The 72,089-nt window shown below is 38.1% G+C and overlaps 1 long non-coding RNA gene across 2 annotated transcripts; it reads left to right on the top strand.

Annotated features, from left to right (window-relative positions):
• The first annotated feature begins 29,464 nt into the window (after positions 1–29,464).
• LOC110345481 (uncharacterized) lies at positions 29,465–43,987 on the top strand. Of its 2 annotated transcripts, XR_015442369.1 has the most exons (5): positions 29,465–29,652; positions 29,771–30,012; positions 40,251–40,378; positions 40,945–41,006; positions 43,505–43,987. It is a non-coding gene; the product is annotated as an uncharacterized LOC110345481 (long non-coding RNA). The 2 variants fall into 2 exon arrangements; XR_015442368.1 differs by having other exon boundaries at positions 29,771–40,378.
• The last annotated feature ends 28,102 nt before the right edge of the window (positions 43,988–72,089 follow it).

Here is a 72,089-nt window from a genome sequence, read left to right as displayed (position 1 = left end):
TAGTATGATGTTGGTTGTTGATTTTTCATAGATAGCCTTTATCAGGTTGAGATAAAGACCCTCTATTCCAATTTTCTGCAGGGTTTTATCATGAATGGGTGTTGAATTTTATCAAATGTTTTTTCTGCATCTATTGAGATGATCATATGTTTTTTGTCCTTGTCTACGCTAATATAGTGTATTACATTTATTGATTTAAGTATGTTGAACCATCCTTGCATCCCTGGGATAAATCCAACTTGGTCAGGGTATAGGATCTTTTTGATGACCCTCTGTATTTTGTTTGCCAGTATCTTATTGAGAATTTTTGCATCTATATTCATTAGGGAGATTGGCCTGTAGTTCTCTTTTTGGATTGTGTCTTTCCCTGCTTTTGGAATCAAAGTAACACTTGCTTCCCAGAATGAATTTCAAAGTATTTCTTCCCTTTCAATTTCATTGAAAAGTTTAAAGAGTAGTGGCAATAGTTCTTCTCTAAATGTCTTGTAGAATTCAGCAGTGAAGCCATCAGGACCTGGGCATTATTTTATTGGTAAATTTTTAATTAAATTTTCAATTTCACTGATTGTAACTGGAGTGTTTAGAATTTTTTATCTTCTTTGTTCAACTTTGGTAATTCATATATATCTAGAAATCTGTCCATTTCTTCTGTGTTTTCCATTTTATTAGAGTACAGCTTCTAGAAGTAGGTATTGATGATCCTCTGGATTTCTGGTGGATCTGTTGTGACTTCATCTTTTTCATTCTTAATTGCATGGATTTGAGCCTTTTCTTTCCTTTTGTTGATAAATTTGGCTAAGGGTTTATCAATTTTACTTATTCTTTCAAAAAACCATCTCTTTGATTCATTGACTTTTTTGTATTGTTCTCTTAGTCTCCATTGCATTTATTTTTGCTCTGATCTTTATAATTTTCTCCCTTGTAGGAGCTTTGGGTTTGCCTTGCTCTTCTTTTTCTAGGAGCTTAAGATTCAGCATTAGATTGTTTATTTGAGCTTGCTCTGTTTTCCTAATGTGAGCATTCACTGCTATAAATTTCCCTCGTAAGACTGCTTTCATTGTGTCCCGTAGATTCCTGTATGTTATACTGGCATTATCATTTAATTGCAAAAACTAATTTCTTCTTTAATTTTCTCTGTGACCCACTAGTTGTTCAGAAGGGTGTTATTCAATTTCCATGTGTCTGTAAAGTTCTTGCAGTTTCTTATGCTATTGATCTCCAGTTTATTTGCCCTATGGTCTGATAATATATAGGGGATAACTTCAATTCCTTTGCATTTACTTAAACATGTCCTGTGAACCAGTATGTGGTCTATTTTAGAGAATGACTCATGTGCAACTGATAAGAATGTACACTCTGATTTTGTGGTGTGGATCACTTTGTAGACATCTATTAAGTCCATTTGTTCAAAAGCTTGGTTCAGTTATAGTATTTCATTATTGAATTTTGTCTAGATGATCTATCTATTTGTGACAGCGGGGTATTGAGGACCCCACTACAATTGTATTAGTGTTTATTTGGTTTTTCATGTCCCTTAATATTTGTTTTGTATAGTTGGGGGCATTAGTATTTGGTGCATATATATTTATGATTGTCATCTCTTCCTCTTGGATTGTTCCCTTTACAAGGATGTAGTGACCTTCTTTTTCTCTCTTAATTAGTTTCGGTTTGAAATTTACTTTGTCTGTAAATAAGATAGCTACCCCTGCTTTTTTCTGGGTTCCTTTTGCATGGAGAACTGTTCTCCATCCTTTTACTTTCAGTCTATGAGTTTCTTTTTAAACCAAATGCACTTCTTGTATACAGCATATTGTTGGATTTTGCTTCTTAATCCATTCCACCAGTCTGTCTCTTTTGATTGGTGAGTTGAGGCCATTAATATTGATGGCTATAACTGATATGTATTGACTTATCATTTTCATGTTATTTTCCTGTTGTTGGCTCTTTTTTTGTTTTTTCTCCCTCTCCTTTTAATTTCTTGCCTTGCCTGATGGATTTGCTCTGTTGGGCCTCATGGAGTTGTGACCTTCATTGTCCTTTTCTAGGATATTTTTAGAATTGTTTGGAGTGCTGGTTTGGTATTCATGAAGTTTCTCAGGTGTTCTTTGTCATCAATTTTGAAAGATAGTTTTGCAGGATACAGCTGTCTAGGTTGGAGGTTGTTTTCTTTTAGGGCTTGAAATACCTCACCCCAGGCTCTCCTTGATTTGAGGATTTGTATTGAAAAATTTGCTATGATTTTGATGGGCTTTCCTTTGCAAATGATTTGTTTCTTTTCTCTAACAGCTTGTAGTATTTTGTTCTTCTGTTACATTTCTGGGATCTTGATTATTATAGGTCTAGGTGTAGAATTTTTTTGATCATGACCAGTTGGAGTCCTATATGCCTCATTTATCTGTATGTCAAATTCTCTTGCTCTGTTTGTGAAGTTTTCTGTCATTAATTCTGTAAACAGTTTTTTTATATCATTTGTACTTTCTCCTGCTTTTTCATGGACTCCTGTCAGTCTTATATTATTCCTCTTTGCATCATCTAGGAGCTGTTGGATTGACTTCTCATGGTCCCTTGCTAATTTTAAGAGATCTCTCTTTTTATGGTCACTGACCACCATCCTGTCTTCTATATCTGATATTCTGTCTTCAGATTGGCTCAGTCTGCTGTGTATACTTTCAATAGACTTTTTAATCTCCTGGATATCTGTTTGAATCTGTTTCATGGATTCCATTTCTTTCCTATGGTGGGCATTCAAGACTTTCATCATGGTCCTGAGCTCATCTATGTTTTTATCTGTTTCTGTTCTAGAGTCTCTAATCATGTCTTTCATTCTGCTCACCATCTCTGTAGTTATCTCAGAAATTATTTGTTTTAAATTTTTTCTAGAGCCTCATTCATCTGTTTTGTTACTTCCTGGATGTCCAGGTGGTTGATTATCAGGATTTTCCACCTCTTTTCCACCAGAGTTTGTCTTTGGTGAGCTGGAAGTCTGGGACTGTGCCTTACTTAAATGTTTTCTCATTTCTATTTTTGTTGTTGGTACTGTCGTCGGTTTAGTTCCTGGGTTGATACTTTGATATTGCTTATTGTAGGTATCTTTGTTGCTTGTATTTAGAACCCTTATGGAATGATTCCTTCTCAGAGGTGTCTTCCGGATATAGCTGGTCTTAAGGTTTTGAGTCTCTAATGACTCTGGGGCAATCTCACTTTCATTATACCAGAAGGATAACTGATTAGATCAATCACAACACCTTAGCCCAAGTGATATAATCAGCAATAACAATAGTATATAGTACAGCTGAGAAAAATGACAATTTGTGGTAGTTATTAATCTATCACCTTTAACCGTGTGAATTAAATCTAAATCAAGGACCAGCCCAAAATATGTTTATAGTGAATAAATTCTTCAATATAACAAGTTTACCCTTTGGAAAGGGGACTTAGAAGAAGTCGGGAGGGAGGGATATATAGGTAGAAGGATAGGGAAAGGTTAGAAGGGAGGCCAGAGGATACAGGAAAATCACACAAACTCTAGGGAACTGTTGAAGACGAGATAAAGACAGAATGAAAGAACAAAGACAAGAACAGAACAACCTAACAGCAACAGCGAAGTTAGAAACTGTATTCACTTTCCTTTGAAACTAATGACAATCCAGAGAAGGAAAAAGAGAGAAGAAAAGTAAAAGAAAGAAGAAATCCAAATTAGGGCAGGAACAGGAATAAAAAGGGGCATGAAGAACAATGTGGGAGAGCAAGAGAGTGAGAGAAAGAGAGAAAGAAAAGAAAAAAGAGAAAGAAGAAAAATTTTTTGAAAAGAATAGAAAAAAATAGCAACTACAAATTAAAAATTAAAAATAAGAGAAAAAATTAATTTCAAAAATAAAAAATAAAAATGAAGGGCCTCCTTTAGGGTGTATCTCTGCTGTCACAGATAATGTGGGCCACAGTGTGCAGATCTAAGTCAGTTAGTGTCAGCAAGCCAGCAGCAGACCCCTGAGATTCAGGCTGACTTCTGGCTGCAAAGCCCAAGTTGATTGAACTCCCTGACCTCCTGCATGCAGGATTGAATTCTGCAAGGTTCTACTGCAGGTTCCAGCTGCCCTTCCCCTGAAGATGGTCCAGGTTCTGACACGAGGTGGTGATCTCTCCAAATTACCAACTGCAGTGGTCTGGTGTGCCTTTATTGCAGAGATTTTCTTCACTTTTCCACTGGGCTTTAATTTTCATCAAGGAGCCTGAGAGAGACCCTCTTCCTGTTGATCACTTCTGCTCTATCTTCTGGAGCTCAGGACAATGGCCTTTATGACCCCTGTGCCTCTGGAGTGTGGATCTAGGTACAGACACAACCAGGAGGCCGGGGGGGCGGGGGGTAGGGGTGTGCTGCAGCCACCCGGGTGGCTCTGCTTCTCACCAGTGTGCCCCTGGCTGGGAGGTTTGCAAGGGGGTGGTGCAACATGGTCGGCTCCAGGTGGCTCTGCTCCTAACCAGACAGCCCCTGGCTGGAAGGCCCGGAAGGAGGTGGTATAGCACAGATGGCTCCAGGCAGCTCCCTCACGTTTCTTCCTTAATCTGAGTTAGCCAGAATGTTCAATTATCCATATCTCATATTCCAAGAAGCCAGGCTAACTAGTACTTGGTTGTACTATATAGTGAAAGTAACTGATCTAAGCACTAAAGCTCAGTTGGCTACATGATTTGAATTTTAATTTCATGGGGTTTCTGCCACAGTTAGCACCAGATGATGGATTTCCTTTGCAAGAAAACCCTGAACACCGCACACCTACTGTTTCTGAACAGGCTGGCACAGAGAGAGCCTTTGTGAGCTGTTAGTGGCAAAGCAGAGAGCAAAATTTTTGTCTCAATTTCTCCTTCCTTACTCTCAGTCTAAAAACTTGGGCCAAGGTTGACTCAAGCCAAGAAGCCATATTTAATAGTGAGCCTTCTCCTTAACTCTCCCTTCTTGCAACACCTCACCTCAATATGTGAATTGCCCTCTGTAGGAAAGCACTCTCTTTCCCAAAAAATGTGTTCTATATCTCTATTTTCTCATCTCTATCACCATTTTTTTCACATGGGGGGGGCATTTACATAGTGACAATTGCTAAATAAAATTAACTACCATTTACCAATGGATTAGTGAGTATTATCAGTGGAATAGATCATCTGTCCAAATTAATTAACACTGTCAACAAGACCCAATGAATACATCATTCCTTAATTTGTAAGAAATACTCTAACAAAAGGCATGTATTGCAAAAGTGGAGTCAAGCCACTGGGGACACACAACTTTCTTGGAATACCTCTAATATACCATATGGTAACTCCTTGCCCCATGGAGAGGTCACTGTATATGGATAGAGTACAAATGTTATGGTTTGGATCATAAATGTCCCCCAAAGGCCCATGTGCTAAAGGCTTGGCTGCCAACCTATAGGGACCTATTGGGAGGTGGTGGAACCTTTATCAGATGGTGCCTAGTGGAAGAAAGTGAGACAGATGAGGATGTGCCCTTGGAAGAGGTCCTTCCTTCCCTTTTTTTTCACTTCCTGCCCACCATTGACTCCTCTAAAATGCACTCCTAAAGTCACAAAACCAAATGACCATGGGCTGAACCTCTGAAACCATGAGCCAAAATAAGTATTTCCTCCTTTGAAGTTGTTTATCTCAGACATTTGCCGCAGCAATAGAAAGCTGATTAACACAACAAGGAACATACAAGAGAAAGAAAAAAGTTGTCCTGATAGGTTTGTAGTGTAGTTGAAGAGATAAATTCTATGAAAATTTTTTAAAAGCTTTAATAATAGTATAAATTAAGGCAACAATGCAAATGTATGATTTATAAGACCTTTCCCTCCTGGTTTCCACTATACTTCTAAAGATCTCATCTGCTACAGTCTTTGCCTGGAATTTTGATTAAGAAATAGCTGACTTGACCTGAACAGCAGAAGAAATGGCCTGTAAGAAAGCAGACACATCCCTTCCTTGTCTACTCCCTCACTGTTCCAGTCTCCAGAACTTGGGTCTTTTGAAGGATATTTGAAAGTGTATCAAGGTCTTCAAAGATTAGCTTTACTCTTCTCTACAGATCAGTGAATAGTGATTCTGCCACCAGCTTTCCAGATCTTCTTCACCTTGCTCTGAAAGGGCACATTGACATCCTGGAAAGAACCCTAGGCCCAGAGTCACAAGGCATTGGTTCAAGTTCCAGTTTTGATGCCAGGAGGAAATTGCTTAGCACTTTGAGTCTCAGTGAAATAAATGGGATTTATTTCAGAAAATACCAACTCAAAGCATATCTTGGAGAGCACTCAATACAGCAGTGCTCAATCAGAATCTTTAGTGTGAGCATTCATGGCAGGTATTCCTTGCTTTGGAATGTCTCTGAACACGATCAGACCCATTTGTTTACTCAGTTAATAACTATTTTATTGAGATTCTAATATGTATCAGATGCTTTAATCAATACTTGTGACAACCACTGAAGCTATGTACTACTCACTACTAGTTTATCTTTCCAAATTACATCATTTCTTGTGGGCTTTTTTTCCTTTTGGAAAATAGTTAAGGATGTGTGTCATATTTGCTTGCTTAAATTTTATCTGTTTGTAGCATTTTGGAATGAAGCCCAATCCTCCCTGGGCATCATTATGTATCAAAATTCCCACAGTGGGTGTTCTTTCGAGGCACTTAACTTAACACAGTCTCTACAAAATTCTCTCTTGGACTTGATAAAAGAGATTTAAAATATATCTGGACTTCATAAACTCTGGTTTTCAGGCTGTCAAGGAAGGCTGGGTTGGTAGAGATGAATCAAATTATTAAGAATGGAAGTTTCCAATAGTCAAAAGAGTGAGGTGGTAATAGCAGCACATAAAGATAATGAGTAAACACACACAGAGCACCCTCAGGACTTATTTGACACTTATTCTGCTATCCAAACATGCCCCTCTTCATTCTGCAGCCACTGAAAACCAAAAATATAACATGCAAATATCTAATCAGTAATCCCTGCCCAGTTTAGTCCCTTGTTATGACCAAATAAAGGCAGGCAAGTTTCTTTGAGGCTTAGAACAAAGAGTACCTTTCTAGCGGACAACTAATTATCCCGAGCAGTGTGACTTAATGTGAGTTTTATTGGATACCAGTGGGTAATAATAGCATATGAACATTTGAGGGGTCCCCTTGTGCTATTAATTTCATGGAAATCACATTTAATTATTTATTAAAATGGAAAGGCCATACCTTTTCATATCCCAAGGAAGCTACTTTACCCACCAGCATAAAACAGGATTTTATAAATACGTTTTTGGTTGAATTGTTGGAAAATCATTGGTTATCTAGTGATTAGTTCTTAGTGGCTTCTCTCTTCCCTGATTTACTTTAATATTAGAAGGAGATTGGATACTCAAAAAGAAAGATGGTTAAAATGTAAAAATAACATACTTTTCAATTCCTCTTTTTAAATATCCATCTTTTCCATATGATGATAAAGAGAAAAGAAATTAGACTGGTTGGAGGATACAGAGTTGAGGGGAACCCTGGTCAGCACAGGCACAGGCTGGGCTACCACTTTCTGTGACCTTATTCATATGCTCTGTGAAATTTATCTCTAAGACTGTATAGTGCACAACCTGTGTGCTGTTTACATAATGACCCTATCTATAGCACATCCACGTGGGAAAGGAAAGTGCTCCTACTCAGGGAAATACCTTATGCCCTGTGAGCTAGTTCAATCCTAAAGAGTCAAGGAAAAAAAGTGTATTTGCTGACTTTAATAATTACTCAAGAAGTGCCATAAATAGATAGAAGTATCTGAGAACTGTTAAAGATATGATTTTGTAATCACATGAGAGGAAAATCTTTCCATGTGCTTGATCTTCAGACAAACAAAGCCACTGCGGGAATGGCTAAGCAAACAGTGTTCCTGTCTTCACACCCACACACCTGGTGAAGCACATCAGCAAGCAAAGAAAATGTCCACCAAATTTCCATCGATGAAACATATTGGGGAGCAATTTTTCCCCTTTGGATGACTTTAAAACCATTAAACCACAGTGGTTTTCTTGTTTTGTTTTGTCTCAACCTTAAAAATGAAGTTGTTACCCTAAACACATGGCATTTAAGGACAAGGAAGTTGGAGGGTAGGACAAGGGGTTTCTAGCAGAACAGATGAAGGATACTCTTGAACCTAAATCAGGTGAGCAAGCTTTACTCATGTGTGAAGTTTCCTGATCCAAACACTCCAGAATGTCATAGAAAACCTGCTTTAGTGAGATGTTTGAGAGTATGTTAGAAGCAGGATCCTTGAAAAGCTGCAAGGAAAAGGACAGGACCATTTTGGAGCCAAGTAACCCTAATTTGGGGCTGGTACCTGAAGGCGTCACTCTCCCGCCTCCTTGGACCAGTCCTCTCCACGTGTCCAGCAATGTTGGGTTGTGGAACATATCTACAGTAACAACTTCCCTCTAGGCCACTCCTGGACTCATGACCCTAGAATTTCCAAAGCTAGCCTCTAGGGCCTGTGTGAGTCTTTACCCTCTCAAAGAAAGACGACATCATAGGCAGTGTGCACCCCAACCCTGGAGATGGTCACAGGCGGCCATTGGACTATGGGTGTGGTTAAAAGTAGATAAACAAGCTGGATGTCCACACACATTCTAGTGGGATTCTTCCAGTCACTAGTGGAGCCAAGGCAAGAAAAGAAAGGAAGGACATGGTTGTGGGATAGGAGAGCCTCTTATCCTAGACTCACAGATGTTAGGGATGGGCCTGAATTAGAATAAATCAAAGACCCAAATCAATTATTTAGTAATACCAAGAAACATTCAGCCGCAGTACTCATAGGAACCACTTAACTTATTATACAAATCAGCACAGTGCAGAGCGTAAAAGAGACCTTAACCACATGGACACCAGCTCAATAGGCAAGATCAAGTCTGCCCTGTATTTTAGGATATAAGGCCAACCCAGCCATACCAAACTGCAGACTGTCTTCCTTTAAAAGATCCCTCACTAATACTGAGCCCATAGCTCCATGAAGAATTGCTATCCATTGGCAGAAAGCACTTTTTTCCTCCATTGAGTTTTTCCCCCTCATTAGAGAGTGTTTATGCTTGGTGCACCCAAGAGGTAAATAAAGCCTTATTCTTGTCATGTACAGCAGGTTCTGGGCATGTAACAGAATGCATCATATGTAGTTCCAGCTTCTGTGGTTTTCTTCAAACCTTGTTAATCTATTAAATTTGTAGCTTGGCATCCTAAATAAAGGGCATGGAAAATGAGAAACCTAAGATACTAGAGAACCATCAGAAAATCCTGAAAACACACCAAAGAGGGTTGAATATGAGTGCAGGAGGTAGAAAATCAAAGTCAAATAGTAAACAGAACTCTAAAAGAAAACATTGCGGATGGCCTTTCCTAGAGCCAAGCAGTACTGGGCCCATAAATGTAGGATCTAGTCCAAACCCAGGCAGTGCTTTCCAGAACCTCCTGCCCTAGAGGAGGGAGTTTCTGAGAAGAACTAAAGCCACATCCTTGGCACCTGGTTAATGTGTCTTCCATCATGCTTCTTGGCAAATTTCAGTAACCTGATTTTATCTTACAATTTTTGCACAACACACTAGACACAGACATGTACACATACATGCTTTGTTCCTACGGTGCTTCCAGTCTGTCCCATTGTCCACCATTAGTTACACCAGCAGTTCTCAAATCTGCCCAAGCTAGAGAGCTTCCCTAGTATTTATATTCTCAAGCAGCATCCCACAGAGCTTGGATCAGGAAGTCTCACGTGAGGCTGGGACATATCTATCCTTAGTAAACAATCCAGATGACTCTGAAAGCAAAACATTCTAACCCTAGAGAAGTTTGACTAGAGCAACTCAGATCTGGGGGACTCTGTCTAACCAGGACAGTCATGTCCTCATACTTTGTTTTTCCCTGTAACTCCACTGGGGTCTTCTCAGAGCAATCTGAAGATGCACTGCCCAACACCATGGTGACAGGACACCAGGACAAACAATTCCAACATGTCCTGAAAGGTCATTCTCTTTCATGAGAAGGTATTTGAATTTTATTAAGAAATAAAAGTACATACATGCAACAAGTTTATAAAAATTTTACAATGATCTATTGGTTTTTACTGACAGCCTTTAGTTCCTAACCCAATGATAAATATATTCCTTTGCATGAAATTTTAACCCATTGGTCTCCTTTTTCTCTTCCTCCTCCTCCCCATCACACATGCACACACATATGCATGCATGCACACACAGGGGGTGCACACACTTTGATACGTGAGCATTTTGTTAAATTCAAGATTCTTAATGAATACAGGCACCACTACTCTAGAAGAATACGTTAATGTCACCAGGAAAACATGGAAGTTTTCTATCTATGAAAATGAGACAAATGTTTTCAAAGGGTAAGAAACACTGCTAGTTTCATCTTTGATTCATTCAGAATGCATATAGGAGGAAATTATAGTAATCACCTTGAATTTTACAAATAGTATAGGATAACAGAAATGTCTAAATTTATAAGTAATTGACATCGGATAATTAATGAAACAAGTAAAACCAGAGAAATGTGACTGGGTAGTAATCCCTCCATGTCAGTAGAGAATTCACTCATCACTCTGGATGTTCTCTCCACTGGCAAATCCACAGGTAAGTCTGCTGTTGACAGAGCAGGGGACATAAAAACAGCTCTACCCTCTGGCACAGCTCTAAGATTCAGTGATACCCAGCTTGGGGAGGCAACTGGTGGTATCCAGGAATGTAGGAATGTTCTCACAGATCTGAGGGACAGAGCTTCTGTAGGAAAGCCTTCTGATCTTGACAGTCTAAATTCTCAATCTTGTGTGATAATAGTTCCTCTTTGCTGAGGGAACATGATAGAAACTCATCATACTGACATGGCCTTGGATGTCTGTCATGCAGCTGTAAAAGCTGAAAATAAATAGACCAGACTCAAATGTGGGAAATGCACCCACGTACTTCCTGAACGCCTGCTAAGCTTAAAAACTATCTCCTCAATATGCTAGTTCTTAGCATACTGTCATTTTGTTAACTTAGGCTTCACTTCTCTTGCTTTATTGCTCTTTTCACTATGCTCTGGATACTTTTCTAAGGTAGTTTAAAGGTAAGTCTAAATGCTCACCTTCTACAATTGTAAGATATAATTAATTCCATTTATGTAGACATAAATATGTCTTGAAGTAGCTTGAAACAACATTTAAAAGGATGTGCATGATGACATTCACACTGGTCCATTTGAGATGGTTCAATACATTTTTTTCCTTTTACTTAATTCTTTTCTTACTAAGAATATTTATTACCTGTATGCTTTTCAAGTTTTGGAGGTGGGGCAATATTAAAATCATTTACCAATGGAAGCTATCAACAGATATCATAATTACTCTACTTACAAACTGTTATCAGCAAATCACAAACATTAAAATTTTATATCACTTCTTTTGCTATTGTACTACGCACTCATGTTACATGTTTCATGTTATATGCCACTGCAAAAATCCATCCACTAGGTTGAGGGGAAACATTTGCCTGCAACTATATTATAAAACATAGAAAGAAGATGAGCACAATTGATAGATTACTTCCTCTCTGGAAATAGTCACTAATCCACAAATCATCTGCTTGTTGTTTAAGGCCAACACCTTCATCGATAAAGTCAATAAGAATTTCTCCTATCAGTGAATTGAAAATGCATTCATTTAAAAATTTCTCAATGTCACAAATGGCATTTCAATTGTATAGGCCTTCCTGCTTCTCCATTGAATGGAGACTGGAGAATAAGAGCCAGATATCAAATATGTTCCCTAAAAGGATTTAAAATGGCCTTATCAATCTCCTTCTGACTTAAAGACCAGGTTTAAAAATACATGTCCGGCTGAACATTTTATACATGCTTCCTTTTAAATATGAATTTTCCTTTTGTTAATCACAAGAGAGAAATTTTGTATTTGAAGGTCTAAGTCAGAGGCACCTCAGTGAAACTGAAATTACCCAAGGCGTCTCCATCTCCCCATCAACATCACTTAGTGGTTTGCTTGATCATACTTTGGGGCCTAATATCACTTAGAATTGTCTCCTTTCCACAATCTGATAGTATGAAATCTGCTCTTTAATTACAACTTCAATCGTTCACATTTCTACTCTTTTCCAGCTGTGAAATTTTTTCTGCCCCTTCATTGTCATTTCCTACTGATTCTGCTCTATCTTTCCTTCTTCTCCTGGGATATGTATTCCCTCCCCCAGCCCACAAGAATAGGCCTCAGCCCGGGAAAATATGGGACATATCTTTTCAGTATCTATTTTACTCAATAATAAATAACTCAATACTGAATTTTAAATTAAAACAAATATAGATCCATAATGGAATTTTTAACATTTAAAATACAAGCTAGGCTTTAGAGTTCTCAGCCTTCTAGCAGGTTACTTTAGACTACCACCTCAAGCCTCAGAAATAAGCTTGTCTCCTTCTCTGTCACTACAGATATTTCACAGGAAAATTCTAGAGAACATTAACCTAGTTTAGTCATTCTCCTCTCACCTCACAACCTATAGGGAACCATTTCTAACAATTTTCTATGATGTCTGAAATTAATAGTACCCTTGACCTTCCTTTAATTGAACTGATACAATCAATTTTTTCCTCTATCAGTTCTGAGGTATCACTAGAGGAGGAAAAGTGGGGTTCAGACAGTCCTAAGAATGAGCCATCCATAGACCATCGCCCCGTCAGTGCCATTATACACCCTTTCTCTGGCCCTTTCAAATTCCCAAATACCGTATACTTCTAACTTTCTCAGAAAACAGCTTCATTATCCATTCTATAAAGATTAAAGAAGTTTCAAGTGAATCAAAAATTTCCTTCCAAGGAGTGAAGGGAAAAAAAAGGAAGGAAAGAGAAAGGAAAGAAAAGGGAAGAGAAGGAAGAAGGGAAGGAAAGAGAGAAGTGCCAGCAGGAAAAGGGAGGAAGGAGAACAGACGGTGAAATTTGAATAAAGTCTACAAATTAAGCAATGCTTATACAATATTATATTTCCTTATTTTAATACTCATATCAAAGTTACATAAAAGAAATGTCTTATTTTTTAGGAAATACACTCTAAAATATTTTAGGAAATGTAGGGGTAAAGAGGCACGATGTTTTCAACTTATTCTCAAAGGATTGAGAAAAAATACCTTTGATAATATCTGAGTGATAGAGAACAAAAGAATAACACACCTAAAAAGCTCTCTCTGCTGCCTCTGGTGCACACAGTCGCAGCCAGCACTGTCCTGCCACTCCACTCCCCCAGAGCCCCTCACCAAAGGCTCAAACACTCACCATGCTAACTCAGTAATGTTCACCACTCACTGGTATGCAAAGTGATCCATAAGATCTCCCCCTCCTTTTGCTTCCGATTTCATGGTCCTTCTCTCATGACATGCACTGTACCCCTCCCCACGATTCACTTTGCCATGCCCCAACTTCACCCAGCCCCTCAACATCTTGCTTTCCCATCTTTGAAGAGGTTGCTTCTGTTACTAGAACCTCCTTGCTTCTTAAACATACACACAGAATTCTCATCTTTCCCTCAAGGCCTCATTTGAATTCTATTTCTCTCTAATTGCTTCCCAGAAGCACCCAGTTCTACCTTGTCAAAAATAAGTGTCAGTCTATTTGGGTCACTGCCTCACTCCATCTGAGCTATAACAAAATATCATTTATTAGCAACAGAAGCTTATTGTTCACAGTTTTGGGAGCTGGGAATCCAACATTAAGGCACCAGCAGTTTCAGTGTCTGGAGAGGTCTCTTACTTATACATGATGGCTTCCATGTGTCTCCACATGGTGAAAGGGCAAGAGGGGCTAACATGCTCCATCAAGCCTATTTTATTTTATTTTATTTTATTTTATTTTATTTTTGGTTTTTTGAGACAAGGTCTCACTATGTAATTCAGCCTGGCCTTGAACTGTCAGTGATCCTCCTGCCTCAGCCTCCTGAGTGCTTGGATTACAGGTGTATGTCCCCACACCCAGCCTCAGGCCTCTTTTAAAAGGGCACTAATCCCTTTAATGAGGGTAGAGAACTTGTGATTTAATCACCTCCCAAAGGCTCCATCCTAACACCACCACATTGGGAATTAAATTTCAGATATGAATTTGGGGTTTAAGGGCACAAATACACAGATTTGTACTAGAAATTTCATTCTAATACAGATTAGGAGCTTGCAGAGGTTTGGTAGTAACATAGATTTTTTCATCCTTATACCCTTACTGCCCCTTATATAATTTTGCAGAAGTTATGTTCTTCATAATTCAAATACTCTGTGTTGCCAGGGCTGATTAGGGGTTTGAGACAGGAAATACAAGGAGACAAGGAAAAGGCAGCAGCTCCAACCATCAACAATTAATATCTGAAGTTATTTAGATACACTTCTTGCTTTCCACACCTCACACCCCTGCAAGGAAAAGCAGAGGAGTAACATCTCCCTGGGATCTCTGACCCTAAAATACCCTTCCTTTAGGAAACTCCTGCCCCTTTCCAGAAGCCCGTTCTATTGTTCTGCCTGCCTATCTCTGTCTATCTGTCTTACCCTGCCTGCCTCACATCTCCTAGCATGCTCTGCCCACAGGGCCAGATTGTGTGAGGCTTCCTCCATTGCATGTGAGCGTGCCGGAGCTTCACCCAGACATCTAATGGCTTTTCCTCAATGGCTTTGCTTTCAATACTGTGCCTTAATTTGGAGGGGTAGGGCTGCTGTGCTACTTACTGAACTCAGAGCCTAGCATACTAGACAAGCACTCTACCAATGAACTATACCACCAGCCTCCGACTTTTTTAAGGAATAGAAATTTAAGCCTTTCAAAAAAAAGCTTACCTAAAGTCTTTTTTAACTTCTTTGAAAATTCTAGATAGAAAACAAAACCTGGGTGCTCAGGAGGAATGGAAATACAATTCCATTTGCTTTCATGTCTTCTTTCCCCTAAAGCCACTCTACCTGAGCCTTTCATTTCTTTCCCTCCAGTGAATGTGATTTGTCCTTAGTGTTCTCTTCCTTATATTAATTGAGAGTAAGTCTCAAAGGAGGTTAAGTCATTTGCCTACGGTTATGTGGCCTATAGTGGCTCTAAGTTTGGCAGCAAGTTCATTTGTTACACAACTGAAGTAAGATTTGGTAGTTGCATGTGCAGCCAGAAGAGAGGCTAAGATCCTTAAGAGAGAAGGCAGAGAAGAATATGAGGCCAAGGTCCAGACACTGGGAAAACTTGCATTTAGGAGGCACAAGAAATCATTCAATGGGCCCTAACTCTGATTTTTCCATTAAAATTCCAGGGGGTTACTTCCTAAAATTCATTCCTCTAAGGAAAATGAAAATTTACCACTCTCAAGTAAGGCCTAAACAAAAGATCCATTCTTTTTCCTTTCGTTCACTCAGCAAGTATTATGATTATCACATACCTGAGGATCTATTAGTGTACAAAACAGCGTCCCTGTTGGAAGAGAATTTACCAGAATTACACATATCTTTTGTAACCTTGTGATATCTGAAAACTCAGAGACTACTTATAAGTTATTTATTCTCTATGATCTTTACTTTCCTCATCTCTTAAATGAAAAAAATCTACATTTCATAGGGTTACAGTGAGAATTGAATAAATATCATCTTTAAAGTTCCTAATATAGGACCTTAAACTCAGTAAATAACCAATAAGTGGTAATATTACGGTGATTATTACACACTGCCCTCAAGCCACCCAAGATATTATCACTTTCTCTCAGAACTAAACCTGATGAATAATCCTATCAACAGGTCCTAAATCTAGTCGTTCAAATATAACTCTCATGAGTTTTGCTGCTTCTGCACTCAACTCTACACTATAATCAATACTGTATTCTCATTCCAAATAAAAACTGTAAAGCCACAACTTTTATACGCAAAGTTTATGTTTCCTAATACACATTGAAATATCAATTACTATTACAGTATAACGATCCATTCGTGTGACATAGCACCTCAAATTAACTTATGTATCACCAGAAGTATGCTCAGTCTGATCTGGGAAACACTGCTCCATATGCTCAACTTCGCAAAACCAATCACAATATCTAAATTTGGTTTATTTAAGTGAAACACATTTTGGAAAGTCCAGGGTCTGCTGTCCACTGCAACTCTCCTAATAAAGGATCTCTCTCCAATGTAACTGTCAGAGTCTCCCAACTTCTATGCTTACCTCTCTATGGCCTATGCACACAGAGCCAGAAATCAGATCATGTCTCTCCCCTGCCCTCAATGTACCAAAAGATCACTACCATGCGTAGAATAAATGCAGACTTCACTGTGGTTTGCCTACAGAAGCCCTGCATGACCTGGTCCCTGTAGCCTCCTCCACCATGTAGTCTCCCTTCTTCTCATTGGTAGTATGGCTGCAAAAGTGTTAAATCCCATCCAGGCAGCTTTCACATTTACTCATCCCTCTTCTTGCAGCTCATTTTGACAAGATGGCCACAGCTCACTTCAGAGGACTTCCCTGAACACTCTACCGAAAAGCATCTCCCGATTACTCACTTTCTGCTCACCTTGCCTTATTTCGTCAGTAACAGCAATATCAAATATCAAATTCTATATTCACATTCCCTATGATGAATGGTTTTGGTTGTTTTTTTTTTTTTGGTACTGGGGATCGAACTCGGGACCTTGTGCTTGCGAGGCAGGCGGTGAAACCACTGAGCTAAATCCCCGGCCCTCCCTATGATGAATGTTATAATTATGTATATCTAAAATGTACCAATAAAATTTAAATTTCTTTTAAATCTGAGGAGGGACTAAAAAAAAACCAAATTATATATTCACACATTTTTTTAATGTCTGAAAGCCCACATAAATTAAAAGCTTCAAGAGGACTTGCATTTGGTTTAATTTTACACTTGTTTTACCAATGCCTGAAATAGCATAGAAGCCACTCAACAAACATTTATTGATTGAAGGTGTGAGTCAATGGGCAAAGGGTAATGAGGTTCTTTGAAACATGCCCATTTGAGGTTTCTCCCAGACAGGTAGGGTAGGCAGTAAAAAATATAAACCTGGAATTTTGAATACAGGAAAGCAAAAAGTTAGAACATGTGAAAGCAAGACTAAAAACCCAGAGTGGCAGTGAACCTATAGCATGCATACTGCAGCAGCCTTTTTGATCTCTGAGAGCTCTAAAATGTTCCCCATCACTGCCATAGACTCACTTGTCACATGCTCTTCCATATTGCCCCAAAATACAGAAATTGAATGAAGACAGAACAGTGCTCAGGGATTTATAAAGGTAAAATTGAAAAAGAACCAACTTTATTAATCAAGACTTTGTAGCATTTAATTTGGTTTAAAAAGAAGAGGAAGGTGGGGGAGAAGCATGCAAGAAAGTAAATACAGATTTTCATTTAATCACATTTCAACCACTCCTTTACCAACCTTTTCTAACCTTTAAATACGGAGAAGTAACTAAATAAAGTTAAATTTTTCCTTGATTCAATCTGTAGAAGTGATAAAGAGCAACACAACTGCAGAATTAGAGGCTGCTAAGATGTAGAGAAAATGAAATTACTTTTGATAGACTATATTAATAGCCCCAAATCATCCTTATGTATACACCCTTTAATCTATAGCATTGTGGTCCTCCACCATAACTTTGAGCTCCCCCACGTCTTTCTTTAGTGAGTGAAATGTTAGAAAATTTGATACAGAGACATGAAAAGCGCATGTATGTTGCTACATAGACTTTTACATGATGGGACTTTTCCACTCATGGACCCTAGACACCATCACAAGAACACATCTAGACTGACACACTGAAGGAATATGAGAAATATGTGAAAGAATATTGAGTTTCCCAATCAAGACCAACTTAGACTGCCAGCTAAAATAATCACAATTTAGTTTAGATAAGTTGACTGACCTCAGCTGACTGGAAAATTCCAAAAAATGACCACTGGTTGTCACTTTAATATGTTATATTTTTGGAAGGGTTTGTTACACAGCAATAGCTAACTGATACAACTTGAATAATTACCCTCCAAATAACTAAGAGGTTAAAAAAGAAGGTAGGAGAGTGTCCCTAAATTCAAATTCAGCCTCTTAAAAATATTTTCTCTAAAACTCAAAAGAATTAAAGTAACAAATTATCTAATCAAAGAAGGCAGAATTTTCTGGTTACAATTTTTAGAATCATTTGAAAACAACAAATTTGAGGAAATATGTCCAACATAATTGCAATTCAAAGTCAATCCATTAGTATTCACTTACATTATAGAAGGAGGGTGATCTTTTACAAGCATAAATGTCTTACATTGAGATAACTGTGAGTTTTCTTCATCAGCTCCAATCAAAAACAAAATGTAACCACATATGTTTTCTTCACCCTTCAGTAATTCCACTCTAGCTTCATCACAGGAGACTTCTCGTTTCTACAGCACTAGACTATTTTTGTTAAAGGAAACTATTCCCTTTGTCTTCAAAAAACTAATAACTTTCCTGCCTATATACCAAATTCACTTAAAGAACTGTATGCACCCAAAATAAAGCAGCAATAATTCACTTCTGTTCCATCTTTTGTACTGGCATAAGCATTACCTTTTTTCCCATTCCATGGTTATCCTTCTTTCCTTTTTCTTTGCATGTGTCCCAGGGTTCTGCACTAAGGCATAAACTTCTACATAAGGGATATGAATGATGAACCAGACTCCCGAGAAGTACATATGCTGTTTGGAGAGGCTTGCTCACACAATCTCTTTCACAATTATAGACTCATACGGAGCATAGTCAACAATTTTAGTTCATGCAGAATCCATATTATATCTTGTTCCATAAACATACAAAGCATTGTACAAGGAGAAAGTGGGGCACATTGCAAACATCCTTAAAGATACAAGTAACAACATGCACTTGTAGAGTCTTCTTGTATGATGGTGTCATTTTATTCCCCCTTATTTGCTAAGCAGATCCTAGATTCATACCTCCCTTTTAGAAGGCAAAAAAAAGTAAAGAAAAGAAAAGAACGAGTCAGAAGATAGTGAAGGAACTCTCTGAGGTTTTCCTATTGTAAAGTGACTGAGTCAAAATTCAAATTCAAGTTCAAAGTCCTTGTGTATACACTATGGGGGATCAAGGAAAAGACAAAGAACAGAGATATATTATGAGAAAGAAAAGTATAGAAATAGATAAAGAGAAAAATAACAGGAATATATGTAAGAAAAACATCAACAGTGGCATTTACATTGACTTTGAACAACTGTGTAAAAAAAAAATCAGCTACCAACTGGCAACATTTCTAGAACAACATTCTACAGAACACAACAGAAAGCTACATAATTTTACATCCTGTTAGGTACTGATAGCAGTAGTGCAACAAATACCAATGTGAAGATTCCCACATGACTGCTTGACAATCATGTTTTCACCTCCTCTTGGTATTCTAAATGCGTTATTGTGGGCTGTTTGTTCCTTATCCAACATAGGCTACTGCAACAAATTCTCATTTATCCAAAACATATTTAAGGGATGTAGTGCCACTGGTAACTGAATAAAGAGGTTACCTGAGACTACTGAACATAGCAAAATCCATTTATTTCTGGCTTTGTCCATTTTAAATCTCTAAAACAGGGCTTGCAAACATTGTCTATAAAGGGTCAGGTAGTAAATACTTTAGTTCTTGCAGGCCATATGGTCTCTGTGGCAACTACTCAACCCCACATGGGGGGGGGGGCGCCAATAAAACTGTATTTACGAAACCAGATTTGGCCTAACTGCAGTAGTTTGTTAACCCTTACTCTAAAACACTGTCCTTATCCAGAAGGGAATAGAAAATACTCTAATGTTCTTCTTTGCTCTCAGAGAAGGGACATAAGTAAATGCCTATTTTCTCATTATACCCAATTTTTAGAAAGTAGGCTATTTTCTTGCCTATACCCTAGAACAGCATAGAAGCAGGAATTTTTGGAGATGGAAAGAGGATCTGGGGAACAAAGGAGAGGAGAGGTCAGGGAGAAAGGGGGGAAGTAAAAATTATTAAGTTGCGGTATGTGTATGTACCAATTCCTCAAGAGAAATATAAATATTATATATCACAAACATGCAACAATAAAAACATTCTAAAGCAGGGTATCAGCATAGACCAGTACAGGGCAGGTCAAAATTCTTTAGAACATAACCAGGGTGCTAGAATAGAAGAGCACTTGGGCCAATTGGTGTAGGACAAAACACCCTTCCTGAACGTCTTAATATCATCTTAGTCATCTCAATATCACCTACTCAATACCACTGACTTGTTAAAAGTTCCATTTTCAATAGACTATGATGATTCTCTCTGAATCCTGGTGATGATTCTGAATCTTAATGATGACTGAATCATCAAAGGAAAGATTCCACTGAATCTCTATTAGATGGGAAGACAGAGACAGGTAGAATCCATTTGGAAAAGACATAAAAAAACTGGTTAAACCTGGTAAGTTTTGAAAATAACTGAATAAGCTTCAGGTCTAGAAAACACCATTTGTGAAATAACCAATTCCCTAGATAATAACTGGACAACAAACATTCATAAAGCACTAATAAAGGAAGACATTCATCATTCCAAGTATATTAATTTACTTAATTTCTACAACAACTCAGTCAGGTAGGTACGATTATTATACCATCATTCCGATAGGGAAATGAAGGTTCATGGAGATTATATAATTTTTGTAGAACAACATAGCTACTCAGTGGCAGAGCTGGAATCTAAACTCAGCAGTCAGGCTCTAGAGACCATGTGTTTAAAAACTGCACTATGAGGAAGTATTGTTTTATTCCCAAAAATGGAATGTTTGGTGTAAACTGCCTACTTTAATGACTAGGAACATGACAAAATATATTTAAAATCTCTACTACATATAATGTAATCTTCAGAATTTAAAGTCTGAGACATGTCTGTGTTGTTTAATACTTCAGGGTAAAGATTGTGTCTACTAGTTTTGTTCACTTTCATCAAAATAAAAGGATTGCTTGGCTATAGATTGAGATTTTACTCTTTGCTAGTGTTGCACTTAAAAATGTTTTTGGAATGAGACAGGAAAATAAACAAGCATGTAAAGTTATGGGAAACTTCATCTCAGGCACTCCTAGTTCAATCAGATAAATGTGAGAATGTGAAATGAATTAGACTTATTTTCTAAATCATGACATGAAGATTTCAACAGATTTTTTGTTGTATTTATTTCTTAAATAGCTTGATTATAAATTCAGTTTATATGGAAGAAAACTAATTTAGTTGTTAAAATAACTGAGGTTATTATTGGTTTAACACCCAACAAAAATATTTGAACCTAATATATCCTAGGCAAAGGACTAAAATCAGTTTATGTTTTACTAAAGAAAAAAGTTTATGGAAGAATTTTTTAAACAGTAATAATTTGAAAAAAATATTTTTGTTCACTGAGTAGGCATTTGTGCTCTTTTATATTTGTGACATATTTTTGTTAATCCCTGGAAGTTCAGAGTAGAGAAAAAATTAGCTTCTAGAAAATAGAGAGGCTATGAACCAAACCTCTGTTAACTCCACAACTATCTCAACTCCACACAAAAGAAGGTACCTGAAAAGTTAAGCATTTTATAGAAATTTTCTCCAATATGAATCCATGCAAAGTTTATTAAATAAATAACCGTAAGAAGTGACTCAGTTTTGATCGACCATTTTATTATTGCTGTCAGTTTCTCATTTTTTTCCCCTTTTCTAAAATTACAGAGCAAAGAATTCAAATACCTTGACATAGACAAGGATAGATGAGGTGGAGAAAACATCCCAGGGCCACTTCATAGCGAGAAAATATTAAATTATAATGATCTCTGTAATCATAATGTTTGGTTACATTTTAATAGCCTTGACAAATGTTTAACATAAGAATTAAGAATTTAAAAGTTAAAGAATGAGAAACTAAGGGCCGGGGATTTAGCTCAGTGGTTCTGGTGCCTGCCTCGCAAGCTGAGGACCCCAGTTCGATCCCCGGTACCAAAAAAAAAAAAAAAGAATGAGAAACTAGAGACATTTATAGCTAAATGGATGCACATTGAGGCCATACTCTTAAGTGAAATAAATAGGACACACGTGTAAATATCGAATTGTTTCTCTGGTGTGAAAAACTAAAAGTGTTAATAAGGATCAAAATGTATAATTGATACTGTGAAATAGGAAGAAAACAACTAATGGAGTAGGGGAAGTGGGATGGGTAGGGGAAAGGAAACAAGGGAAAAGAAAAAATATGAGAAAAGGAAAAACAAAGAAACAAAGTCTTTGTAAATAGGGAAGGGTGGAGGGGGTGAAGGGAGGGCAGGGGAATGGGGAAAAGATAAGAACCAAGATACATCATGTACAGGTACAAGATCCCAATGATGAATGTAACTGTATTGTATACCTAAAATGTACCAATAAACTTAATTTTACAAAGTTAAATCATATGCCTGACTTTTTCTAAATGGTAAAGATTATGTATATTTTTAATTTATAAGGTATGATCAATAAGTACAGTGAATATTTAATTTTTTTTTTCAGTTTATTACAGTAAAAGACACATTGCCATTAACTCCCTTCAAAATGTTCAAAATGAACATGCTTATCCTATGTTCTTGCCAATTTCTGAAGCAGCTCTGGAAGTCCACTTTCATCCCTGATGAGGTGTTTAGAGGTGAGGTCCCTGGGGAAGTAGCTGGTTCATAAGAGTGGAACAGTGACACATGAGATTAGTGCCTTCATAAGAAGCGGCCAGAAAGCTAGCTCACTCTACTTCTACCCTCTGAAGACACAAGAAGGAGGGAGCCATCCCAGAAGGAGGCCCTCACCAGTACTTCACCAAGCTGGCAGACTAACCTCAGACTTCCAGTTTCCAAAACTCTGAAAAATAAATTTCAGTTTCATAAACCACTCAGCCACTTTGTTATAGCAGCTCAAACCAAGACAATCATCATACCAAACTTGCGCTTCTCCCCAGGCACAAGCAGGACTACTACTCCCTTCCACTAGGTGGGCCATGGAGCCAAGACCTGGCCAACAGAAAGTGAGCAATCCTTTGCCAAAGCACAAGGACCTGGAAGCTGGTGTCTCAAGGTGGAAGGTGTGGCGCCAGAAGAACTCCACATGAATAAATGAGAGGCATCTTCCATTAAGAATAGCCATTTTTGTGGTTTTTATATGCAGTATACTCTGCCATAAAGAAGGATAAACATGAGTCACCAAAGGAAAATGGATGAACCTGGAGACCATAATGTTAAGTGAACTAAATCAGACACACAAGCTTAAATATCACATGGTGTCTTTTATATGAGAAACCCAAAATATAGATAAAGAGCAGAAACAAAGATAAACAATAGGAAATAGTGAGATAGATCTTGTGCATATGGGAAGGGAAGCAAGCAATGAAGGAAGCAGAAGGGAGGGGAGAGCAAGGGAATTTTAAGAAAACTGAATTAAGATGTGTTATATACATGTACCAACTCCCCACAAGGAAGAAGATCATTATGTATTACAAATATGTACTAATAAAAAAATAGAAGTTGCCAAAGCGAATCAAGAAAAAAGGAAAAATTAACTTAAGAAGTTTGAAAAGAATTAAGATGTATTATGTACAGTATGTGTACCAACTCCCCACGATGAATGTAATCATTACATACTGCAAACATGTACTAATAAAATTTCAAAAAGAATATTCACTTTAGGCTTTAGCTGAGATTTTAGATTGTATATGTTATAATAACTAACATTACCAAAGCTAGTATACAGAAACTAATCAGATCTAAATAAACAAAAATAAATTTTCTGGAAAGACAAAATTTTATTCTTTCCTTGTCAATTTTAGTGCATAATTGTATATCATATATCTTTTTCACATGTCTCTCATTAATAATCATATTCACAGATGATTGCCCTAACTGGAAAAGATACAGATGCTTATCAATTTCACTTTAATAATTTTAAGTCCCATATCTACTATATAGTGTATAAGAAATACCTTAAAATCAGAGCAGAGATCTGGATTCTAGACTCAAGCACAGTAGCCCTGCTTTATCCACAAGACATATATTCCAAGTTCCTCAGTAGATGCCTAAAACCAAACATGGTCACCATCCTAATTTATATGTACACAAATTTAATGTATTTTCCATCTTAGCAAAGCCCATATCATGCACTCTGGCCATAAGTTTTGCTATTTGAGATGTCAAAGAAAACTGAGCACAAATTTATTTTTCCTTCTTCACAATTTTATGGATTCAAGATTAGTTCTTACTGTCCATCTTAACAACCTCAGCATGCTTTCATTTCTTCTTTTCATTTTGTTAAGAACCTTCAGCCTTTCACTTACAGGAAGCACTTTACAGCTCCTCTTTGGCACATCCAAGTCACCAGTGTCATTACCCTTGCACTGGGGACCATTAAGTAAAATAAAGATCTCTGGAACACAAGCACCACAACAACCACAACATTCACTTGAGAAGAGCCACTAAGTATATCTGAGAAAATAGCATACACAGCGTGGAAACACTGATGAAAAAACAGTTCATGTTCTGGTCTGGATAGAGCAGGACAGTGTGAGAGTCCATCACAATACTCAAACTGTGGCCAATTTAAAATTGATGAACTGTTTATAACTGAAATTTTCCATTTAACGTTTTCAGACCACAGTAAACTGTCAGTATCTGAAGCCAAATAAATCAAAACCGTAGAGAAGGACAGGACTACTGTGTTCTAGGGTTCTTTCTTAGTTGTACTGTGTAAAAAATTAAACAAATCCAGTAACATCTAGGGCCCACTGTTTATCTTTAATATATGGTCACTGAACTAGAAAAAGTTCTAGCTCTTCAAAAATTATGATTGTATGAGAAAATTTATATATTTCTACCCAGTATTTTCTGCATATACTTCAAGTCACAGTCCTCCATTATTATCATATTAAATACTTTTGAGGAAGAACAGTAACCCCAAAGTAAACCCCTTCTCTTCCAGAATTATCTTGAAAGTTCTGCAAATGTGAAATAAATGTTGAATAGGCCGTATTCTCCTTGAGGAAACCATGTCTTATTTATCTTTGTGTTTCCAGATCTAACTTCTGTTTTTTGGTGAATGAATTAAGTCTTATCAAGAAGTTTTTAAAAATATTCTTTTACATAATTTTTAATTACTGAAAAAAACCCTGCTTTTCAGATCATTAAAAGCACAAGAATGTCAGGATAATGGTCTCAAATCCAGTTTTCAAAAAGTACTACAAACTCAATTCTTTATTTCTTTTTTTTCTTTTCTTTTCTTTTTTTTTTTTTTTTTTTTTTTTTTTTTTTTGGTACTGGGGATCAAACTTGGGACCTTGCACTTGTGAGGCAAGTATGCAATTCTTTATTTCTAAAAGCTTCCCTCATGAATGGCTGGAGAGGCAGGGGTGGGGATGGGGAGCTATGTGAGACAAAGGTGGGAGAGGATCCATTCCATTTTTATATATTTTACTTATTGTGGTTCCTCCATGACTTCATCTGCTTTTTAAATGGTTCCACGGGAGAAATGAGTAACTGCTTTGGAGCGACAAATACTACCGTTAGAATCGAACTCATGATAGCCAAAAGTGCAAAACAGCTGCAAGGTAGGCTATAAAGGAATTCTTATCCAACTATATTGGCTTAGTGTTTTATCCAAGTGGAAGGAAAATTATGACGCAATTTTAACCATGGAGAAAATCCATCCTGAGAGAAGCACATATAGCTTAGAAAATTAAATTGAAATATATCTGATATTTCCATTTTGAAAACTAAGAAATTATAAATGCATCTTATTAAAATACTGATAATATTTGCAATAAATGACATTTATATGGCACTTAGAAGTTAACTAAATGCATTTGCGCATATAATACCACATTTATTCATCACAGTAAAGCTACTGGTGTTAATATTCAAGCAATAGATAAAGACTGGGTCTCCAAAGCTGTCATAACTTTTCAAGACCAAACAGCGAAGACTCCCTTTGCTCTAAAAGTATTTGACATTTCTGAGAATATGCTTTTAGAAGTAAAGGATGCTAACCCTAAAGTGTGAGGTGCTGTAATAATAATTATTCATCATGTGTACTGAATAGCACATTAGAAGTGACATATTAAAATCTTCTAACAAACACTTATTGCCATGCTGCTATCTACTAGTCCAGTCAAATATCAGAATTTTTACCATTACTTTGACATAACAGACACACACTGAGGCTTAGAAATATTCCATGACCTGAGGATGATCCCACTGATGCCAAGGCTAGTTCACTAAGATGTTCTGCTTCTTGAAATCAGAAATCAGGGGAACACAATTTTTGCTGGTGAGTAATATAACATCACACTATATCACCTGCTGACATTATATAATTAAGATGAAATAAGTGGTTATCTTGCAATTAAATGAGCGCTCCTTCTACACCAGTACGAGAAAGGAATAATACAAATTGAAAGCACTTAACTTTTGTGTGGTGTGTTTTTGCTTGGCCAAGGGGAGCATTAGTTTCATTTGTTTTACTTTGCTTTCTTTAAACCATGCTCAAGGAGGGAGAGCAACTCTTTAGAAAACACTGACTAGAGATAAATTCTCAGGCAAAATTAAGCAATCAGATCAATCCTATATTTAACACAGGAAAAAGTCTTAAAGGAAGAGCAAGCTTTTCCAAAAACAAAATTTTTAACTGGAAAATGTAATTGAAAAAATAATATTTTTTTAAATTTAGATTTTGTCACTGTATTTGTAGGTAGTGTTAATAGTTTCCAAATGCCAGTGTGCATTCATGAACACTTAGCAACACTTCATGATGTAATACATTCCTTCTTGGATACATCTTTTGTCAAATCCATCTGTCTATGGCAGATATGCATAGTTTTACAGATGCTTATCTACAAAAGAACTTTCACAGTCACACAAAAGTGATGCAGGAAAATAGAGAGGAATAGAGAGAAGAAAGAGCATTTCTCACTGTCTTGGCGATATTTGGGTTTTCCCACATCTCACAACCTGCTGTCCTCTGGACTCCTGAGGCCCCCCAAACTTCTTTTCTTAATATTTTGTCCTTGCATAAGAAAGACATATGATCCTGGCATCTTCAGGAGAATGGAAGAGATAAAGGACCTCCAGGGAGCACTGATGCAAGATGCAAACATCGCTAATAGAATAGACCCACCAAAACCTCCCCACCTCCTGACCATATGAACTCTATAGGCAGCTGATTAATGTTCAATAATTAAGGTTTAGTCATTTGTATTTTATTCATCTCAGTGAAAACCCAAGTGAGATACTGTAAAGAAATGAAGGCAGGTAAAGGTAGGAAGGAATATAAAAGCTCCATTAAGAGAGCTATACTTTCCTTAGGAAAAGAAGGGGTTCTATCCCACCACTTCCTATTCCTGGGGGCCACAATCACCTGAGGAAGGAGATCATACTTCTTTCACAGAAGAGTCACCTTCTTCTACTAATGCAGTTAGGAGTGATAATGAAGGACGAGTCCGCCATCACTATTAGCATCTATAGCTATGGAAACCTAGTAAGTGAACTCATTACTCTGTCTCAATAAAGGAACTCACTATATACCATTTTTTTCAGAAAGCAAATGTGTTTCTGAAAGAATACATTACGCTTAGATTTCTTGAAGACTTTTATAAATATTTGGTTGATACATAGAAGGACTCTATGCTGATTACATCTCTCTCTTTGTATGAACTTCATGTGCTGGTGTGAACTGAGTCATATTTCAGAAGGCAAGAATATTTTTAACAATAAAACTTTGCGTTCCCAGTGTGATCTAAAAATAAAATTTTGCAAAAATACAACTAATATTTCTCTCCTATTGGCTAAATCATGTCAGTCATTTAAATAGGTTCAACCACAAATAAACTGCTTTGAGTCTATTAATGTATTTTTATAGGAATTGGCAAGCACTGACTACAGTTATTAGAAGTTTATATTTACCACAGGAACCCATGATTTTAAAAATATTTAAATGATTTGTGCTTGAGGTTTGTATGCAGCACAAGTCTATACCTTTGAATCTCTAAGTCTTAAAAAGGAAAACATTAGATAAAACACAACCTGAAAACCCAAAAATATAAGAAGTGGCCTGGCTGTGTACTGTCTTGAGGAAAAATACAAAAACTATTTGGGAGGGTGAAAAAGTATTTCTATGCTCTAAGTTCATAAGCAACAACCCTATTATTTTTTTATGACAGGCTAGGAGAAATCAACAATGATTTAAAAGCAAAGCATGATCTGCTTATTGACAAATTTATACTCAGTAATAATTCTGCCAGTAAAAGATATAGAAGATAATAAAATGTTGGTACTTTTTAGTTTCTCATTTCAATCTCATCTAGCTTTATTCTAAACCTTATTAGTAATGGAAGTTACTCCCAGCAGTTACATAAACTTAACAACAGCTTCCTGAGGTAATTCGATCTGCTCTGACCACAAATTCCAGTGCACACACTTTCTTCAGTTACATTGCTTATCTGTCATATTTAATGTACTTCTTATAAGGTTTCTCAAAACAACTTTGTGGTTTCCCATTCAGCTATCACATAAACAGAACCACTGAAAAACAACTTCCATACATATACATCTTTTCAGTTATCCATAGTGTAAGGTCTCAAATTAGCTTCGGACCTCAGAGTCCGGCCACTACCCTTTCACGTTTCTTCTGAGCACTGGCTGGCTGCTGAGAACCTGAGTCCTGGGAGGATTCCTTATCATTTGCTGCTCACTCTCTCCCAGCTTTGGACACTGGGGTGGGAAAACCTGAAACTTGCCTGACTCAAGTGCTCTCTCGCCTATGTTTTGACATCTACATCCTGTTCAACCTGCTCATTTTGGACCTTTATCACTTTATAGACCCCATAAAACAAACAGGCCAAGCATACGCATGGAACAGCCTTCTTCAAAATGCAGCTGGACTGTGATCCATGGCAAAACACTGGAATAACTCTGCCAGGTCCGAAAACCTTTGAGATTCATCCCATTGAACTTGATACATACAGAACAACACCTTGAAAACGAACCATCTGCTAGTTCAGTATTTTCTTCTTACAATCACTCCCTCCTGGGGTATGTAATTAATTTCCTGAGCTTTAAAAGAAAAAGTTAGGGTTACTCACACAGTTTTGAAGATGCAATGCCAGCTATTTAGAACAGAAACATCCAAGGCCGTGCTAGAACTCAGTTATAACTACATATACATTAAGGCAGGAACCGGCAGGCCTCTGACTACAGAAACTATAGGGCTCGTGCTTCTCAGCTGCCGGGTTATAATCTATGAAACTGAGCCCTGATCCAGCCAATCAGTTCGCTCCTTATAACAAGTCTAACTGGCTCTGGAAAGCTGAAAAGGCTGCACTGGAGCGGCATAGATGATATATTCCACATAATAATCTGCTTATCTAGAATCACTCTGCCTAGAAAGGCCAGAGAAAATCGCAGCTTCATTATCTGAGGAAAGAAGGACAGGTGATCTGGCAAAAACATTTCTGAACCTGGAGCAAGAACGATCCTCTGGCTTGGCAGTCCCAACAGTGCAGTGTGAAAGGAACTGAGCCTCCCCAGAAATCCAAGGGCAGCCACAGCAGCAAAACCGGAGGTAATTTTCATCTTCCTTTTTATTTTTAGTAGGAGTAATGCTAAGTGAAAATAATACACATTAGTCGCTTGGGCAAATAAAGAGGCTTCTATTTTATTTTTCCTTTCTATGTTCTAAGCTTTTGCAGGATCACTTGTTATTAAGTATGAGTAGAGAGAAAGAAACTCGCAACTAACATGATCATCTGCTGAGCAAAATAGATCATTTTCCAGGACAGATTTAAAGCTACCTTTCCGGATGGGCAGCCTCACAGCCAGTCACAGAAACACAGTAAACGGGGCTGACAAGGAGTGAAGAAAAGGGCTACAGGAAAAAAATCGCCTGCTTTCCACATCTGAGAGAAATCACTATGCTCAGAAGGTAATTGGGAAGATAGATTACTGCCCAGTTACACTGGTCATGGACACTTAGGCCACATGAGAATATTCTAGAGTGGGAGGGCTGGGAAAGAATCCTCAGAATCACAAGAGAGGAGACTGTTCTTCCAACACCCGTGTTTTACTTTCCTCTGCAGTATCAGCCTTACTTCCACTACAGTTTAAGTGTTAGTTCTGCCAGCTTTGTTACACCATACTTCTAAATTTGTAGTTATTAAAGGCTCTCTGGAAATTACTTTTCAGTAGCAACCCCTGACACTGCACCTTTAACATACTTAACCTAGTGACAAATCCTTCCAAATCCTCAGCAAATTGTTTCTTTAACATATTTGATAGTGAGTGTAACTTTAGCAATGAAAAAATCTTTGCAATAAACTTTTAAATAACTAAATCAATCACTATGCTTTCAAAGTGACAATAGAAGTTACACCATATTCAACTTCTGTTGTTGGATTTATAAGCTCCCAAAGGAAAAAGCTGAGAAGGAAACTAATCTTCAGTTAGTGGTAAAATATAAACAACAGTAAGAGAAGAGACATTTCTGCACATTTTGTTTGCTGTAGATAATTGACTGAATTGAACTTGAGATATGACACCAGGAAGAAAAACAGCAGTACACTAAGATCAGAAAAATAATCCATTGGCAATTTCCTGGCAGGCTTTGTGTTTTGAATTGTCTGATTTTGATTAGCCAAGGAAAAATATTTCTGTTCTCTTTACATGTCTTTTATTTAATTAAACTTTGTTTATTTGACAATGCTGCTGCCTATGGAGACCATGTGAGGATGGAAATTTCTGAGAAAGCAAAGTTGTTAGCTTTGTTGTCCCCTTTGCTCAAAAATAGATTATTTAGCCTGAAATGGAAAATAATCCTTTAAGATAATATTGTCCTTGAATACTCAACATGGAACCTCGTACTTTTCACTCCCTTACCAAAATTCCATTAAAATCCCCTAAAACTTTCATGTCAAATCTCCTTTTCAATGGAGAAGGCTGAGAATACTCTAAACCGAGGCATGTACATCACTTCACATATATTCTTATCAGAAATTTCTCACAGGAAGACCTTACCTCCCACGACCCTGAAAAAAACTATTTCACTGCCCAGATAATGGTCAACAACTACACAGTAAGTCTTGGTGTTGGAGCTTTCACAGCCTTTGCCCATTCTCTATATAGGCATAACTGAGTTAATCACTGACTCATGGCTCCCCGATCCTTCAAAAACACTAAAAGCCTTGTTTGACTCAACTTCAAGCCGTTCATCTCTTAGTAAGAAATATTCAGCCCAAAACACATTCATGATGAGAGCTTCCTAAAAGACCAGCATTGTCTACTCTTCCTAGTATCATAATAATCCTGATAACCTGAGACATGTTATTCTGATTTGAATTTTTCCTGAGATTTAAATATTTAGTTACACTGCAGGGAGACTCTCCCTGAAGCAAAAAAACTAATGTCTCGGTGTGAAGTATGGTCCAGCCTGAGCCTATTATGCTGCTTACATGTGAATGAAAACAATGCAGGAGAAGAAACTAAAAATATACATCTCAACGCTATAATTTTCTTTTGCCTAAAATTGTTAATGCAATATGTCAGAATCTGCTGTAGCAGGCATCATGGTTAATTCCTCAGGACTCTTATTAGCTACGAAGACCATTTCCTGTCGTCGCCATCAATTAATATGTTAGCTATTGCATCAGGCTCTAAGAGGCTTATGATTTCAAGAATCATCCACACAGCTGAGTTCCGTTGGAGCCCTTGATCTCAACCCTCACAGACAAGAATGAAGATGATCCTGGTAACAGAAAGCCACCTCAGGAAGGTAACTCTTTTCCTGAAACAAGAACTGTCAGCAAATCGAAAGTGTCAGAGCAGCTATAGTTCACTGAAAACTGTCTCAAAACTTGGGGCAAGAATGATTTCTGGGCCCATAAGCTAATTATCTGGCCCTATAATTTATGTAAGTTGAAATCACTCATGAGAAAACTATTGGAAATGTTCAGACTACCATGTTAATATGTCTCACAAATTAAGATTGGCAGGAATTCCATTCCTGGTAATATGGATAAACTGGCCCAATGTTTTCACAATGCATAATGCTGCCTAAAGAAACCCCACACCTCAGTACCATTCCCTGGTAGAAAAGACCTGACAGTTCCGAGGCTGACATTGGGAGCCAGCACCTCACAGTATAAGCTGAAAGAAAAGTGTTGCTTAGAAAAACAAGAAGGGCTGCCTCACTTTAACAAAAATGTTTCATCTTAAATTAAAAAGCATGGATACTAAAGATGTGAGCATTATAGGGACTAAGCTTATGTTCTTGGTTCAGATCTAATAAAACTTAATTTGGGCACATAGATCTGAAATCAAATTTGTTCTTGGCACATAGAAGGAATTTTTGGTTGGTATTTTTGTGTTTGTTGTTTAATTCAGTCTCTCCCAAGAGCAGCGCCATATGCAATCATATTAATACTGCAAGTAACAAAATTTACATTAACTATTCACTTTCTACACTCACTTGTAGTCAAAACTCTTTTAGGTAATGAGACCTGAAAAGAAGGATCAATTTTTATTTTTTTGGCAGTCTTGTCCTTTGCCCATTTCTCAAAAGCATTACTGTAGGGAACAGGGAAAGGGGATGTTACTAGAACCTCTGCAGTAAGTCCTAATCTCCTGTGAACCAGAGCAGCACAAGGCAAATTAACTTATTATACAGGAAAGGTAGAAAAATGAGACTTTGAGAAGAAGCTGAGCTTTGGGCCTGATCAGTGCTGCTCTGGGCAGCAAAGGCGACAGCCCCTGAGCTTGCAGCAGCTTTTGTGCAGTACATCGCGAGAAACAAATGTAACACATAACCCCAGACAGAAAGTTCAGTACATAGGGAGAAACAAATGTAGCAGATGACTGGGAAGCAGCGGAATTCCTAGATCAATGAGGAACTATGCAGATGAAGATTTTGTTCCTCCCAGGATGTCTTCAGCTGGTGTAATCTTGTCCTGGAGCATCACAGTATAACTGGATCACTGAGGTCTCAGTTGTGACCAGAGGCCAAAATGGAGTTACGTCTTGAAATGCCATAGCAGGAGAAATGCCTGTAAGCAGGAGAGCTAGGCCTAATCAAATGATTTTTCCCCAAAATTATGTAGCATTGCTTCTGACACATTATGACGTGACATACACAAAAACTAGCAATATTTATGTTTAGGATTTACAGTGTCCATTGCTATTATTTAATGCTAAAACTAGCTCTGTGCCCAGCAATGTATAAAGAAGGATAATATGGATGTTAAGGGCATAAACTCTAGAGCCAGACTGCCTGGGTTCGAATCCTAGCTCTGACCTTCAATTATAGGACCTTGGACAAGATATTTAACAGCCTTTTGCCTCAGTTCCTCATATGCAAAATAGTGTCATGCATAGTCAGGCTGGTTTAAGGATTAAATAGGCAAAGGGATGCCAGACCTGAACCTATTCTACTACATGGTAAGCATTCACTAAAAGAAAATTGTCATTTTCATTGTTATTTTTAAGCTCATTACCAAAAAGCAGTATACATATTCAAACTTAGGGTGAATTACTGAATAACCAGATGTTGTGAAATGTTGTCTACTATCATCACATATTGCATTTCAGGTAATATTTACAAGTGAGTCTTGTCTTGTAGCCTCAGATAACAGCACAATGAGGTGGATAGGTCATTGTTTGTTAATTGTCAGTCTTCTGTATGGTTATGACTTGACACTTAACCCTGCCCTACATTTAGTGTGTCACGCAAGAACATTTAGCCAGGACATGACACAAAAGGGGTAATCATAGTAGACATGATCCATATGATAAAGAATCCAAAGTTGAGGCTAGTTAATGATTCCTGCATAAATGGGAAAAAAAGGGGGACGTTGCTAATCTTTATTCATGGTATCCTAACCAAACAATATTTGAAGGGGATAGAGGGTTACTTCTCATGAACAGCTGTATTGATTACCCAGAATATATGAACTAGGTGTGGAATTCATGATGAATTGCCAGCTTAAATATGAGAGAACGCTGAAGCTAATTATGTCCTTTCTTCCCACTGATAAAGGATCCTTAGAACAGGAGAATATTAGCCAAGATGTAGATATACTCACTGAGAATGGGAAGAAAAAACAAGTCTTTTTGGTAAAGGAATGGCCACCCTGAGGAAGGGCATGGAGTTCTACACTCATTCATTCTTGAGTTGTCTTCATCTCCCTCCACTCTCACACAAATACCCACCAGCCCCATCTACTTGGTTCTAGCTTCTGAGAGTTCTGCTTTCAGTTCATGCTTCTCCTAATGAAGCCCATCATCTCCATGCCCATCCCCAGGATGCAGTAGCAAGTTCAAAGACAGTGATATTCTTGCCCACCTTCCCTTCCAGAGGGTGGTTACTCCACCCAGAGTCAACTATTGAATCAGTATCACCTACCACATAAATTAGCACTAAAGAACAAATAAACATTCAGAAAACTAGAGGACATTTTCTGTTTGAAGGGGGGAAGCTTCAACAATGAAACATAGGGCAAGGTCAGAATTATAATAAAATCAAATATCAAGGCCTAGTAGACCTGTAGACAAACTCTTTGTTAGAGAATCATCTCTGGTCTTTCTCAAGTTGCTAAAGAAATGCAGCAACTTGGGCCAGGGATTTAGCTCAGTGGTTCCACTGCCTGCCTTGCAAGCATAAGGTCCTGAGTTCGATTCCCGGTAAAAAAGAAATGCAGCAACATGGCCCCGGATTTAGCTCAGTGGTGCCACACCTGTCTCACAAGCTCAAGGTCCTGAGTTAGATCCCCAGTACCGGGGGAAAAAAAAGAAATGCAGCAAAGCCCACTATGGTTGCTAGAAATAATCACATCTTTGAAAGCCCTGAATGGGACTTGGCAAAGAGATGAATGATCTAAGTCTCATCTATTCTCATTATTCTGCTCCTGTGAAAAGGCTGCACTGGGAGAGGGGGTATCTAAGACTCAGAGGTTAGTAACTGTCTCCCCAGGTCCCTTCCATTGGTTCAGATACAGAGTCTGACATGAAGTCTCCCTTCCAGAGCCCATTCATGTCTCTGAGGTATCACCACCCGCAGCATTGCTGCAGTCCAGTCCTGTGACCAAGGGGACAGTTACTCAGCACTCAACATTCATGGGAGGAGAAGAGCATGGGCAGGGCCTAGAAAATGTAAAGAATCAGGCATTCTAGAGAGTAACTGCTATGGTTTGGAAAGGCCCATATGTAAAGGCCTAGTCGCCGGCTGGTGGCGTTGGGAGGTACTGTGAACTTTTAAGAGGTAGAGCTGGGTGGGAGGTCCCTGAGGGGATTATGGGACTCTGGTCCATCCTCTCTCTTCACTTGCTGGCCAGTGATGGAAGCAGTGCATTCTGCCACACTCTCATCATGATGTGCCGTCATCAGAAGCCCAAACCAATGGCATTGTCCAATCTTGGGCTTGAACCTTCAAAACAATGAACCAAAATAACCTTTCCTTACTTCCTAAGTAGCCTGTTGTCAGCACTCTGTTACAATGACACAAAGCTGACTAATAGAGTTACCCTCAGAGTTGAGAAATGAGTCCAATTTATCTTTAGCCTCTCTCTCATTCGCTCTAGTCCCCTAGACAGTCCTCCTATGCTCCCTAGCTTCTTCCTCCAAAGGGCCCCACAAAGACCACTGGGAACCCATCCTTTCCTATTCTCAAATGAGTCCTTTGGTATGTCATTCCCAGAGCAACAGATTAAGCCAGTCTATGAGAATATAATTAAATGTTCCTGCTACCTTCCAAGTGGCATTTTATTTTAATAGAGGCTTTCTAGAAATAAAGCAGAGAACCAAAGAAAGAATCGCCAGTGGATATTTCAGGCCCCCTGAAGCATAACAACGGAGACATGCAGAAGACAGGCAGGGATTTTCTGGGCCCGGGAATCACACCACTGCATCAGCCATCTTCTCTCTGCAGTAGTTCTGCCCTGTATGCACATCTCTGTACCAAGGAGAATGTCAAGGGCTGCCAGTCGTGGGTTCACAACCTGTACCAGCACCCTATGGTCCCTGAGTCTTCCCTCTCTGCATCCAGAATGTAGGCCCACACCAAGCAAGATATTATTTCTTTATTTAACCCTCCCTCAAAAGCAGTAAATATTGCACAGACTGCAATTGGACTATGGAGACACATTTGTAATTATCAGTATCTCAAAGAGATATAGGTACTCCATGTCTCATAATTCATAGGATATTTATGTATCTGCCATAAGAATTTAAGCACATAAATCTGAAGAGTGGAAAGAAAAGTGGATTATCGTTGAGTCACATGTACACTATAAGATAATACAGTGGCCCTTGAATTTTATGGGCATAGGTTCATCCAAGGTGTTTGTTAAAATGCTAGATCCGTGGTTCCCACTGCAAGATGCTGATCTATAAGTCTAGAATCTGCATTTTCATTGCCAACTCCCCAACTTTCCTTGTAAAACTGGTCTTCCATGGACTACTCACGAAACATCAAAACAGTGATAGAGCACTTAGCACAAACCCTACAGGATGACAAGTTCTTAGTACTTACTAGTTATAATTATTAAGAATCAGAGCCAATCCCACCTTCATATATTCAACTTGCTCTTGACCTCCTGCTAATGAAAATTACGTATGGGAGTAGCTGTAGGGTAACAACCTACGAGCTGTTTTAGTGTAGGTAAGAGAAATGAGAAGAGGAATACAGAAGAGAGGCAAGTTAATTGTATGCCTCTAATGATAATTTAACCATTAATGAAAACTGTTGAGCTACAATTATCTCCTATTCCATGTGACCACAGCTCTGAAATGATTATGCAAGAATATTTGAAATAATTGTCCATGGATCAGAAATTCCCAAAGTAAAAGATATTCAAAATATTGCCATTTTTATTTCTTGGCTTCATGCATGGAAAGCAAAAATGAGGTTATTTTGTTTGTTTTGTACAACAAAGTGGGCACCAAGCAAACAGGGAGTTTCAAAGTGCCTGAATCCACCAACTTTAGCACAATATCAGAGAACTGGAACCCAAACCTGACCGACTGTTGTGCTCCTGTGAATCTTGGTCATCTCCCCGCACCCATGATGTGAGCCTTCTGCAGGTGGCTGGAGCTTCGTGGATCTACTTACTTCTTGGACTCGTGCCGCATAATAAATGGGATGGCCCTTCAGGAAGTCTTCTGTTTGGTTTGCATGGTGCTGAGCATAGGACAAAACTCTGTTGTTTAAGAGGGTAAACAATCAAGGCTTTGTTTCTCCAAACCAAGAGGGAAACTGTACATCTATCCAAAATTTCATGGTCTTAAACTGCCTAAGGATGACAAGAATTAGATATTATTTTAGGCTGCCCATCAGTACCAGTCACTCAACCTCCTCTCTTGGCTTCAGAAAACAATGACTCAATATGGCCATTTTCTGACAGACTGCAGCCTTAGGAAAATACTGTTCCACATATTTGGAACTAGGGCTCTTCCTGCATTAAAATAAATGGAAGCTATTCAAAGCCCACTTAGCTTGTTCTCTATAAATCGTGGGCATAGGAACACAGCTGTCTGGACTCATATAATGAAAGGGAAATGGAAACTCTGAATAAAAACAAATCAACATACTTCTTTTCTCCATCCCAGGTGTTTGACATGTGTTTTATTGCTTGATTCTCACAGTAACCTCTAAGAGGGTGGTATTATTATCCTCATCTTGCCCAAGAGTAAGAAAGTTTAAATACATTCTTCCTAAGGATGTAGAGTGGGGCACAGTGGGGAGCTAAATTGAAAAAGAAGCAAAAGTAGCCTCAGCCTTCCTGTTAAGATTTGAATGAACAACCTCTCACGTTTCTATTAACATAACTTCGTATGAATATAATCATTCTGTTTAACAACCTGTCTTGTATCAACAATTAATTTTTTCTATGTCAATATATGAAGTGCTACAGTGTCATTTTCATTAACTACACAAGACTTCAAGGTAGGTATTTACCGTAATTTACTATGCCAGTCTCCTGTAGATAAATGCTGATATGGTTCCAATTTTCCCCCGTGGATATACTTTTACAAACATACGGTACTAGTGTATTTTTTGCATTGAGTAGTTACCTCCTTAGGATAAATCCCAGGCTGAAAATTGTTGGGCAAAGAGAGTATACATTTTACATTTCTGTACTTAGCACCCAACTTCAAGGCAGAAGATTGTACCAGGCAGCCAGCAACATGAGCATGCATATATCCTCAAACTCACAGGCATGCCAGATGCCAAAATGATAGGATGTAAATGATAACATTGTTATTTTTTATTGCATTTCTTTGATTCTTAGGGAGTTCAGGTATTTTTCTTATATATCACTCATTTGTAAATCTTCCAGAAATTAGTTATCCTTATCCTCTTCCTACCTTTCTATTAGAGTCTGACTCCAAAACTCTTTGCAAGGGCTTGCTCTCACCCCATACTGTTTTCTCATTGTCTGGGCTCTGTAAAGCTGATGTGCTAGTGTGTTGGGGACCTTGCTCTATAGCCAAGAAAACTTCAGCAACATATTGCCAGGGTGATTAGTTTCATAAAATATGTTACAAGAAGAAAAACTGGTTAAGTCTAAAGAAAGAAAGTCATAATCTTCTCCTTGGTTGTGTGCTTCAGAAATAGGTCATCCCCTGACTTTATCAGCTGTTGTTTATCTTACAATAAACAATGATTCATTCAGACTTAATCTTGTTCTACAGAAAAATCTGGAGAGCAGAGGAGGGACCTGGAACAATCTGGAGGAAAAGCCCCAGAACAGGGAATTTGGAGGGAGCAAAGAGGGCACAGACATGAACCCGTATTTTTATTCCCCAGGCAAGAGTAGACCATAAAGAATTGTAGATTGCTTGTGCTGATACCCTGCTTAAAGATGCCCTCTCTCGGAGAAGGAGGATGAAGCCCACACACATAAAGTAACTTGTCTAAAATCAGCTGGTAAATAGTAGTCAGTAGACACCCGAGCAGAGCTCATTCCACTAGAGTAATGGTGGGAAATCTATGGCATATGTTCTGCGGTGGGCTATTTGTTATCACTGAAAGCTCTAAAAGCTTCACAATTGCTGCACTAGAAAACACTGGGAAGAAGTAAAGCAGAGTCCAAGTTGAGTCCACAGAGCTTACTTAGGACATTGATTCTGCCTCTCAATATGCCCAAGGTTTTGTTAAAAGGCATTATGACAAAAATACTCTCACACCAGGCTCAGGAATTTAGGTAAATGGTGCTAAGCCATAGGGATGGCCAACATTTTGGCTTCTAAGTCTGGACACGGTTCTTGCTAGCTATGGGCAGGAGCCTTCAGGGACAATGTAAGGCTGCCTTCTTTTTATACTTAAGAAAGAATATGGACCAATGCAAAAGCAAGGCTAGCATCTAGCTTTTCTTCTTGCAAATATCACTTCCATAATTAGCTTTGTTTACTTTACACTGTCTGTTCCAGTTCTAGCCTGGCCATGTATCCTTTCCACCCAAATGGGCCCCTGTCTTAGCCCAGCAGAAACCCAAAGGTAACCAAATCCTTGACAGGAGAACTAGACAAGGACTACATTTTCCAATCTCACATGTAGAAAATGTATATGAATGAGCAGACCCACATTCATCCCACCAAGCTGACCAAAGACAAGCCACCAGTCAGGTATTCAATGGTGTCATCTCCTCCCACTTTGCAATATTCAATTGCGTTCCATCAAGAAGTTCTTACCCAAATGTTACCCAAAGGCTATATTTCACCCAACACAGATGCTTGGTGAAGCCTGGATAAACAGTCTCCAGCAAGCATCTTTTCTAATTTGAAGCCATTTTTTCTACATTCCCAAGATATCTATATGGGTCAGTTGAAGAAACAGTTCACACTGAAATTTAAAGAGCAACTAGAAAATTATATTAAGGAAAATGATCTAGGATTAAAATTTCAAGGACTGGTTTGTGCCCATGTATTATACTATCTAATCCTTGTATATAAGGAAATAGAAGACACAGGGTCAGCTCATCTGTGGGCTCAGTCAACTCTTCCAGAAGATTTTATGAACTTTTATTGTGACATTAGCAATTCTTCCAAAAGACCAAAGGAAAAATCTGTCTTGAATGTTAACCTGTCATTAAGGCTAATTCTTGTCTTCTTGATGGACTGATTCACCTTAGCTTCCCCCTTGGGAATGGGGGGCTCTTATTCTGATTCTCTCTTCAGGAATAGGATACTTTACACAAGAGAAAATGCTTTCCAAAACTTGATGCTTATTTTAGGAGAATTGGGTACATTCCCAGCCATCTTTCCAACACAAGTCTTCTATCTCTGACCAAGGATAAATTCTTCAAGTAAGTTTTACCAACCCTTTTGATCATTATAGACTAAAAATAAACAACAAAGAACTGGATAGAGGAAGTTAAACTGTTGCTGGTCCCAAAGATTTGTGAATGCATGGATTTTTAGCAGAGATATGCTAATCCTGTACTATGTTTATCTCATCTCCCTTGAAGTTTTCCTAACAACTTTCATGATTTTAAAGTGTTATTGGCTGATTTGGGGGGTTGCATTGCATGAAATCATTTTTTGTCTTGAAACATTCATTTACTTTTGATTAGTAAATTTGCTTCCTTGTTTTTCTCTCCAATAATATGATCTAAAAGAAACTAATACCTGACCCCAAGGATGGAAGAGTTTCCAACTTAGAAATATTTAATATTTATTAATATACCTTACGCAATACTACATTAGGGAAAATAGCTAAATAAAATCTACTCAGTACTTAGTACTGAGATGAAGTCAATTCTCCCCAGGATTCTGGTTCCAAACTGAACTATATAAGAACCAAATCAAATTTCCCCATATGGTCAACATTGAACCTAACCATTGAATTTGATTCTGTTTTCATCCAACTCAGTTTCCAACCATGGAAAGAACCAAGTTCATGAACCAAGGTATCACTGAGCTCATAAGAATTCTGTAAGTATATGCTAATTTATATCCATCAGGATAATACAGGCATTTACAGTGAAGCTTGTCATTTTCAAAATACTTCCTCACATGTCCTTTTAAATGACCCTCAAAATTCCATGGAGGACTCAGCAGGGACTTCATGGACATATCCCGGCTTTGTCACTTGTTAGCTCTGTGATTCAGCAACTTACTGAAGTGACCTGAGCATCAGCCTTCTCAACTGTAAAATATGAATGATAATCATTCCTTCCACTGCAGAATGGGTGAGACTTAAAGATAATATATGCCAAAAGAACAGCAAGTACTTGACATACGGTAAACATTTAGAAATGGAAATTATTGCTATTACTATAAAGCAAGGCTGAAATCATTATCCCCTCTCACAGTTGAAACAACTGAGGCTGAACGAGATTAAATAATTCATCCAGTCACTACAGCCACTTCTAGAATTCCAGAGCTAGGGCTGAATGCAGGTCTTAAATTTGCAAAGGAGAGAGCTCTCTACACTGCTTCAAAACTCAGTGTGGAAAGTAGACTTAACAGCAAAACAAAGGTTATTGATCTCTGAATCCTGAAAATACTTGATCCATGCTTTCAAAAGGCAGTTAAATTAAAACTCTGCCTCTACGATATTGTTCTCAACAGAAACACAATTTAATTCCAGAGAATCTCTCTTCTTATTTGGAGAAGGCAGAAACCTTCCAAGGATTTGATTAGTTTTATCTTAACCATCCCTCATATCTTTTTTCTGACCTGCTTTCAAAAATTTACTAATCCTGACTTTTCAGAGTGGGTCATCTGCTCTCCAACTAAAGGGAATGTAATTTCTGAACAAAACAGATCCAAAAGTAAGAGAAGCTTTTCACTCGCAGAAATGCTGCTAGGTGGAGGTCACCAGTCAAGGGTCAGTTTGAATATGCATTTCATCCCGCCTAAGCAGTAAAAAAGTAGTTAGTAGGACCTTTTGTGCACTCTGACACAGGTCAGGAAGAATGTTTTTGTCTGCATTTTTGTTCAATTCCAGGTTTAATATCAATCCTATAATACAATTGGAATGTTCTTTTTTAAAACTTTTTCCGAATAAATTAATTTAAGCAATAATTTTAGACCTGCATCCTCTGGTCAGGATGTTTTCAGAACTTTACAAGAACAAAATACAGTGGAGCTCTCTGCCTCCCTGAGCTTTTGTGAAATTATTCAAATGCTGCTCAAGTTGATTATCACCTACACTTTTGTTTCTTTTTTGACCATCTGAAATGAAATGTCTGGAATAAAGACATACCGATACCAATATCAGCCCTAGTGAATGAAAGTGGAAGAGACAGAGTTAGAGAATCCAGTACATTCTCTCTCTTACTTACCTGAGAGAAGACAAGTCAAAACATGCCATGATCTATAGGCAGCTAAAAGAACACCAACACTGTAAATATTTATTTGATACTCTGCCCAATGTGCTACTTAGCTAATAATTGTTCCAAATTATTAGTAAATTCTCCTTCCATTTCTTTGTTCTTGACTATTATCTTCTTTGGAACATTTGCCTTTTTATATCTATATTTCTTTGCATTTATTTCTATTCCTTCCTTTACCTGCTACCATCTTCTTGGTGATATGAAAATGCTTTCCACAGAATGAAGAATCTATAGAAATGCAAGAAGATGGTATCATTATTGCTCTCATCATCTTTATTATTCCTGTCAAAAACAGTGAAATGCCTTGTACATTTTCACCATTATATCTATAACTTATTCCTCTTGCTTTTGCTTTATCTAGGCTTACACAGGTTTTTCAAAACAAAACATATAAATATTAATAATATCAGCATAGTTAGGGATCTTTCTATTAACTTTTCTTTTTAACTGAAGTATCCTGTGAGCCAGGAATCTTTTGCTAAACACCATCTGCAAACACAATGATTATACTGAAACTAGAGAGGAAACTGCAAAGACACAAAAGACATGTTTCTTGACCTTAGTATGCTTAAAGCCTAGTCAAGAGTGCCAAGCTACATAATGAGCTACTGAAGGAGACATCTACAATATGTACAATAAACTAGAGTTCAGAGGACTAAATTCAAGTCATGTAAGACTTTCTAAAGGTAACTCTTAAACAAATGAGAGGTCAAAGGAATAAGAACATTCCATCTGACATTTCAATGTTACTAAATAATTTTCTATAGCCATCTGCAGTCCCCCAAGGACTATTAAATTTTCTGATAACTTTCTTATTTCTGTTTTGATTATATTATCAAATGCTCCCTTGCAACTTAAGAAAGAATCAGTATGTCTAATTTTATGCATTTTTTCACTTCTGTGATCTTACATATTGCTTTTGTATGATCACTCCTACTTCTGTAGTTCTTTCAGGGTTTTTTAGGTGTTTTGAGGCATATATTCTTAGCATGACATGCAAAAGATGTTTTTTAAAAAACAATTCTGCTCATCTATTTGAGGCAGCCCCTGAGACTATTTCATCCCTAGCCAATGCTCTGTTCTGTTCTTCAGGCAGTTTCATTCTCTCTATGAAAAAGATCAAGTTACAAAGAAGCCTCCTCCACACTGAAGCAGAGAGCCAAAGAAAAATGATCTAACCACAGTCTGAATCTGCTGGACAGTTAATCACCTTCAATAAGCTCCAAGCCTGGGCTGTAATTGTTTCCACCATCTTTTCCAACAGTTTGCATCTTCTTTTTCAATTTTATTTGACATTAAATTCGATGAAGTCACCCTTATTTGAAAATTAAAATTCATCATCATAAGAAGCTGAGGGAGGATGCTTTTAAACAAGAAAGATGCTAAACTCACAATACCTAAGGAATTCCTGTTTATTGTTTATTTTCTTAATGCCACGTAGTATTTGAAGACCAGGTTGCAAACAGAAGTGCTCCACCAAACCTGCTCTTCCTACACAAAAGTACAGTATAAAATGCTTTACCTGCTTGCTTGCAGAAGACATGTTTTTGTCACAAATAAAAAATGTACACCAAATTCAAAGACCTTAATGGAATTAATACGAATCTTACATTTGCACAAGAGCATGCTTGATTTAGCATTCTTTGGGAAGGGGCTGTTGGTAACTGGAAGGAAAGAAGGAGAAGAAGCACTCTCTATAAGGTGGCTTAGAAAGGAGAGATTGAAGCAGCCAGAACAAACTTCTAGGGTGGATAAAAGACCAACCTTGTCACAATATTTCCAGAGGCCAATCATTAATAGTTGCAAGAGCCACTATAGAGCATTAGCATTATTCATAACTGTATCATTGGGACTCTTGCTCTCATTTTGGCACCTTTAAGAACCTTCTACAATTTGCATGCTTGTTTCCAGCCAAGCAAATTTAATAAAGCCCATTTTTCATCCATGTGACTTTGGGTTTAGGAAAATTACATCTAGAGGAAGCATTCATCTTACTGGTTGTCTTTTTCTCTACAGCTCTGTCCTCTGGCTGGAGAAGGCAGAGCCCTCCGTCACAGAAAGCATATCAATGTACATTTTTCTACATCGTGCAACATTGAGCTGAACACTCACTCGACAGCACAGCCACAGGTGTTTTCACTTTACAAGGCTGTGTCATATTTGTCTTGTGCTTTTCATCATACATTTGATTTAACAGACAAATTTTCAAGGCTCAGTGCTGATGGATATACCCTGGAGCCAACTTCAAAGCCAGATCTTAGATTTATGAAAATAAAATAAGCATACTGCTTCAATTACAAATACCTACTTTGAATTCCAATGTGAACTTTCAAATGTTCATCTTATAAATCTTGCCCTTTATTTGAAACCCAAAGAATCTCTTGGTTTGATCTTTAGCTCCTTCCTCAAGCTGCCATTTCAATCCAGTCCAAATTCACATGTACTGTATATAACTGGAGTTCTACCATCTTATCTCATACATGTATCCTTTTTTGCTAAATGGAGGGCTTTTAGAGAGATTAAAAGTCATTCTGCCTGTCTCTATGATATCCAGGTAGCAGCTGGAGAGGCCAAACAACCAACTCAACTTGCTTTATCTTCATCAAACCTTTTAAAGTATGATGCCAGCCTGCGGGTACCACAGCAGATTAGAGTATTCCTCTCCTATGCCTAGAGCCTGAGGCCCTGATGGCCAGCTCTAAAAAGGAGATAATCAGAGACAGGCAAAGCAGCCCTCAGTACTACTGAGTATCTGTTTCTGCAGAGTATGTAAGAAATGGCATGATTCCTGACCTGCAGAGCCAGAACATGTATTCACACATACTTACATATGCACCAAATATGAACTTATGTGTGTGTTCATATACACACACGCACACCTATGAACACACACATACACACATGTTCCTTACATAATGGAAAAATAGTTGTAAAATTCCAAAGGGAACAAACACTTAAAAATAAATGCAAATATACTACCAAGACTCTGACATTTAGAAGAGACTATTTCATGAATGCTTCCTCTCCCTTATAAAATTTTTAAAAGAAATAAGGGGAATGGGTGACTATCTGAACAACTAAATAGTACATACTGTATCTGCAGATGAGAAAAGGAGGAAACACTAAGGCTGCCAAAGAAAAACAGACATAATTTACATTTTTTAAAAAGAGGAGGAAAAAAGACAAAAAAGAAAAGGAAAGAGAGGCCAAAATTGTAAAGAGCTGAGTACAGTTTAAGCTGAAATAACATCATGGAAAGAAATGAGAGTTGTGATTAGAGAAATGCAAAATAACGGAGGTTCCATTTTAACTTTCAGCCAAATGAGTGATGGGATATTTTTGATATAGAAATTTTAAAAAATAAGATCAAGAGGGCCGGGGATTTAGCTCAGTGGTTCCACCACCTGCCTGGAAAGCGGAAGGTCCTGAGTTCTATCCCTGGCACCAAAAAATAAAAAATAGGTCAAGACTTTCTTTAGGTAAATTCTAGTTAAAATGGGACCAAATAAGACTTAACTTTTTCTGGTTATAAAATATATGGCAATTTTGACAATTTGAAAAATACAGCAACAACAAAAGAATAGAGAAGGAAAAGAAACAACTGTGGTTCTATTTACAAAAGATAATTCCTGCTTATATATTCTCTTCTGGTCCATTTATGCAAACTGTGATTACACTACCCTGTGATTTTTTTTCATATGACATCTTATCATAGGAAGTTTTTTATAACATTAAATATCTCTCAAATATATTTTTAGACAATTACTTTGATTCCCAATTTTTATATTATGAAAAATGTGCTGTGAATATCTTCATAAATAATTACTTTACCTAAGTACTTTGTAGTTACTTCCCTAGAATATACTCTTGACAAAAAAACTAAAAGACCCAATCAAAAACTGGGCAATTGAAATGAATAGATACTTTTCAGAAGAAGAAATACAAATGGCCAATAAATACATGGGGGAAAAAAATGTTCCACATGTCTGGCCAGTAGAGAGACACAAATTAACACAGCACTGTGATTCCACCTTACTCCAGAAAGAATGATTATCATCGAGAAATCCCTACCTGTGGCAGATAAAATCCTCTTCAACTTAGAGGAAGAAGGCAAGCCCAGAATCCTCAAAAAACTATCTCTGGACCCCAGGGTGTGCAGAATGCAAGAGCAGCTGTCCAGCTTTCCCAGAGCCCCATCTCAGCAAGCAGGGACCATAATGAGCAAGTATGACCTCTGAGAAGGGCCAATGTGAGGAACTGCCCCATTCTCTCTGCTCCTGGGACCCGTCCTGGGGTCTGTTTGGCTATCCTACGCTGCCTCTCCTGTGGCGTGGATTACCTCAGCAGGATGCCTTTCAAGAAGGGTGTGCCCTTAGTTGTTGCATCCTGGGAGCTGTAATCTAAGGGAGATTCTGGGCTGTTGCTTTCTTTCTGACATCCTTTTGCCCTTTTTGGTCACTCTGTTATGATGCTGAGGGGGACAGTGGGTGTAGCCTGGGCTTCTGTGTGGTGGTATCCACATCCTGAGAGTCCAAACACTTCGAAGGGTGCCCTGATCATGGGCCAGAGAAGGGTCCTAGGGCAGTATAATCAGTGCCATCTCCCCAGAATACTCCTTTCCTAGTGCTTTTCCCACCAGAAGTTTTGTTCTGACTGACATAACAGGAACGGGAAAGGGAATCATGTCTTAATGCAGGTTGTGTGGATGTTTTTTAGGATCCTACTAAGCTGATTGAAAAAGTTTTTCTTGTTTTCAAGAATTAGGAGACAGACACAAAAGAGCAGAATCCTCTACCTGGTTTCTTTCCTGTGTCCCTATGCAGGTTCATCCTAAGTGATCTGTTTTTCTCCCTACTGGGCTCACCCCAAAGCACTAACATTACAGGCAAGATTTCCTCGTACCTTCTTTAGCCTTTCATGTGTTACTGTTTGGCATCTAAGACATCTGCATCTGTAGGGGAGGCTTTGTCTTTTTAGAGGCTTCCTCCTTTTGCTGTTGTTAGCATAGTGTATGCCTCACATATGCAATTAGTCCCTCACACATGCCTTTGACTCTATGGCTCAAGGAGCTTAGCAAGGATTTAGATGTTCAAATGCAGTCAGAGTTCACCAACCTATGGCCTTCTGGTTACTCCCACGTGGAACTCCATGGTGGCCAGTTATTACAACTGCAGGTGGTCCAGCACCCAGTCTTGCCCTAGAAGGGGCCAACATGAGCTCCTTTTTCTTCTCAACCTCAGGAGGTCTAAGTGTACAAATCACCAGTTGTATCTCTTGTGGTAGTGCTGTGGGCAGATGGTCCCCATGTTGCCCTCTCACTTGTTCACCCTCTATCCACAGCAGTCAAGATTGTCATTTCTGACCCACCTGAATGTGCCAATCCCTCCGCTCCCCTCCTCTACTCTCCCTTCCCTCACTTTCATGGCTCCCCTTAAAGCCAGATCCCACCCCCAGCTGTCTTCTGTCTCCATCGGTAGTGAAGAGAGCCACTGTACAAGGAGGAGGAAAGGTAACTTGTGTAGGCCCTCCATTCTGTCATCTCACTGCCCCCACTCTAGACTACAGGCATCAGTGGAGGAAATAGAACAGCAGCTCTAGTCCTGGGGATTTAGCTCAGTGGTGCAGTGCCTGCCCTGACAGCACAAGGTCCTGAGTTCAATCCCCAGTACCCCCCAAAAAAAAAAAAAAAAAAACAGCTCTAGACAGCAGCTTCCCTGTTTTGCCACATACCTCCTGGTGCTTGCCTCCTCCAGATCTTTTTCCCCTCTTTTTGCAGCACTAGGGGTTGAACATAGGGCCTTCACTCTGAGATACTCCCCCACCCATTTCATTTCATAGACAGGGTATCACTAAGTTACCCAAGATAGGATTGAACTCATGATCCTCTTGTCTCAGCCTCCCAGAGTGCTAGGATTACTGGTGTACACCACCATGCCCTCCTCCTCCAGCTCTTGAAACTATGCTACAGCTCCCTGACACTCTGTAGTCTCTAATCTCAAAGAGACGAAAACAGGAACATGACACCACCTTATTAGGAGGTAGACAGCCATGTTTGAACTAGGTTATCTTGTGTTTTGTGCCTAATGTCAGCTTCCTGAAGGTAGCACTGCATTGAGCTGAAGATTTTCACATCTCTCTGGTCTGCAGTATGTAAGGATACCAGGCTGAGCTTGGGCCTCTGCTAGCTTCCTTACACGCTCACAGTCTGGAGCCAGAGATTCTGGCATTTGCCCAGTTGCCACATGCATTGTGCTAGGCAGTCTCAGTTCCAAACTGTTTCCCATCAGGCACTCATTATCCTATGAACTCTAAAAAGAGCAAAACTCTGGATATTAGGAACAGTGTCATAGGCTCTTTATGTAGCAGCACCACCCACCCTGGCAAAGACTGAGCTTGGGAGCTGCCAGCTATAGCCATTGTCACCCAGTGGCAGGCAGGCTAGGAGGTAAATTAAACTCATCATCTTTCCTACAGTCAGTCTGATGGACTTCAGATTTTTGCAGTTTCTCTAGTAGCCAGACAGGTATTCTCACTTGCTTGCTATGTTTAGGGGGAAAAACTGTCATTCATAGCAGAGAAAATAGTAGATGTCTTTTTCTCCTTGCCTAAGTGAATATTTATATATAAAAGAGGCAACTGTTAAAGGGTGGAATTTTCAAAAGACCTAGTTAGAGAAGCTTCACGGCTTCTTTTAACTGCTTCTGCCATTCCAGCAGAGTTGTACAGTCCAGTGTGACTCTATGACATCCTTTGTGCATGTGAGCACATGTATTTGAGACAAGATCAGTTTCTTAGAAAAAAATCTTTCTCTAATCTCTCGTAATGTCTCTGGAATCTTTTTGCTGATTCATCTTTTCTAAAGATTGAGACCTAGTATCTCTGGTGTCAAAAGAAGCTGGTGTTTGGCCTTGATTCTTTATTACAAATATAGAGTAATGAGCATTCCATCCTCAAAAAGACCCAGAGCCACCTTGAAGTTTATTTTTCCGTATTCTGTAGGATAGAGTACTGGTCAGGGAGTGGGCATCTTTGGGGACTTTTTACCAGTCTGTCAAGCCTGGTTTTCCACATCTCCAGGATCTTAGTCTTGGACTCCTGTTCTTTTTCATTCTATGTGGTGGCCTTACTGCTAGAGGAGGTCCATTCAACTTATTAGCATCTTTAGACTATGCCATTGAGTCGAGATTTATTCTACAGGAGCTGGAAACAAGTGAGGAGGGGGAAAACTCTGGGGTCTGTTGGATGTATTTATGAGGAAATACAGCACTTTCTCTTAAGGGAAAAAAAAATTTTAAGAAAAACCCCACAGTACACCTTTCTGAGCTGTCAGAACTTTCCCAGTCTCCCAGTAACTCATTGGTCCTGTGAAGTCACTCTAGTCTTTTGAGCACTACACCAACCCACCTCTGCACTGTCAGATGGGATTCCTGGTTATAGCCTGTGGTGTGGGCCACAGAACTTGTGCTGTTTGCTGTAATAATCGTTAAACCATATCATCTAAGGTTTCTGGCTTGTTTGAGATGTGAATTTGTTTTATAGATTATAAATACACATATTCAGTGTATGTAAAAGCAGAATGCCTGTCCTTCATGATTATTTTTTGTACTATATTGTAAATTATATTATTTATTCTTTACCAATTTTGGGAATAAAAGGTGCTTTGGTTATTTAATATAATAAAAGCTGGTAAACTTCTGTGTAAAAAAAAAAAAAAATCAAGTAATAGAGGGCGGGGATTTAGCTCAGTGGTTCTACCACCTGCCTCACAAGCGCAAGATCCCGAGTATGATCCCTGGTACCAAAAAAAAAAGAAATTTATTTGATTTCTTGGAAGTAAGAGGAAGTATTTTTTTTTTTTTGGTACCAGCGATCAAACTCAGGACCTTGCACTTGCAAGGCAGGCAGTGGAACCACTGAGCTAAATCTGCAGCCCCAGGAAATCAAATAATAAATGCTGGTGAGCCTGCAGGGAAAAAAGGAATCCTTCCACATTGTTGGTGGGAATGTAAATTAGTACAATCAGTATGGACATTCCTCAAAGAATTAAAACTTAGAAATTCCATTTGCCCCAGTTATTTCCTTTCTAGTACTTCCCAAAAGAGGTAAAAACATCATATTACAATGATACATGCATACCTATGTTTGTAGCGGCACAATTCACAATAGCTAAATCTTAGAAATGCTCTATATATGTACATCAACAGATGAATAATAAAGGAAATGTGGCATGTATACCCAATGGAGTACTACTCTAAAGAAGTATAAACTTGAGTCACGCTGGCCTCTAGGAACCAACTATCTGCAAATTCCTGGCGCTCCAGCCTTCACTGGCAATCTGTGGATATTTGTTCTGTGAAAAGTCTACACTTACTTTGTGTGCCAGGCTGGGTTCCTTAATGCTCAGAAGTAGGCAGGACCTCCCCTAACTCTGTCAGCTTGATATTTGCTCCAGAATACAATTAAGTCAATGACACTGACTCCCCCCATCTCCTGTCTTCCATGGTAGATTGGGAGCCTCTCAAACTATATCTAACTTAACTATTTCTAATTAATGCAACATATTCACTAGTAAATTTCTGCTCAAATAAACTGACAAAATTCTGAACAAAGAAGAATTTTGCTTAGAATCTTGTTCTAAACAAAAGAGAACAATGTCTTCAACGTCAAATTTTTAAAAGTTCAATTTTCCTTGGGGTGACTCTAATACTATGAGGTATGTAAACATGCATAAGCACTGACTCCTTTTGGCTTAAATAAAATGTTTATGCAGTTTATTCTTGTTATTTGTAGTAGTTATTTTTCCCCCATTAACTTTATTGGTACGTTTTAGGTATAAAATACAGTTACATTCATCATTGGGATCTTGTACCATTACATGAATCTCTTGGTTCTTATTTTTTCTTCCCCTTCCCCTGCCCTCCCTTCACCCCCTCCACTCTTCCCTATTTGCAAAGACCTTGTTTCCATTTTTATCCTTTTCTCATATTTTTTCCTTTCCCTTTATTCCCTTACCCTACCCCTCCCAATTCCCCTGCTCTTTTAGACCTTTTCTTCCTGTTACACAATATCAGTTATACATTTTTTAAATTACAATATCAAGATCTAGGAGACATTACCACAGATTTTACAGAATTTAAAAGGATATAGAAAGCATATTACAAAAATCTTTTTTGAAATAAATTTGACAACTTCTAAGAAGTAACTTGGAAAACAAATTAACGAAACTAACTCTGGAGGAAATAAAAAATTTGAATAGCACCTATTAAAGAAAGTATATTCCTAGCTTGAAAACTTACCTATATGACAACAGCAGGCTCATAAACATTTTAACTGATAAATTATATCAAACAATTAAAGCAGAAAAAAAGAAGGAACACTTCTCCCCTCATTTTAGGAACTCAACATTGTGCTAATCCTAAAACTGGATAAAGATAATAGAAGAAAAAAGTATGAACATAGATAGAAATTTGTTTAACAAAACAAACTATTGGAAGTCAGATCTGGCAGGATGTAGAAATGAGCTTCTCTGCCCTAGGAGCCTGTGGTAGTTATTATGCTCTATAAAGTTGCTAACAACAGACTTAGAAAATACTGGACAACTGCTCCTAGAAGAAACACAAGGTTGGGATTCTGTCCCAATGAGCCTCTGGTCCCATTTTTATCAACCAATCCTTACCGAACCCTACTTGGTGTAGGCTTCTGTTGAAAGATACCTTATTTAATATGTATTATTAATTCATTAACTGAACACACTGGCAACAGCTCTTTAGCTCAGGCCTAAAGAAAAGCTTATCGAACACATATATGTCTTCTATAAGACACGTTCTTCTTGTGCTCAGGAACACCAACTAGAACGTCAGCACCACGCGTGGAAGCCATTTCACATGGTGGAATCACCAGCAGAAAAGCACAAAAAATTCAAAAACAATACATTAACTCTACCGTGAAAAGGACACTGCTCACAGGACAAAAGCTGAAACAAGAAAGCTGAGCATCGCTTTGTTTGACTTCAGCTGTGAACACGTTTTGCAACTCAAATTTTTCACTGTTCTATGCTTGTCCACAAATGACTGTGAAAGCCTCAAAGTGCTGCTTTGGGGATAACAAATTTTAGCCAACAAGTGAGTTCTCAAATATAGAATCTATAAATAAGGATTTACTGTATATTCATTTTCTTTCCATTCAACAATTATTATGCCATTTTTAGTGCCTGGGTTCCTCTCCAAATGCTAAAACCTCTACATTTCTCGCTCTTCTTCACCCCACCTTCCTCCTCCATATAAACTATTTCTGAGCCTCTGTGTTTTCTTCTGTCTTTCCCTTTCTGCAACCTATCTCTGCTTTCATCCTTGCTTCTTGGCTACTCTTCCAATCTTGTTTTCCCTTTTGCCTCTCTCCTTTGAAGACTCTACCTGACCTTTTCTTGTAATCTCTAACCATATTCTGTCCTATTCCACTGTTCCACCCCCTCTCCTCTCCCACTCTCTTTCCTGTCCTCAGTCTCTTAGAGGGTTACATTCTTTGGAGACACTTCTTTTAAATTGAGGTTTGATTTATTAACACATATGCTGACTATTTAGCTGCTTGAACTTCCCAGGCACAGGACAGACCACTGGTTACGGAGGACAGTGGAAAGGACCAGACTGGGTTACATTGGGTGTGGGGAGTGGGGTTGCTATGTGGGGGCTGGGGAATCAACACATGAGTATTTTAGCACACAAATACCACCATGAGCCAGTTCTGAAAAAAGACAAAAAGCAGAAGGCAGGCCTTGAACTAAATGGAGGACAAAGTGTAGGGAGGGGGCAAGCAATACCTGGCTCCACAAGGGTTCAAGGAACCAAAACAGAGACAAACTCTAAAATAGGAGAACCCTGAGGAGCAGCTACTGGAAGAACCATGAGACATCCTCTAAAGTGCAATTTGCTTCAGTGGCTAGTAAGAGGGAGAGACCACACAAAGGAAGGGCCACTTCCTGCCAGATTCTAGGGGACATTTCAAGACTTCTTCCCATACCTTGGCTCTCTATCTTGGAATACTGCAACTCCTCTTTAGCTCAATCTTAACTTGTCCTCTAGATCTGGGAGCCTTTGTAGACAAGATGAATCTATCTTGTATCTGGAAGAATGAGTACAATTTTGAGAGGAAAGAAACAACTGGAAAGACATTTTTAACTAAAGAATGATGTTAAAGGACATGGCATTAAAGAAGATTTGCAATTAGTCCCTATGGCAGGAGCACAGGATGCAAGAAAGGAAGAAAAGACAACCCAACCTGGAGAAGTAAGGTCATAGAAGTCCCTAATGTCTTAATAAGGTTGAATTGTTCTCCACAGACAATGGGCTATGTGTGAATGTGTAGGGAATTGATTATGGCATGTTTCGGTTTAGAAAGATATTTCTGGCAAAGGTATAAAGGACAAATTGCAGAGACAAGAAATGGGAAGCGAGTGGTAAGGGGGTTGGCTTGCAGTAGCCTAAGTAAGCAACACTGAAGCTGCAATACCACACCGGCAGCAGGAACAAGGGAGTGAGCGACTGACACTCATTCAGAGGGAAATGGAGATACTGGGCACTAACTATTCATGTGCCTGAAACTCCTCCTGCCATGGGGCTTCAAACCTCGCTGAGCTTGGTGTAGAAACTCAATGAGTGCTTACCAGATTCAGAATACAGAATTTGCTCTACATTGTTGCCTCACATTTATCAAATATCTTTGTAACCTCCAAAAGAAAAGTAGTAGGCTATTTTCAATTATTTATTTCATAAGAATCAATTCGCCTACCAGAATATCACCTGCCAATATGTTATGTGATTAATAAACTTGACAGGCAATACTATACTAGAGAAATTTATCAAAACTATAATAATAACAAAAACTGCCACATGAGATATGATACTAACTCATTTTCCATTTCATTTCTTAAAACAGCATGGTAAGTTAGAAATTATAGATCCTGTTACAAGTAAAGAAACTGAGGCTTAGTGAGTTGAAGTAGTTTTTCCAAGGACATGCAACTAGTAATAGAGCTACTATCTGAGCACAGGTATCTTAATCTAAATCTCCTATTCTTAACTGCTATTATACCATAGTGTGTTTATTATACACTATTATATAATATGCCTCTATATAATAGCGCATTCTAATTTGGGAAAAATATTTTAGAAGTACGAGCATTTAGTTCATTTTGCATTATGTTAATGCTAAATGAAGTTAATATTGCAGCAAAAATCTTTTTTGATGAAAACATAAGACATAAGTCAAATACATAATTACAGATCCAATATGCTCAATAGGAAATGGTCACATTTAGTTATTTTTCTGACAACAGATTCCCAAAAATGAAAACATTCAATGAGACACAGCTGCTGTGGTTCTACATAGTTGGAATGTGTCCCCTAGTGGACCCTTTGTTGAAATTTAATCATCATTTTTAGGTATTAAGAGGGTGGAAGCTTGAATCCAATTACAGTGTTTAGAGGTGGGGCCTTTGGGAGGGCAGTAGATTGCATAGTGATTAGGGTGGCCCCCTAATGTTTGAATACTAGTAGCTTAGATTGAATACTAGTGGATTAAAGAGAGACCAGAGGAGACATGGAGACACACACACACTCCCTGACTCTCACCATGTGATGCCCTGTGCTGCCTCAGGACACTGCCAGCAAAAAAGCTATCACTTGCTACAGCCCATTGATTTCCGACCTCCAAGACTACATTAGTCAGCTTTCTGTGACAAACACCTGACATACACACTTAAAAAATGAAAAATTTATTTTGGCTCAGAGTTCCAGAGGTTTAAATTCATGGTTGGCTGGATGCATTTGTGGCTAGGCAGAACATCATGATGAAAGGATGTGGTGGAGCAAAGCTGTTTGCCTCAGCTGTGAAAAAGGACCCTGTGTTAATGGGCTTCCTCCTTCTTCCACTTTTTCTCCATCCAAACCCACATCCTGCTGGATAGTGATGGCTGCATTCAGAGCCTGGGTCATGACACTTCGTGTCTTCCATCAGTTTGCTGTCCCACATAGCAATCATCTCTGGAAATACCCTCATAGACACACCCACAAGTGTGCTTTACCAATTTTGTAGACATTTCTCAATCCAGTCAAGTCAACAATCAAAATTAACTATCACAAGAATACGAACCAAAATAAACCTCTTTTCACCAAAACTTATCCAGTCTGCAGCACTAGGTTATTGGCAACAGAAAACAACAACCATGTAAAAGCAAAAGTATAAATTATCTAGAAAGCCAATGGAAGGCAGGATCCTTTGCATTGACTTCATAAATGAAAAGGATATGAAATAGTATTAGATGAGATTGTTCTAGAATGAACTACTCCAGGTCTGTGAAAGTCAACTTTGAGCAAGATATTTGTATATGTGCTTTTTGCCTTATTTTACATACTTTTACATATTTCTTTTGGTTTATATACCTTTTATGCTCCGCCTCTCTTTTTGAGAGTCAGACAAACACTTCTTGGAATTTATTTCAATAATCCTAGTATGACCCTTAGTCCTTATACAAACCAAAGAGCTTTATGTTGGAAATCAAGTACTTGATTCCTTTGATCATCTCCACTAGATGTGCAGATAAGAAAAATATTTTATGCTAAATATCTGAAATTTTTATTCTATACCAAATATCTGAAATTTTTAAGTCCTATGAAACATAGAACTATGAATTTGTACAAATATTGTTATTCATCCTTTGGGTTAAATTCTTTTTATGCCTAAGTATTTCTATCTCTCCTGGTGAGTCTTTGAAGACATCAGGTGGCAATGGAAGTAGAACACCATGGAACATCTTCAAATGCTAAAGGAAAAAAATTTCCCTGCTCATAATTCCATGCCCACTAAAAATACACCTCAGAAACCAAAGCACAATAAAGACATTTTCAGAAAAGCAAAACTGATACATCCTAAAGGAAAAACTACAGGTACTCCTTAGGCAGAAAAGAATGATCACACCTAGAAGACTGAAGTACAGAAAAAACAAGGCAAAACAGGGGCTAAATATGTGAGGAAATCTAAATGAATATTGAATTATTTAATCATAATTTCCTGAAGGGCTTTTATATAGATATGAAATTAAAACACATAAAGAAGAATATATGTGTTGGTACTAGTAGAAGCCTTTAGAGTGTGGAAAGTGGATGATGATGATAAGAAGAGTAATAGTAATTTTTGTCAAACTTCAAACCAAAAAAAATAAAAAGTATAAAAGGGGGAATAGAAAATAATAAAAGGTTTAACCTTACAATACATAACTAATTACATAAACTAAACATTATGTAGCACAATTAAGACAAATTTTGCCAGACTGGATTAAACAAAACTACAAACTTTTTACAAAAGTCTTTAAATATAAAGATATAGAATAATTGAAGATGAAAGGTCGCTATGTAGACACTACCCTAAAATAAAGGTGAAGTAGCCATGTTCATATGGACAAATGATGTTAGGAAAAAACATGAATAGAGATAAATAAGGATATGAGAGGAAATACAATGGCTCAAGAAGATATGCCAATTTTAAAATCATATGCTCCTAATAACATTGATTCAAAATATTTAAAGCAAAAATTGACAGAATTCAGAGGAAAAATGATAAATCCACAAATCATGAGACATTTTAACATGTCTTTTATAACAGATTATAAAATTTTTATAACTTTTATAACATAGAAAAATAATCAGCTATTATAAAGCTAGAACAAAATAATTTTAAAATTTTAACTAACATTATATAACATAGCACTGTAATAGCAGAAAATACATTATTTTAGAGAGACCACAGTGGAAGTAGAATCAGGCTAGAAATCAATAAAGAAAAAGATAACTAGAAAATCCTTATATATTTAGAAATTAGATAATATATGTCAAAAACTTATAGGTCAAAGAACAATAGAAAATACAAAATATTTTAAACTGAATTAAAATGAAGAACCAATAGCTAAATCTAACAGGTGAAGGATATTATCTTAAATGTACATAGCAGATGTGAAGAAAATCTATAAATCAGTTATCTTAGGGTGTATCTCAATAAATTACATATGAGCAGCAAATTGAATCCAGTGAAAACAGAAGAAAAAAAATCATAAAATAAAAGTTCATGGAAATTTTGCAAACATAAAATAGAGAATATCAATAAAGACAAAAGATAGTTTTTTGAAGACGACTTGTAAAACTGACAAACCCTCAGTGACACTTATCAAGGAAGATACAAGGTAAAAGGAACAAACATCTAATATCTGAAAAGAAAAGAGGACATTACTGAAGATTCTTCAGGTGTATTAAAATTAGAATAACTTTATGCAAATAAACTTGAAAGTACATGGTACATGAAATGGAAATTCACTGTTGAATCCTCCCAGGGAGATGAGGAGAACTTAACAATCTCACATGAACTCTACAGAAAATAGAAAAATAAGGAACATTCTTCAAATTGTATTATGAGGCCAGCATAGCCTTTATACCAAAACCTGAGTTATTAAAAGAAAAGTAGTTCAGAACTCTCGTTAACAAATGCAAAATGTTAAATAAAATATTAATAAGCTGGATTCAGTAATATATCAATGCTAAATTCAGTTTATTCCAGGAATGCAATGTTGCTTTAACATTCAAAATATTAATTTAATAAGTTAACCAAAATAACAGATAGACAAATTTCTATTATCTTACCATTCAGAAATACCATTTGATAAAATATAACATCTATTTATTTTTTAAAAGATCTAAATTACAAATAGAAGAGCACTTTCCTAATATAATAAAGAGTACAAAAACTTTTAAACATCCCAGAAAATTACTTTTAACTGAGATGTTAAAAACTTTTCTTCTTGGGAAAGGAAAAATGATGAGAAATGGAAAAAATGGAAATAAAGTCTTTGTAAATAGGGAAGGGTGGAGGGCATGAAGGGAGGGCTAGGAATAGGGAAACAATAAGAACCAAGATGCATTATGTAAAGGTACAATTCCCAATGAGAAATGTAATTGTGTTGTATACCTACAATGTACCAATAAAAGAATTTAATACAAAAAAAAAAACTTTTCTTCTGAAATCAAGAAAGAAAAAAAGATGCCTATCACTATTTCTCATCAACACTGGAAATACTAACCAAAGAATAAAGCTGTGAGAGGGACAATAAAATGCATAGGATTGGAGAAGGAGTGACATATACTTAGACTGTGACTATATTATTCAAAATAACCTATAGTGTTTGAATTAATCAAGGAGTTTAGCACTATTCCTAGATAGAAAAATCAATTGCATTGCTGATACTGTACTTGCAACAGAAAGTAAAACTTACAAAACAATACAGTTTACAACAGCATCAAAAATTTTAAATACATGTAAACAAATTATTTTTCTATTCCTTGTGTCAATACTACACTTAATTATTGTACTTCACAATAAGTATTGATCTCTGATAGTTTAAATCTTCCTTTTCTATTTCTTTAGGACTCTACTGGCTATTCTTGGTTATCTGAATTTCCATATAAATTTTAGAATAAGACACTGAATCTTCATCAAAAAACTAAATAAATAAGGACTGTTCTTATTTTGATTGAAATAGCATTGACTTTATGGGAGAACATTTATGGTTATAATGTGTAATTTTCCACCCATGTATGGTATAATCCTTCATTTATTTAGATTTTTAATTTCTTTCAAAATGGTTTCTATATTTCTAGTATATGGTGTTAGGAATCAAAGTGGGTAAAAGCTTTTTTGATCATTTAAAAAAAAATATTAGGAAAAAAGCACAAAAGGGAGATGGGATTATGTTTTGCAAGATAACATGCCAGTTCTTGACCTCAGTTTTCTTTTCATTTCTTTTTATTTTTTTAAGTCAGGATGCAAAGAGAAAGCAATCCCTCTAAATGTAACTGAGATAGCCACAACTTATCATTTACAACATGTGAGTAATGTATATGTGCTCAAGAGGCATGGATAGCTCTCTAGACCAGTGTTTTTCAAACTTCAAATTGTGAGATTAAGTCAATTACAATCAACCTTATTTTCAATAAAGTAGGATGGAAATTTTTCAAAGTGCAGGCTGAGCAGTAAGGTTAAGTATTGTTGTATTACACTTTTGTTTAAGCTCTCCATGCATATACACACATTGACTATGTGCATGTGCATGGGACCTATTCTTTATTGTTGAGAACAGTCAAACATATTTCAAAAACTATGCTTTCTAAAATACCAATAAATAATCCCTTCACCTCTTATGCTTTTTTCTAATAACTATCCTTTTAATTTTCAAAAGAATCCATTCTTTGGATTCCTAACACCATAAATTAGAAATGTAGACAGCTTTTTGAAAAGAGGTTAAATGGAGGATTATATTATCCGTGGATAGAAAGAATATACATTATAATGATATCAATTCTCTCACAAAGTCAAAGCTACTTCCATCAAAGTATCAAGAAAATTCTCAGAATTCTCAATGTGATCATGTTGTAGTAACATATGAGATCATTTATAGGTATTGCATAGCTATACTTTTGCTTTAGCTCAGATGTAAACCTTAGCTTTCTGAATACTAAATTTGTGATAGAATAGAATTGAATGAAAACTAATTCTGAAAGACTCATAATTAGTGAACCAATTTAAGACAGAACTGTAGATTATGAGTGAGTTAAAGAATGTGAGGACAGTGTAATCAAAGAAGCAAAAATGCAGTATATTTAAAAGAAAATGTTCAAGAACACCTAGGCTTTAACTCAGGAGGGCATTGGAAGCAATATACATCCAGAAGAGGGCAGGAGGTACTACAAGGACAGCTGGTGAAGACACAGGACAGCTGTCTCGGAGGTGTCCTTTAGCCAAGCTGCCTCTTGGCTCCCACCTACTGGTCTCTTTCTGTAAACCACCCCTGTAAACCATGAGTGATATTTCTTTTTACATTTTACCTGCTCTGGCCTTCCCAATTCTCCCTTCAGTGCCTGGACAGTCAACCTGTCACAAATCTATGTCTGACTCTCCACCTCTACCCCCAGTGCCACACTGGCAATTTATTCTCCCAGTTCTCTGGGTCAGGACCTCCATCTCCCATACAATGTCTATGAGCCAGCCTCAGATAAGGTTTAGGCAAAGTAGATTCATACAGTATAGTTAAGAGTTGAGAAGGAGAGCAGCTTTAAGCTCAACTCCTAGGTTTGTACCACCTCACCCAGAAGACAACCTATACATCAAATAACTCCATATGGCATAGCAATATAAAAGATACTAGCATTATAACAAAATTAACACTGTGTGCCAGGCATTGATCCCAGCATGTTACATGGCCTAAATCATTTATTTAACTTTTACATAATACTAAAGTAATCAGTATTATCTCCATTTTTCAGATGAAGTAAAAAAGCACATAATTTTTTTTTTCTGTACCGGGGATCAAACTCAGGACCTTGTACTTGTGAAGCAGGCAATAGCACTACTGGACTAAATCCCTGGCCCAAAGCACAGAATTTTTAAGCAACTAGCACATGGTCTCACAGCTAAAAATTGTGGAGAATACAGAAAGAAAAGAACTAAGAGCAAACTAGTAAGTAAGCAAGAAAGCAATATTGAATTGTAAGTTTGACAAAATGTGACTTTATAAATTTTTAATTTGTTTTTTAGTTAGAGCTCCAAGATTTCACATGCACTCCAGCTAAAAAGATATTTGGACTCTGTCTTAACCTATGAACTTCTATGAGACATTAGTAAAATGCCGAGGATCAAGCTCAGAAAGATTTTTCCCTTCTAGTAAAATATTGCCATAGTAGCTTCCAAACTGGACCTCATAAGACAATGTTGGAAGCTTTCTAGAGGACCGCTAAGACACTAATCCAAAATATGAGGAACTTCATCATTAGGTGACTAAAATTTATTCAACTTATTTGAGATAAGTCAGTCCCCAACTTTATTTTGGGAAACCCAAAAAAACTAGTGAACAAAATGTAGTCTGAAGATCAATAAATAAACCATTTAACCCATGCATCCAAAATCACTAAGGGAAAAAAAAATCATGGAATTCCAAGCCCAGGGAGATATTCACTCTGAGATGACAGCAAACACCAAATACCTGCATTAAATATTGAGAATTAGGTAGATGGTGGCTTCTCCACCAAGCTGTTCAAAGAACTTAAAAAGTTACACATAGGTAGAAAGACAAGAAAGAGAGAGACAGAGAGCTAGCTATTACTAACCAGCCTGAAGAGAGACAATTTTCAAACCAACATTTAGACACAGCTTATGTGACATGCACAGTCACATCACAGCCCAGCCCAAAGTTAGTGATATAAAAAGAACTCAGTCCCTGCTCCCACTCATTTCCAAATGCCAGCTGAGAAGTCATTTCTCAGACCCTTTACATCCACAGGAAGCCCTAAGAACATAACAAAAATTTAAGGACAGAAAGGTCAGAAAGTTAAAACACAGCATGAAGTCTCTCCTCCTCCCTAAAATGGTCATTTGGTTAAAATCCATGATAATAAGAGTTAAAATTCTACACAGTTTAAGAACAACCAGTTGACCTCTAAATGTTCTGGTTTGCATCCAATCACCTTTCAACAAGCATGAAATCTGGCTTAAGGCGTACTAATACACACCAATTATTTTCATAGTGTATATGACTAAGCTCACTACATCCTGTCAAGAAAAAAAAAAATTGTTCATTTTCCAAAAGTCAGACTCAGAGGCTGAGTGTCGCTGTTGGGAGGATTTTCCTTTGGTAACTGTCTCTAAAAGTGCTGTTGGAGAAGCTTTTCCTTGAAAAATCACTGTACCTTGATGAAAAGAAAACCACTTTTTCATTTTGTTTAAATTCTGTCTATGAAATCGTTTTCCCCAACTTTCAGTATCTCAACAGTAAAAAGAGTTGGGAAATAATTAATTACTAACTTTGGTTAAGAACTTTATATGCTGAGTATATAAGAGTTAAAAAAAATCCACTCCCAGGGAAAGGGTGAAATTCTGAATACTACTTTAAGCATTAAAATTCAGAGGTTCAAAACTAATCACTGAAAGAATGTTTGCTCCCTAAAATAATTTTTTGTTTTCCAAGAGTAGTTTCCATGAAGTTTCTCTAAGGGCTGAGTTTCCTTCATGTCTTTAAAGTGTAAGTCAATGTAGGAACACTCTATCGTAGACTAATTTTTAAAAAATTATCAATGCATATTAGTTATATCTGATAATGGATTTCATTTCAGCATATTTGGACATGAGTATAACATACTTTGATCGAGCACGTTACTTTGGAGCCACTTGCGAAGACAGATGCCCTAACTGAAACACCGCCATGCAGCTATATAGCCCCCACTCAATTCCAAGACTGTCCTTTCTCATCCTTTGTCCTTAACCTTTATGGTTCCTTCTCTGTCCCAACCCACCAAATTCCATGAGTTTGATTTTTCTTTGTTTCACCCTCTGCCTTAGACTGAGACCTCTGAGATTTCCGAAATCTCAAAATCCTCTCCCAGCTCCTGGCTCTGGTGCAAGACTTCTCTGGTCATGCCCATGTTTGTCAACCCATCCTTGTGCCAATATTTAATCTTCCCCTTTACTCACTCATTGTCCTCTTCTGTCCAGAAAAACAGATAGGTCAGGATCCCACAGCCATGTGGGTAGCACCTTGTGGGTGGTGGCCCAACACCAGCGCCCAGCTCATCACCCAGCTAGCCGCTTTTACTTTGAGACTGCAGAGGGAGGGGCCTGATTCAGGAAGAGCAGGCAATATGGCAGCTGGGTACTGCTCACAGACCATGTCGGGAGAACACCCGATGGTCCGGGGCCTTGGCACAGAAGCCCCTTGAAATTCACTGTCTATCAGGACAACCTGGTGACATGTATAGTCCCAAGAACTCCTTCAGAATCCAAGAGTCCAGGGGAAAGGCAGAGTCCAGGCAGAGCAAGCTCATTCCACAGACATGCCAGGCAAGATGGGCAGGCAAGGCTGCCACAAGCCTCCCTCGCTGGCCATGGCCTACTTTTCTCTAAGTCCTGAGAAACTGAACCCTGTCACCAACTTCTTCTAAGCAGCCAATAATTCTGAGCCCTTTTCCTACCACCAGGACTGATTAGGCACTCATATTGACACCAACTCACAATTAATTCCCCTCATCCCTATTTGAATTGTCAAGAATTGGGAATCAGGAAAAATGGGAGTATTCCATTGCTACCAACTTCAGCTCATCTTCCAACAGAAAAAGTACATCACCTGAGTACAGGTGGGAAATACAGCCAGGCTCCCATTTGACTTCATAGTTATTCTCCCTGAATGCTTGACTAACTCCCGCAAGTTATATCCTCCTCAGGCTTTGACACAAAATGAGGCCCAAAGACCTACATGCTGGAAGAATTGCATGGTGATGTAATTAGTTGCCATGTTTCATTTTACTCATCAGAGTACACAATTCAATTGTAGATGAGCTCTGTTCAGGCTTTCCAACCCAGCCACTACTTCTTCTCCTTCCTGCCAGCATCCTTCACACTCTAAAAGCAATGTAGTATTGCTCTGGCCTGAAGGCCAAAATCTAGAGTTTCATTTTCAGTGTTGTTATTAACTGAGTGACACTGGCCAAGTCACTGACTCCTCAGTTTACCTTCTGTAAATCGGGGATAATATCCACCTCACAGTGTGCAATGAAAGTAAATATACTTTTAAACTCTATACAGAGAAAAGGGGAGAGGGGATAGAGATGAGGGAGAGGCGAAAAACTAAAAAGATCTGCCCTCCCTTCTCCTTTTACACTAGCAGGTGAAATAAAATGTTTAGACAGGAAACCTAAAGAAAATAACCCATAGATAATAATCTCAGCAACTGTCAAAGGGACCTGCCACTATAACCTTCAAATCTGGCCAGAAGCTCAGCCTGAGCAGCATATTTTGCAGTCCTGGGTGCATGGAAATTTGCACAGAGCCTTGGGACTTTGACCTGAAGGAAGAAATCAAAATGCTCTTATTTCATTCCTCGTAGTAAAAAAACAGCTACAGGACAAACGTCAAGACAAATGCCCCAGAACTTAACTTACTTTACCTCCACAGCAAATGAACTCCAGGAGAAATTGCAGCTTTGTGTGTTCTGCTTGGTCCCACTTGAAAGGGAAGTGCTGCTCAGAGCCCCGAAATAGAAAGCAGGAAGTCAACAGAACTGATTTCTCTAACTTCCCAAATGCAAATCACCGCACTCTCATAGATGAGAATTACAGTAAGGTGTAAGCCTCCCTCTTTTAAAGGAATTCATATGCTGACTGTGTACAGAAAGCATCCTATTCCAGGAAAGGAAGGAAAGATCCCTCGGCTTCCTTCCATAAGGAAAGAGGACTGACAAGACGAGATTGACAGTGAAGTAAAGACTACTGAGGGTGTTCCCGTCAGATCCCAGCTGCCACTGGAGCAAAGGAAGCAGCCTGCTGTGATGATCAGGCACAGGTCTCTAGAGACAACACTGTTCTTCTAGAAGGGATCTGCTCCAAGGGAACAGAACTAGAGTCTCCCCTCCCAACTTCCTCATAACCGTTCAGAGTACCAATATTTTCTTGGAGTCCATTGTTTGAAACTTTCAAGTAGAATCTCCAAGCTCCACCCTGAGTATACCCCTCTAGTCAGTTTCTATCCTATACCAACATCTCTACCTCATTTTCCCAAACACAGAGTCAGCTAATCCCCCTATTGGGGCTGCACTGAGGTCCCCCACCACCATTTCTGGTCCAGATTCCCAGTCCTCCAATCTTGCCTGCTCTTTTGCAACACTGTCAGATGAATCTTTCCAGCATGCTATATCCTCAGTATTCCCTGCTCCAAAGTCAGCCACAGTATTTAGTATTGATCAAATCTGACCTGATCTGTTCAGCAAGTGGTCTTGCTGTACCTACCAGGCTTGGGCTGTGCAGTAGTGTGGAAAGCGTGAGCCTTAGGGCCAGATGGATGGGGTGAGACTCTACCATAGGGAAGCTTTATCTCTTAGTGGCTAAAGGAACCTAGGAAATGAGGAAGCCTCTCTGTGCCTCAGTTTCCTCACACATGCAATGAAGACAATAACACCTGTCTTCATAATTAAGGATTAAAAGGATAAAACAGCTGAAGTGGTCCTAGTCCTAGTGGATTTCAGTAAGAGGAGGAGGATTTAATGCTTCTGGCGTACTTACTACATTTGACTCTGTTCTAAGGGTTATACATGCATCTGTGCAGGTGTTATCATTATTAAACTCATTACGCTTAAGGGGAAATTGAGGCAAGAGAAAGTAAAGTCACAAACATTACCAAACAAATTGGGAAAAAGCCTTTCAATCCAGCACGCAACTCCACAGCTCACACTCAACTCCGCCTCCACTGGAGCCCGCTTGTGCCACTTCCCTCTTCCCCGCCACTTCCCTGCCACTCTGTTGGTGAACACAACTCCCATGGCCGCCTCTGTCTTCCGATCTTTCTAGGCTTTGCTCCACCTCCCAGGGTCCCCTATGGATTCCAAGCAAATTTTCCCTCCAACTTCACCTGCTGTCTTTTCTTTTTTTAATTGATTAAGTTTACTGGTACATTTTAGATATACATTATGCTGACATTCATTACTGGGAATTTGTACCTGTACATGACGTATCTTGGTTCTTATTTTTTCCCCATTCCCCTGCCCTACCTTCACCCCCTCCACCCCTCCCTATTTACAAAGACTTTGTTTCCATTTTTCCCTTTTCTCATTTATTTTCTTTCCCTTCTTTCTTTTCCCCTACCCCCACCACTTCCCCTTCCCCTTCCCCTTTGCCCCTTTTCTTCCTATTTCACATTACCTATTATACATTTTGGTCCTCATTTACACTTTCAGTTTCTCACACCAGAGAAACTATTCGGTATTTACACATGTGTGTTCTATTTATTTCACTTAAGAGTATCGCCTCAATGTGCATCCACTTAGCTACAAATGTCTCTAGTTTATCATTCTTTATGGCTGAGTAGTACTCCATTTTATTTTTTAAAAACCATATCTTCTTTATCCAGTCACCAGTTGATTGACATTTAGGCTGTTTCCAAGATTTAGCTATTACAAACTTTGCTACTATAAACATGGGTGTGCATATATCGCTGTGGTATTGATGCTACACCATGACCAAGTGGGATTCATCCCAGGGATGCAGGGATGGTTCAACATATGCAAATCAATAAAGGCAATACCCTATATTAACAGAACCAAGGACAAAGACCATATAATCATCTCAATAGATGCAGAAAAAGCATTCGACAAAATCCAACACCCATTCATGATTAAAAAAAAAAAAAAAAAAACAGGGCCGGGGATTTAGCTCAGTGGTTTTGCTGCCTGCTGCACAAGCGCAAGGGCCCGAGTTTGATCCCTGGTACAAAAAACAAAAAAACAAAAAAACCCTACAATAGGGCCAGGGATTTAGCTCAGTGATTCTGCCACCTGCATCGCAAGTGCAAGGTCCAGAGTTTGATCCCCAGTACCAAAAAAAAAAAAAAAGCCCTATAAAAAATTGGAATAGATGATCTTTAGCTTAACCTGATAAAAGCCATATATGAAAAACCAATAGCCAATATCATACTAAATGGTCAAAAACTGAAATCCTTTACACTAAAATCAGGAACAAGACAAAGATGTCCACTATCACCACTTCTGTTCAATGTAGTTCTGGAAACATTAGCCACAGCAATTAGACAAGACAAAGAAATAAAAGGAATAAAGATAGGAAATGAAGAAGTTAAACTGTCATTATTTGCAGATGACATGATACTCTATATAGAAGACCCCAAGAACTCCACCAAAAGTCTTCTAGACTTAATAACCAAATTCAGTAGAGTAGCTGGATACAAGGTCAACACACAAAAATCAATAGCCTTCCTGTACATGAACAACAGGACACTCTGAGAGGAACTGGAGGAACAACTCCCTTCACAATAGTATCCCCAAAAATGAAATACCTAAGAATCAATCTAAGGAAAGAAATAAAAGACCCCTATTCTGAAAACTTCACCTGATTTCATGAAGGGAGCAATGACAGCAATATCTCTGTTCTGGAACTTACCATCTCTACTGTATCTCACCCTCACTTTGTGGCTTGCAATTATCCTCCAGTTCTTTCCATAATCTATTCCTAGAAACAATATCTGAAAAAATAGGCCACACTCCCAAGTTTCAGCAGAAACAAACATATCATTTCCACCAGTACCTTAGCTGCCATCACCAAGCCAGTGCTCTTAACTTCCATTTATTTATCCAACATACATTTAGCAATATATTTATATTATTATTATTATATTTATATTATTTAGCAAGAATCTTCCATGTTCATTTTGTAGATGAAAATTACATAGGCCTTGTCTTTTAGGAGCTCACAGTCTTGATGAGAACAATGCTTGCACAGAAAATGTAAATAGGTTGTGATAAGTACCAAATGTATGCTAGTAGGGGCATCACTTTTTCTAGCTCTTTTCAATCTTGCCTTTTCCACGTTGTGTCATTCACTATCCTTTTCATCTCTGTTGCCTTCCTGTGACCTACTTGCTCACCACCCATTTCCTGAAATCACCCCTCAACTTATATCACTCCTCCTTTTTCCCACCATTAAAACAAGCCCACCTCCTGCTGGCAATGACCTCATTTTGTCACTTCTAAATTCGAAAACCATAGTCAGTGAACCAAGCACAGGGCCCTAAATAGCCAAAGCTGGCTGGGATCTTAACTTGCTCTCCTGACTTTGCTCCATCTTCCTCACATACAATCAACTCACTTCAGAAGCTACAGCTGAGAGAGACTTCAAGCAGTTCTCCAAAAATGACTCACACTCCTATTTCCTATTGTTCCCTTGGCCCATCCTGCCATCCTGTCCCCCTCCTTTCACTTTATCACTGCAATTAGAGGCTTCCCAAAAGTCACCCTCCTCTGTTTTTTCATTCTCTCATAATGTGTGATAGTCTCATTCGCTGATTTGCCTTAGTTATGTATTCTTATCTTCTTTGAGACACTTAAATTCTACCTTCCATTACAACTATTTGCACATTTATCCTAAGGCCTCTATCTTTAGGATAGGTACTGTGTCTTAATCTAAATCTCAGTATGGTGCCTAACACAGTAATGCTCAATAAACAATGAATATGTTTTATTTTTCTGTGTAATATAGTAGGAAAGCTATTTCATTGAGAACCCAGCCAAAATCCCAAGTTTTTCTTTTTTATTATTATCATTGGTAATAATTAATTTTATGTGTCAACTTGACTGGGTAAGGGATACCCAATACCAAGTAAAATATTATATCCAGGTGTGTCTGTGAGACATTGGAATTTGAATCAATAAACTGAATAAAGAAGATCTGTCATCATCAACGTGAGTAACATCATCCAATCTGTTGAAGGCTCAAATAGAACAAAAAGACAAAGGAAGGTGACCCTCCTCTCTCTCTAGGTTTGGACATCATCTGTCCTTGGGTGTTGGACCTCCTGGTTCTTGAATCTTCAGACTCTGGGACTTACACTAGCAGCAATCCCTCCTAAATTTCTCAGGCCCTTGGCATCGTATTGGGAATTATACCATAGGCTCCCTGGTTCTTGGGCCTTCAAACTTGGACTGAATTACACTGCCAGCTTTCCTGGCTCTCCAGCTTGCAGACAACATATTGTGAGACTTCTCAGTCTCCATAACCACGTAAGCCAGTTCCCATAATAAATCTCCTCTTATGTATCTATGTATTTCCTGTTGGTTCTGTTCCTCTGGAAAACCCTAATGCCTTGTCTAGCCAGTTCTCCAACAAAATTTTCATCCCTAGGCAATAATTTGGGTACTGGGGGAACAAAAATAAAGACACAAATGTCTGCACTCAATAAACTTATGTTCTGAATCAGAGAAATTGGCACAGAATACAAATAAAATAACAATATACATGCATTAGAAGATGAATTATAAAATTAAGGGAATTTTATACCAACTAGATGTGTGACCACAGGCAAATCACTTGCACTGTGAGCTAAATGCTAGTAAGTATTTAAGGCACAAGTACTCTGTGAATTTATGATACTAACTATTGTGTGGACCCCTTTGCTAATAGATGGCACTTCTATGTCAGTAAGTGCCAATATATTTATCAAAAAAATCTATTATTGATGCTAATTAGTTCTAGGGAAATCAGGTGAATGGTAGCTAGCAGCAGAAAAAATAGCACCTGAAATTAATAATTAGAAAATGAGACAAACTAATTATAAGTGCTTCATCAGCACCATTAGATATCAGTGAAATTCTTGCAGGGTCAACCTAGTAAGGAAGCAGTGTCCCTGTACGTGTGAGTGATACTGTTCTCTTGGTTCCCATATTTGACTACTAGAGATTGAACATGTGCATGTGCATGTCTCCCTCCCCTCTGTGACGTGGGTAGGGACTTCTCTCTGTGCATCTCTGTGCATCTTTGTGCATCTCTGCACCTAAGCAGGTAAGAAGTATTCAACACATGCTTGTGAATGAAGCAATCAGCATTATTAATGTGTGTGTGTGTGCGGGTGTGCGTGTGTGCGCGCGCGCGCGCACATGCGCATGTGCTGAGGATTGAACCCAGGGCTTCCTGCATGCGCCAACACTGAGCTGTAACTTCAACTCCTATATCCCCAATTTACTGAGGATTTATACACACCAAATCTAGAATTATAAATGGTATGGGTCCTATCATCAAACAAAATCAAAGCAAAATTTAAGACCGCAACTATAAAGCAGCTTTGTTCTTTGATAGGGATTATTATTGAAGAAAAACAACTTAGCCACCAGGAAGTAATTTCAAAACAACAAATTCTCTTTTTTGCATTATTCAAATCCTGTGAAAGAGTATTTGGGTCCACACAAAGCCCCTTCCTTTCATGTGGCTATGTCATATCATGCAATTCCTTCCATGATCCTGTCCCCTTCACAATCTCCAACCAGAAACCCCCTCCCAGACATCGCCTTTGAGGCTTAGTTCTTCTCTGCCTCAACCTTTCTCCTTGACTCTGTATAGAAAATTCTAAAAGAACTAATCTGACAAGATCAAACCTTGCTTGGAATGTAGGAAGGAAAAAGAAAGTTAATAAGCAAAACCAGCACCAGTCTCCATAGGCTGTGAACAAATCCCTCAAAACTGTTCTACATCACAAATGTTGGTCTGAACTAGGTTCAATTTAAAGGTAGCAAAATAAATGGGAAATAGTATAAAGAAACAAAAGCATTCACATTTGTTAAGCTAATATTATAAGCTCAAAACAGCTCTATTTGAAAATAAATCTGATCATTTTATGTGGGATATATTGCAAGAGGCACAGACAAGAAGCCAAGAAAAATGAAGTCTGAAAGGAAAGAAAATGATCATATGTACTATGTAGGACCCACTGCCTAGCAGTAAGACACTGCGCAGGGTGCTTTGATTGAATACTCTCACCAACCATGTAAATAAATAAGTGCTGTTGTCCCCATTTTATAGGTAAACTTGACCAGTGTCATGAAAGGCAGGATGATAGGAAAGGAAAGGAATAGCAAGCCAGTCTGTAGCAAGGGAGAGGAAGTAAGCACAGGTAACTAGGTAAGTCCTGCATCCATCTTGTCTTTTCCTCCCTTGACACTTTCATTCTAAGGGGCAGGGAAAAAGTTATCTTCCAAAAATAGCAGAAGTTAAAAAGAGAGAACCAAAAGGAGAAATTGTCAGTTTCCTAAATGAGAAAAGAGAGATAAAGGAGGAATAGAAGGCCACAGCTTCTTCCTGACCCAGACAGATAATAAAAACAAAGTACAATGTAGCATCTTGACTTAAAGAAAGGAGTACAGTGGGGTGTGGTGGCGCTCGCCTGTAATCCCAGAATTCAGGAGGCTTAGGCAGGAGGATCACCTCAAGTTTGAGGTCAGCCTGGGCTACATAGTGAGTTCAAGGCCAGCCTGAACTGCATAGTGGGATCCTGTCTTAAGAAAGGAAGGGAGGGAAGAAGGGAAAGAGAAAAAAAGAGAAAGACAGAGAGAGAGAGACTGATGGCATTATTTCATTTTCCATATCACAGAAATTTACACTATTAAAAATCTTCCTATTTTCCTCTGACAGATACAGCCCCAATTCACACTAAGAACTAAAACTCATTACTCTTTTACTCTTGAGACTATAATTTTTAAAATGTTTAAAATTAATATTCCAGAGGCATTTCAGTCTCATCTATAAGACACATATATTGATCATTGATTGCATAGGGGCTTAAAAGGACACAGTGCAGTAATTTGCTTAATACACACCCATCTTGGTTCTTCCTTAAAACCCAGAGTTAAACAACAAGACATAAGCCACTATTTATGTAATCTGTTACTTCAATTGGTATTAAGCAAGAAGCCAAAGACCATTAGGACAAATTAAAATTAATTAATGTACCAAAACTACTCAATACTAGGATACTGATCTTAACTGGAAATCATTCTGAAATCTGTATTAGGCCTTCCAGTAACTTTTAAGTGAACTGTCTTTATCTCTTTATTCAGAATCCCTTTTAGCTAACTCAAGCCCTCAAAAGTTTGGCCAGAAAATGACCAAAAAAACGAACTGGAACAAAACCTTAGCCGTCACTCTGATGGTCTGTGGGAAGTACCCAGTTTTGGAAGAGTCAAACCCAAATGCAGTAGCCATCTCAGTTACAGTTTGCCTGAGACTTCTTCCCCCAACAGGTAATACAGGTAAGAAGTCATCTGACA

Source organism: Heterocephalus glaber, unplaced genomic scaffold, assembly GCF_053883595.1.
Source record: "Heterocephalus glaber isolate CG9 unplaced genomic scaffold, H.glaber_assembly_v1.0 deba00001543, whole genome shotgun sequence".
Taxonomy (NCBI): Eukaryota; Metazoa; Chordata; class Mammalia; order Rodentia; family Bathyergidae; genus Heterocephalus; species Heterocephalus glaber.
This window is presented reverse-complemented; position numbering and strand designations above follow the sequence as displayed.